A 71197-nucleotide genomic window follows, 5' to 3' on the forward strand; every position below is an offset into this window, starting at 1 on the left:
CCCTTGATGTAGACAAAACTCTTTAATGAAGAAAAAGGGAGAAAGCACAGTGAGATGAAAAGAGGAGGGATTCCTCTTCTAGAACACACACACATGCTATCTTTCTTTTTTTGTATATTAGATTGTGGATTTACTTCTTATATTGTGCGTAACGATTGACTGAATAAAACACATACTACATGCTATGATCAGAATGACATCATTAGTACATTTGTAAATAGCACCGTAACATGAATTGCTTAAAACATCATGTGTTTTTTCATGATTCTTTTTTCCAAACTCATTACTGATATAATTTGTGTTTATACTTTCTCTGTTTGCATTAAACAGGTGAAACCATATAAATTAAAGGTACAATTCAAATGAAATCCACTTCAATTAACTAGTATAGAAGTAGAAGTATTGCATATTTCTGGATTCAACATTGTTTTGCATCATCTGGCCTTCAGGGCTACAGGGTTTTTACCTGCCGGGTTTTCTAAAGAAAGGACAGTAATGGCATAAAGAAAAGGTTTCCCTGTGAAAATAATTGTCACTAACGTAAACTCTGCTACACAAGGATCCTAAACTTAAGACACACACAGAGACTGCCCTCTCTGAGAGATCCTCAGGTCTCTCATGTTGCTTTGAAAAGTCCCACTAATTGTCCGGCCTAATTTAAAGATAAAAAAAATATGACTACATAAATTCGATGTAGTAGTTCTATTTTATTGTATTTTTCAAATCCACCTCTATTGAATATATACGCTCAGACAGAATTCGACAGAAAAGAGCATCTGTCTAAGCCTGTTACGGTGAATCGCTAACAAACTACCCGCTAGCTAAAGCAGCTCCAGGAGCTGGAAGGAAGGTGCAGCAGCAGCAGGACCAGTTCGGATAGTCAGTTTAAATTGGGGCAAGGTAACCAGGATACTGAGGAGCGTGAGCTTCCCCTTCCTCTGGCGTTAAGTAAATATTGACTATAGCTTAAAGCAGAGGCAAATATGCTTTCAGGTAAAGAATGACACGCTGGGCCGGCTTTCAATTAATGTGTTTTCTCGTTGGGTGATGATGAGATGCTTTCTGACACAATAAAGAGGGAAGGGGATCTACCAAAATGAACACACGTTAAAGGATCATGTACCCAAGGTATTAAACATATGTATCTTGCATATTATATGTACATATTGTGTTAGACTTTCAGAGAAAGTGATCATTGGTGATTTACTATTTTCAAGCACAGAAAATTAAGCATGGCTTTGCTTCACTTTGTCATTCTTGGCTTATTTACAGATCAAATGTTTTAGTTTTACTTGTGTTTGAACTATAGTGTCCAGTAGAAACGTTTGTTTTTCATATGAATTGATTATTTTTTTAAACTAGTCAGCGGTCATATTGGTCGGGGGCAGTAATCTGTGTGTGTTTTTTGTGCTTTGGCACCATATGTTACTCTGGATGTCATTGATATTTCTCCACAAGATGGAAAAGACTAAGCTTCACTATGGCCTCAGAGTGAATTCATCAATTTGAACCGGGGGTGTAAAATGGCAGTTCACTTGTATCGCTGCAACACCGACTTCATCAATTTATTGTTTGAAATCCAAAACACTTAGCCTCGTCATCCGAGAGCTGGTTAAAAGGTGAACACCGGTGTTCAATTTAAATCGTACAATAAAGCACTGAGAGGAAGATAATACTCCTAAACATAAGGCACAATGCATATAATGACTCGTAAAAGTGTGATGGATGAATGCTGCATCGGTGCAGCCAAATGGCAGATGGCCCATATCAGATGTCTGGTGTGTGTTTGAGAGTGGTTAATGTTTAGTTAATGATTAACATAGCCTCCCATTGAGCCCGTCTCTCTGCTCCCTGGCGCTCGCCTGCAGCCTCGGTTCATGACGTAGGGGATGGACAGTAATGAATAGCCCCCAGTGGAAAAACACACGCTGTCAACATGAATGTGCGAAAATGATTAGCAAAAAAAAAAAAAAAAAAAAGCACCAAAGGGGAGATAAGGAGATTATCATCCCTGTCGTTGTAAATGTCAACCTTCTCAGTACATATAATCGTCTAGGGGAAGCTCAAACAGAACCATGAGGATGAGTTCACGCTCTCGCTAGAAAGCAAACAGTGAATGAGCATCGCTTGGACACTTTCCTCATGTCAGTTACAGCTTTATTAGTAATGAAACTCTCTTATTTGCAGCATATAGTTACTGAACTGGACAGACAGGTATGTCTGTTCTAACCGAGTAGGTTTTACATGAATATATGGAGCGTTTGAGACTGCAATTCATCATCTTACTTTTACCTTTTCAGTATTTAAACTGGATCCTTTTTTTTTTATCTGGGAGTGTCCTTCCTTGCTAAAGTGAATCAGTCAATCAAATGCACACTTTGGTGTGCTTTTCCAATGCTATTCGTCGAAAAATGTCTTTAAATGTCTTTTCAAAAGAGTTAGGCAATTAATCCTAATCTTTTTCCTTGTCACTTTACCTTCAGATAAATGAATGAGACTCCAGTAGTCAGGCAACCTGTTGTCCAAGGCAGACCTGGCTTTCTTTAGAGCGTTGCCTGTTGCCAGCTGTATGCAAATAAGGCAATCTATTCAGTGACATATGCAGTACACCTGGTGCTTCAGTTACAGAAACTATGCTGTTATCAAGTCATCTGAGAAAAAGTTGGCTGGTATGTTTTTTTCTGTAAATATCTTCTACATTTTTTAAGCTTTTCCAGACTTTCATTTCTGTAATGTGGCTCACTTGTGCTGCTGTATGGCGGCACTATCTGCCATCACCCGTTTGGAGGGCTAAAACATCCTTAAAACAAACTGAAAAAACGTCACCAAAAACAACACTCCATTATTTGTCTGAACTGACACTTCACAGTGTTAACAACAGTGATGCTCCCGTGACGAAGAAGAAGAAGAAAAAAACAGCGGTGTGTCTTTCCCAGTTGCCAACCCATACCTGCATAACGCGAGCCGAACGAACAAAACTTCATCTTCAGGTATTGTACGTGTGGCTCAACGTGAAGCAAATATGGACATGGGGAAAAAAAAAAAGTGATCACCGTGTGACGAGAATCCGGAGATCGAGGTAGTGAGCGACTAACAGCTGGCCTCTTTGTGATCGGGTAGTCCCTGAAAGACGATTTGGGAGAAGTTAGAACAACAAGCAACAACAAAAAAAACACCTTTTTAAAGAATATATACTCTGAAGGAAATTGAAAAACAAATGAATGAAAAGTCTTACAGCCTACCATAAGAAGCAAAGCGATGAAGGCCACAAGGCTCAAGCTGGGTCGGATATGGCTCACCTTTTACATGCATCGAATGTGTGGGGTTTGTGTCAGGTATACACCTTTTATACCTCTATGCTCTCTCTCTCTCGCTCTCTCGCTCTCTCTTTTTTATCTCTCCACCCCTCATGGATGAAAACGACACGGATGATCCTCAGGGCATGCACAGACACCTGTCGCATGGTGCGTTGCTCTGATCCAATATTGACATAAAGGGGGAGGGGTGACACGCACGCACACACACACATGCACACACAAACACACACACACACACAATGCATTATTCTTACCAAGCCTTTCCCTCCATCCAGAGCTCCCTCCCTCCTCTTCCTCTGTGCCAGGCAACGTGTCTGACCTTTGTGCCCGCGTTGATCTGCAGACAGGCACATTGTCGGGTCGCTACCTGCCGACTCAACTCGTCCAGAGCCCTTTCGGGCCTTATTTCCATATCATATGCCTTGCAAATCGCTCTCTGCTGATGAGTGGCTCGCCTTGCTCGACAACTTTTGGGAAGAAAAAAAAAGTAAAATCTCTCTGTGGGATCTACCAGGTGCTGTGGAAGGGAAATGCTCCGGGTTCAAACCGCCACTGAGGAGAAGATCCACACTGAGACATGACGATGAAATAATTTAGCCCAACGCATGCATACCCCCTCAAACAAATGTATGACGTGCAGTTGGCAGTTTTAGGAGTTGGTCTTGTTCCAATGACAGAAGAGCTTGACTCTGTGTCTTAATTCTCTTTAGTTGAATGGCCTAATTTAATGGAATCAAGGAATCTGGATTTTTTTGGGGGGGGATTTAACAATTTAGGAGCCTATGCATAAATTTAATAACACAGAAACATATTCTTAATTGTAAAGGGAGGTTATGAAAAGTGATTTTGTTTTCCAACAGACAACTGAACCTGTTTCACAAAAGATGAACAATGATAGCCAACCAATCAGAGATCTTAAACTGATCTTGATCTGTGCGTTTTTGAAATTAAATTAACTCTTCGTTAGTCATGGTGAGTGCTGCCTGATTTGTGAAAGCAGATGTTTAATGCCTTGTGTTGCTGATTATGCTTTTTAAAGTCTGAAAAAAATGACAAATAAATGTCATCAGAGTCATTTATCCTAAATTGGGCTTTAGTCTTATGTAAAAAATAAAAATAAAAAAAAAGAGAGAAAGAAACATGACAGACTTAAACAGGCTGGGAAGGTCTATTAAAAGATTCAATCAAGTTGCATTATGGAAATTGTAGGATCCAAGATTGACTAACAAGCCCCCACCATCATGGAGACACAACACAGAGAAGATGAGGAGTCGTTTAAAAAGGAAATGTGAGATAGAGACAGAACATGAACATTAAAGGTGCATAGAATGATGAACCTTTACTTCTATTACAATTACTGAATGTTGCACATTTGCTATATTTCATGAAAAACAACTAACATATATTAAATTCAATCATAGTAGTAATCACAACACAAGGTTCTTGTAGAATAATTGACAGTGTTTTATTTCATCAGAAGGGTTCGCACACTGTTGTATTGAGTCAAAACAAGTCGATTTCTTTCATTCATAATACACAGCTCAGTACTTATCTAGTATCTATTTGGTGGAGGAGTTATACAAGGCAACAAACAATGGTTTACACTTAAACAAGCTAAATTGCAAAATCAGACGGAGCAGCAGGCAACAACGTGAGATATAATGGAGAAATGTAACGCAAGCTTTGCCGTGCTTAGTTAGTGTCGTCGGTCCGGCTAAGCGCATTTTAGTGCACGCGAGTCCCCATGTGTGTTTGTGTGACCCAGCTGTTCAAAACTTCTTATAAGGCCGTTATTGTTGAGGGCGGTCATCAGCCCCCCCTCCACCCTTCCTTCATCCAAATATTACAATTGGGAAAAAAATATATTTTTTAACAGAAGATCTATTAAAGAATTCAGTCTCACTTTACAAGAAAGAGCCCAACAAGGTCTCTGCTAGATCTTTACATCTAACCATTACACCCAGGCTGAGGACACCATGAAACGGTATAATTACATGTAGGCGTAGTAGTAACAGCACAACCGTCATGGCTCCAGGACATGCCGTTGATTCACAATGTGTTTGCTTTTTAAGGGAGGCGTCACAAACTGAAGGCCATTTTCTCCGGTCTTAAAAAAACATCTTGGAGACACAATCGACTGAGATCACTGATGAAATCCCTTTATGACTGAATCCATACAGCTTTACCTGAGTATTTGCCATTTTAAGTTAAGCCTTCATTAGGACAGTTATGGTGACCCCGGTTGCATTTAGCTTTTCCCCATCTTGAAGTATGAAAAAACCTAAAGGGGCTACAAAATACACATCCCACACTGTCCATACTTTTTGCATTGCAATCAAGTCAAAAGCCATCATTTTGGAGTTGATTTATGGAAAGTGTTCCTCTAACAAAAAATAAAGACAAGTCAGGAGCATAGTAGAAACATTTGAAACCCATTATCCATTACTGAACTGTTCCATTTGCTATTAAGAGTAAAATCAACCCAATGCTGCTGCTTCGTGAAGCTGGAGTTCCTTACAGAGTTAACGAACAGCCAGAAGTATGACTGACATAATATGTAAGTGATGCTTGAGACCCAGATTGAACAATAATTCCCAGCAACCTAAATATTAAAAAACCATTAAAAAGTATTACCAATAAATAGCCACTCTTATTTGTACAACCGATCATGTTCTAGTACTGCAACAATTCATACACAGGGACGGTGTGCTTGTGCAAAGAAAAACTTCATCCCGACTGGAAGCAGGAGTCTTCTTTAAGGAAATGACGACTCAAAATGCTGTTTTAACAAAACAAATCCTCAAGGGGGTTTTTAGGAGTTCGGCAGCTGACTGATGAGAAAACTTTTTTTTTTAAAAACTAGTTTTTCAGGGTAATCCACATCTTATCTAACTCTGCATGGTTGGACCTTTAAGGGAGGAAGGAGCTATCTTAAAAGGAACACTGAGACATTTTCCAGAATCTGATCAGAGCTCCCACAGCAGATGGACTTCAGGTTAAGTTGTGCAGTTTATTGATAAGAGAGAATCGGACGAACACAGTTAAAGCAGCTCATCAATACAACTGAATCAAAAGTCTGCATTTTCATGTGTTCAACACTAAAGTGTCCACTTCCCCACACCTGCCAGGTACCGCATGCAAATGTCTACATATGCATCTATGTATACAACAATGTGCACACTGGTGTTCCTCGAAAATATAATAGTGAAGAATACTTTAAAAAAAAGGTCATTTGTAAAAGTCCTTATTAAAGTTGTAGGTTCATTTTGAAATTGGACGCAACGATGCGGATGTCGCTCCCGACCTCCTATTGGCCACTCTGGCCCAGTCTCTTGGTGTAAGACTCCCAGCCTGACTTCCTGTACGACTCGGCAGCTTTCAGCCTATCAGGGGCCTCCAGGATACCCCGACCGACGATGATGACATCAGAGCCTTTGTTGTAGAGGACTTCCTCTGGGGTGGTGTACTGCTGGCCCAATGCATCACCTGCAAGAGAGGGATGGATGAGGAAGGGAGACAGAGAAAGGGGGAGCTTGTTGAGGAGGAAGAGGACTATTGATAACAGGCCCAGAAATCATGTATTATACAATAGCTCCCCCTTGTGTTAAAGAGGAGCCACAACACCAAAAAAGAAGGAGTTGAAAGTCATCAAACTTCTGGAAAGACAGTTTTTGACTATTAGGTGATGCAATCTAGAGTAAAACTGTGTGATAAGCTAATATAATTTAGAGACTATTCGAAAAATCATGATGTCCCTACATTACAACATGTCTAGGAAAACTTTATTTTTGGTACAATATTCACTTTAAGTATATTTAAGCACTTTTTTTTCTTTCACTTTTCTTGATTCCATCTGTATATTTTGAATCCATCTGTAAATTTGATTCTTTTTTAATGCTCTTTTTTTATCTGTTATATTACCATTCTCCTGTTAATTTATATTTTTTGATTTTTTTTCAATTGTATTACTGTGAGCAGTGCTGCTGTAATTTCCCCACTGAGGGACTCATGAAGGATGATCTTATTTTAAATGTACCTCCAGCCTGCAGCTGCACCCCAGGGGTCATGTGGATGAACTCTGGCCTCTTGGAGATCTTAGAGCCACAGATAAACCCAATCACAAAGTCTGGCTGCTCCTCTGCCATCGTCAGCTGGAAAGAGAACCGGTAACGGAGACAAAGTGTGAACTCAAACCCTGGACTTTCTCTGAGCAAACAAAGGAAATGCAGAGACATGCTCACCACGGCCTGTGTGTATTCACCGGTAGCCAGTGACCCCTGGGAGCTCATCTGCGCTATGAGCAAACAGCCTCGGCCCAGAGGCTTTCCTACGGCGCTCAGGCCCTTCAGCACGCCGGGCCCCGGCACCGCGTGGGCGTTCACTATGTGGGACCAAGACGAGATCTGGTACAAGCCACCTGGCGGAAAAAAAGGATGACGACGCTCAACAATACGAACAAAGCGCAGTTTCTCAAAACGCCACCTTGAAGACGGCTGCATTTCACACACGAGCTTAAAACCCGCTCACCTTCATACTGATGCCTGACCGTGTTCCCAATGTCGGCAAACTTGCGATCTTCGAAGATGAGGAAGTTGTGTTTCTCGGCCGACGCCTGCAGTTTCTGGTTGAAAGCCGCCGTGTAGTCCTGTTGGCGGACGCAAGAACAGCGTTTGAGTCATTGTCCCGACAGCGTTGTTCGTGTCCAACGTGAAACCGGTTTCCCTCCAGACCTTCAGGATGTCGACGTGGGTCTTCAGCATGCAGATGGAGGGGCCGAGAGAGTCCGCCAGCCGCAGCAGCTCCTCGCTGCTCGTCACGTCGGCGGACACGCAGAGGTTTGACCGCTTCTCCTCCATGGTCATCAGCAGCTTGGCGGCCAGAGGGTGGACGTCTGCAGACCAAAGGGGCGGGAGACGCTGAGTGAAAGGCTTCATCGAACAAATGCAATATCCATCTGGAAGAACAGCTTCACCTCTGAAGAAAGTGACGGGTTAGAAACGAAGAACACCATATAGAAAAGCGTTGAACTAAAAGAGTGAAATCATGCCACTGGGCCAGGTGAGGGGAAAGGTATCGGTCAAGTCTTTCCAACCACGTTACCGTACTAGTGCTCGGAAGTCAGAAGACTACATACTCGGTAGTTTGGCTCTGTCTGCGTAGCTCAGCTCGATGTTCTTCTCCACACACACCTTCTTGGTGGCAGGGACCCCATTGCCGTTATCATCCTTGGGTCTGAAAGAGGACAGTTGCAGTGTTATTACGCATTTAGACACGCACACACACAAGACAAAGACTTTAAAACAAATCACCTCTCGCCAGATCCTCCGTCAACTTTTATCACTGTACATGCTTCTATTTCACTGTATATGCTATATATCTATCCGTCTACAATTCTTTCTAAGACACTGTGACTACCTGAAGGTGTTGTTGTCCAGGATGAACGTTTTGGTGCTTTGGGCGGTTTTGCTGTCGATGCGTTGGGCCGCCTGCAGCACCTCGAGCAGCTTGAACATGGAGATGACGGAGTGGAGCCTGATTCCCCGAGACGCCAACATCTCCACCGCGCCCTGCTCTCTGTCCATTAGCACAACGGCATCGGTCACCTGCAAACAAATAAAAGGTTTCAAAAGACGATTACAGCCGCGGTAACATTACGACAGTTCTTAATGGGCGTTACAGTGATCACTCAAACAAAAGCAATCCGCGCTATACGTCGTCATCTCCACCTTCAGGCCCTCTTTGTAGAGCACTTCAGCCGTCTCCAGGATGCTGCTGCCGCTGGTCACCGTGTCCTCGATGATCAGACACGTGTCCCCCTCCCGAAACGAGCCCTCCACCAGACGCTTGGTTCCTAGAGGGGGTCACATGAGGTTCCCTCATCAGTCCCTTTCGCATACAAACTTTTACTAGATCAATATCCACTGTTCTCTAAAAAGCAACAATTCACTTATCTGACACCCGTTGATGACCTTAATTAGCTCTCGATCAAACGGTTAAAAAAAACTGGTCCTGCGTCGTCTTAGAAAACTTAAGACATTATGTTGCCACTTGTGTATCAAAAAGGGTGCAACGGTGCCGTACAGGTAACGGCCTTTGACAGCCGAGAGAAAAGACTTGCTATAATGTCACTGATAAGAGGTGTGGCCCTGGTTTGTCAAAGTGTCTGAATGGGAGAATATGATAACAGAGAGCTCGTCTATAGAGAGATTATTATTATTTTATGTTTTTTTTATAATGTGTTTAGGCACAGATACATGTCACTATCCTGATTTAAGAGCTACAACATGGGACAATTAATCACAAACAACACACACACACCATAGTCCTTGGCCTCCTTCCGCCTGATGAGCATTGGCAGCTCGTTCCTAGAGCAGATGATGGTGGCCAGCGGCAGGGCTGTGTAGGGGACCCCACACACCGTGTCAAATTGCAGGCCCTCGTCTTGCACGCGTTGGTAGAGAAGACTCGACACCTGCACGTGAAAACCACAAGAGAAACTTGTGGCAGAGTTGTAGGCGAGAACCACGAGACAATCACATGTTTACACCCCATTCATTAGTGATTATTGACGAGCTGGAATCCATGTTTTCCTGCTGAGACCTTCACGAGGTGATTAACTCTGCGAATTATCAGTCAGTTGCTTATTCGGGGGAACTTTCTCAATGGCTGCATTTCAACGCGACTAACTTTCCAACATGCAGCCCCTTTTCGGTAGCCGTCGCGTGACGTAGTTGGTCCGGTTGCGCAGAGGGAGGACGCACGTGTGTACCTGGTTCATGAGCGCCGGGTGGGACACCAGGACCCTCAGGTCGATGTAAATGGGCGTCAGCAGGCCGCTCTTCAGCTTGTACTCCCCGAACTTCACCCCGTTCACGTCGTGCAGCTTCAGGATTAAACTTTCTATGGGAATGTTCTCCATCTCGTCTGTTTTCAGGAGTTACCGTCGAAGTTCAGTTGCAGCCTGGTCTCTCCGCTGCTTTCGGGAAACAACACTTCCGCTTTGATTTCGTCAGAATAAAAGCATCACACACCCACTCGAATGTTTTTCCGATATACTCTTTTTTCTTCTTCTTGTCATTAACAATCAAAGCGTAGCACTAAATCAGGTCAAGAGGTTCATCGAAATTGTTTAGAGCGTTGGTTGTTAATAGTTTTTTTCATGAAACCTACGTGCAAAAAGTAGGCTGAAGTACTTTTTTTCAAAATGTAGGTCCTCAATGGTCTACAAATTACACATAATATTTAGATGTTATGGTACAGGAAGTACAGCACAGTACCACCAGAGGGAACCCAGAGGGGCTGATGTATGGGCGTGTGTTATCTTTCTGCCACTAGCGTTAATAATAAAAAAAAAAAGATTTCCCGCAATTCTATTCTGAAGGAAAGACGCTTTAACCGGAAACCAGGCAGAACCAATCAGAACGCAGAGATTCCACAGGGGAGCGTGAATTCCGGTGTAGGGTTTCTCTTGATTTTCAGAATAAAAGCGCAAACCTTCCACGTGTAAAAGGACTTGTGGAATCGAAAGCAGACTCGAAATCCTTATTTTATATTGTATGAATTCATGTGTGGTTGATAGGGCTCCCACCCTATCTTCATTTAAGCAAGCCCACAAAACCTCTTCTAACTCGCCTTCACCTGCTAAACCCTGCACCTATCCTCCACTACGACTCACACAGCCTCCAGTTTTCTTTTTGTTACCAAATATGGTCTGTTCGTTTGTTTGCTTTGTATTTCCATTATTGTTTTGTTCCGTCTAGCTCCGTCTCTTGTCCCTAGTGTAAAGTGTCTTTGTGCACCTAGAAAAGAGCTATCAAAGTTTGATAAGAATAATTATTAACCTGTTTCTTGTACACGTTCAAAAGTTAACGGATGTCTCCATTTCAGCCTCCTTTAAATTATAATCTGGAAAATATCTATTCTCTCCTGACAAAAACAACAATGGACACACGTTTGGCTTGTTTTTTTCAGTTTATTAAAAAGATTCAGTCTACAGTAGTTCAGATTTTGGCACCAACAATATAAAAACAAGTTAATCAAAAACAAAGTGTACACCCCAAAAAAGCATTGAACAAAATGCCCGAATAAAAGGGATAAATAAAAGAAATGATTTTTTTTTAAAAGAAACTAAAAATACAAACATGTATGTAATAAAAATCAATTTCACTTGGAAATAAAAGGCACATTTTCCCATCTGCCTACTTGTTGTTGTTGTTGTTAAAAAACAGTTACACTTTTGGTCAGTCAGCTTTTGCATTATAGATTTCATAGGCGCTATACCATATCAACTTGTAAATTATCCACACAAGGATAACTGTAAAAATACTATATGGCGATGGAGTTTGTTTGCAATAAGCTCACACTCTGCGGATATCAAAATGTTTAGAGCCAAGATTTTCTGAATATTCATGACTTACAGTGAGACTCAAAATAAAGGGGAATGTAACACATGAACAGTTATCAGGGAACATACTTGTATAAAATCAGACACATTTGGTGAGTTTTGTCTTGGTCAGAGGAAGACAATGATCATGGAATGTTTGAAAATGTTTTTGAAATACTTTTGAAGAGTCCCAACAGTAAAAATACACAACAACACTGCATCCGGCATGTGTGAGTGTGTCAGTTTGTTTGGGGGGCGGCAGGTTGATGATAAAAGCAGCAGGATGTGTGCTCTAGATTGATGTTAAGAAGAAAAAAAGTCCTTGGATGAAGGAATCCTTTGTTTCTCATAAGAAAGGATCACAACCAATGTGAAAAAAGTTGAACACATCTTTGAAAAGGCACAGAGGTGGGTGTAGAAAAGTCTTGTTAAGGCACTTAAATTTGGTGAGGGGAAATCTTTAAGGCAAAGATCTGATGGAAATGTCTTCTTTTAACGAAAACAGGAGGAGGCTTCCTTCTTGAAGTGGTATCAACGCTGACAGGGTTCTCACTTCTTCATCCTCCTTTACTCTCCTCTAATCTGAGGGGTTGATGGCGTCTGCGAGCAGCTCCGGCCTCAAACATTCAATCGGACATTGGATGTTCTGGGTGCAGAGAAGGGCAAGATGAGAAGGCAAGATTTAAAGCAACATCTTATAAATCAGTCTTTCCCAAAGACTGGGTCGGGACCTACAGGTGGGATGCAGGACATTTTATTCGGGTTTTTTCCTGATTTTTCTTTACGTTTATGTCTGTCTGCAGTACACCTTTGAGCCACACGAGGGAGCATGAATGTTAATATTGTACCGATATTTGTAATCTACTTAAAACATTGAATACAAAAATAAAACATGTATTCTGTTTGTTTTACTGATGAAAGGAATTGGATATGCCTAAATGCATTTATTTGGTCTCATTTATAATGTATTTAACACATTTCTATGTTTTAAATAACACTAGCATGAAAATAAGTTCTGATTTAGTACATTTGAAATGGCTTTTTAATATAAGATAATGTGGAAATGGCAGTAAAAAATGGTCAGGAATGTTTAATTACATTTAATTAGAAAATTAACATTTTCAGAGAACTAATATACAGTGGCATTAAAGTCAACAATATATAGATGAATGAAACAAAGTCCTATTCAATTCAAGTGTAACATTGTTGGAGTGTGTCTACGGTCCGTACAGACTTGTGGTTAAATATTAATATCAATGTATTGTTTTTTTTATTACAGTTTAGAGCAGATTATTAGTAGTAACACTCATAGTGAGACACTGACCAGCTTGCGTAGAGCATTTTCTCTGTAACGGTCGAAGACGTCTGAATGAACGGGTTGAAGGAGGTCAGCGTCCACATCCGTGTGTCCGCCCGGCCTTCTGCAGTTCTCACAACGCCATCCCTGAAGAGGTGGAGGGAGGGGATGAGACACAAACAGTCTGAGCACAATAACTCCACAATGCAGTTCTGATGGTAGTGCACATTACCCATGAAGCAGCAGTGAATAGGTTTCAGTGCACACACACACATAGACACACACCTGTTGTCCTCCATAGCACGTACAAGTACAGATGGCGCCCAGGTATTCCTTCTGCCACTGGTTTCCCACATGGTACATTTTCCCATCGTCATAACATGTTGACTCATCTGTAATCGAAAATGAATATCCTTGAGAAATAATTGAGAGAATACTAAACATAATTGTCCTCTATCACAATACCACAAGCCTGACGTCACAGGGAGTTTAGGTTTTATACGTTTGTACTTACGGGGTTCACATTTGAATTCTCCCTTGCCGTTGCCCAGGCAGGTGCAGCTCATCATGTGACCGTTCTCAGCCTGGCGATCCCACTTCTCTCCGACGCGGTAGTTATTATTGTTATCGTGACACCACTCTGAAGGAGGGCAAAGAAGTAGCAGCATGAGAGAGAGAGCAAAAGAGAAGATACAGGTAGCGAGGGTATGGGAAGAGAAATGCAACAGGACAGCGTGGAAAAGGTGGAAGGTTGGATTTAAACGGCAAAGACGGGAAAGAGGAAAGAGTAAGAGAAGTGGATATGTGAGAGGAGCAGTTCAAAAGCTCCCTTCACACTGCAGACAAAGATTCACAGAAACGGATTTTCACATTTATAATCTCTGTGAAACGAGCATAAAAGACAATCTGCAAACAAACATTTGTATTTTAAACAACAGGTAATCACATCCTTTAAATTAGTGAGGGCCCCAGTGAGTTTTACTGGTTCCCAGTTGAATACAAACAGTGTCCCAGTGGGGACACATACATATAGACATACAGACGGTGTAAGGCCACTGAATTTATGGCGAGTGGGTGGTGATCTTAGTTTCTGCTATTGTCGCGTTAGCTCTATGGACAATGCACAAAACTGAGATCGACGCTGGCTAGTTAGCTTAGCTTAGCTTTCTGTGAGGTGTTTACAGCAGGGAGACCAACATGGGCAGACTACAGACAGACTCATATGTCGTAAAGCAAGCCTCTTTATGATTAATTCATACAATAACTTGCAGTAAATTATATAGTTGCACTGCTAAGGCTGCCCATGCCGTCAGTGTCATAGTTAGCTAATAAGGAATTTATAAAGTGCATAATGTAAAATATAGTTATTGCTTTGTGGAGCACATAACTGCAACAAGTCTTTTCAGTTTTTTATCTTTGATATATTGGCTTTGTCTTATAAATTCCTCTTAAAATCACATAGAATTAAGTATTGTATAATTCCATGGGGTGTTTGCAAAGCATGCCGGGGTTATTAAGCCACTCACTGGATGAATCACATCTAAAATGGCCGCTGCCCAGCCCAAGGCAGCGGCACCACAGCTTGAAGCCCGTCTCAGACATGCGCTCCCACTCTGAGCCCACCTCGTGGTACGTCTGCGTGAATGTGTCGTAACACACATCCCGGTTGGTGGACATGGGGATGTCACCTGGAACTAAGAGATGGACACAAACATATGTTTAAAATTGAGCCGACTGATTGGTTACCCTTGATAAAGACATTAGATACACACCATTGATTTTGGTTACATTTATACAACACATACCATTTGTATATACATGTGTTTAATAGGAATGCATATTAAACATATTCAACTTTATTGTCAATGTCAAGTGTGGACTACTGTACCGGCATTGCCAACAGTTACGACTTCCTCCAAAACCTTCTCTTTAGACCCGCCCCTCATGGCCTCTACTACGACGTTATAGGATGCTCCGGATGTCAATCCAATCAGTGTAGCACTGTTGGAGGTGCCGGGAAGACGCATCTACATAAACGGAGGGAGAGAAGGTGGTTCTTATATCTCCAACAGTTAATATATAGGTGTGTGTGTGAGAGAGAGAGAGGCATACTATGTGTGTATACCTGAAAGCCTCTTTCTTCCAGGTGTGTAATAGGATTACAGGACACCTCGTACTCTGAAGTCTGAGGAATGCCAGACCAGGAGATGGTTGTGATGGTCTGCGCTTCCTGGGGCAACTCGGTTTCATTGTCAGGGAAACCAAATGCAAGACCAGGCAGGGGACCCTCGCTCACCTACAGGATCAAACGTACAGTACGGATATGATGTCAGGTCATAAAACCACCAAAAATGTCACGTATACACTTTTAAGTTGACTGTCAATTGACAGCTAATGCATTAGTAACCCTGCCGTTCAGCTTCTGTTTAAGTTCTATATTTCTTATTGAGAAAAATTATTTACTGAAAAGTTGAAGTTAATGCGTTACAGAACAGTGAGATAAGATCAGCTGAGACTCTATAATTCAAACCACAGTTTTGTGTGGCCAGTTATTTGTTATCAGCGACAATCCTAAACTCAAGATAATGAGGTACATCAGAGTTACAGATCATTTTAGTCTTACACACCTTGACCAAAGGTACTCTGTTTCCATCAGGGCCTGCTACAGGAATATAGATCAGAGGTTCTCTGAGAGTCGGTCTCTGGCCTTCTCTGGGTCCACTGAAGGGGCCATGAAGTCCGTTATTGGGGCCTAGACTCTGGTACTCAGTATAGATGTGCTGGCCCTGCTGGCCTGGTTGGTTCTGGCCACTAGTGCCAGTCAAGTGAACCTGGTTGGTGTCAAAACTGCACACAGAAAAAAAAGAGAGCGTTGAGGAAGGAATAACAATAAGAGATGTGAAGCACAGCTTAATTGCACAGATATGTTAGGTGTGGTTGCATTTTCCCTCTGAATCCATCATTGCAGTGTGATTACGCAGGTTCTTACATCTTGTCATTGAAGGACTCGGGAACATCCAGGATGTCAGTGGTGGGTCGGTGAGGAACGGGAAGCTGTGGCAGCTCGGGGACCAATAGATGACGATCTGGAGCTGGCTCTGTTGGACAAGAGATGCATGTATGGTAGCGGTTATAAGCAAGCAGAGCAAACCAAATGTAAAGATCTATTAGCTGAACTTTCAGCGGGTAAAATCACAAGTTGTCAATGCCCCTAAAGTTTGCAGGGACCAAACAGGTGCATGATGGGTGGATGATGGGTGTACTTACGTGTTCTGGCTTTGCCCACTAGAGGTGTGCTTCTCAAAGAATTCTGCAGCGCGACAATCTTAATGACGTACTCTGTTCCTGGCTTCAGACCTTTGGCCAAACACAACACACATACAAACAAAGCTATTAGCATTTGTCATTCGCCGCCGTTTGTAAATCAAAGCATTTACATGTCGGTATGTGGACAGTAAATCCCATGCTCCACACTCACCGTTGATAATGGCATAGCTCTGGCCTGCATGCGGTCTGGGGACAATCTCCCGAGGCAAACCCCCGGCCTCCTCATAGGTGACATAATACCCAGTAACCCTCGGACTGCGTGACGGCTCCCAGGTGAAAGAGATGCTGTTTGGGTTCAGGGAGGTGAAGCGGATGTTGGTGGGCGGGATGACCAACGGTTTGGCTGGAAGAGATAAACAAGTAAGAAAATACTCAACATGAAAAAACATACGTAGTTACAATTTTAAGTCGTCATACAATTAAGCTGCCATCTTGATTTGTGTTACTCTTGACTGACACTGTAGGATGGAAATGAATATTACCAGTGGTGGCAGTGAGTGTGAGAGGTGCACTGCGTCCGTTCCCTTTCAGTGTATAGATGTTGATCTTGTAATTGGTGCCTGGCTCCAGACCTGAAGTAAAGACAGAGGGACAGGTTAGTGAGGGGTGGTGAGCTTTTGTGTTGCAATACCAGGAATCTGATGTTCTGATTGAATTATAAACATTATTCTTACTTTACGTCATTGCAAACGCTCGGACATTCTCACATCTGTGTACCTGTAATAACGAAGGAGCGGGAGTCAGGGCCGATGGTCCTTTGAATGGGCACGTAGCCTGCAGAGGAGGTGGTGGGAGTGGCCTCAACCAGGAAGCCAGAGATGGTTTCTGTCTTGGAGCGCCACGTCAGGGTGATGGACGAGTCGTTAACGTCAGAGATACGAACGCGACGAGGGGGGCTGATATCTTGAGGTAGACGAGGAAAAAGAGAGAAAGTAAATGGGAGAAGGACCAAAACATGGAGCGAGAGAGTTGGGATAAACTCGAGACTGGCTTTTGCACAACACAAGATATTCTATAACAATGTTACAGTTTTCATGCATCAAAAAGGAACAATTTATTTGTCAGATTTTCCCAATTCATGAGTCACAAACTCACTCTCCAGGGTGGTGATCTCTCCTTTGACTGGCCTGCTGGTCAGAGAGTTTTTCAAGGCATAAACATGGACTTCATAGGCAGTTGCGATCTAAGAGAGATGGCGAAAAAGAGACTTCAGTGCTGTGCAGCTTAATTATACCGTCTGCAGCTAAAATCATAACTGTTTGTACATGTGTATACATGTGTGCCCACAGGTATGCAAGTCAGTCTGTATTACATCTTATAAAACACTACATTTTCTTTCTAATTCCACTTTTGCTGCAAGATAATGGAGATCCACGACGGGAGAACATTCACCGCGATGGACGTCTCTGTAAGTCCATTTTCACACTCATAATGTAGAAGGTACTGCAGTAAATAAATACGTCCCCCGTTCAGACTCACACAGCCACACTCACCATGAGTCCAGAGATGTGCGCCTGTGTGGCGTCCGGGGCCAAGTTGATCTCCTTGGTCGGGCCGCTCTTGTTCTTTGGGTTCACCACAACACGGTAGCCTGTGAGGCCGGTGAGGCCAGTTAGTCGGTTTTCCTGACCCGGCACCGCCCAGCGCATGGTGAAAGAGGTAGGGCTAACCTGGGAGAACTGGAGGTTGGTGGGGGCTGAAATGGCTGTGAGGGAGGGGAAGGAGATAAAATGAGGATTAGACAGAGACCGTACTCATAGTATCAGCAGACGGAGGTGCTCATTGGACACGGTCATGCCAGAATAAAGGATATTTACCTTGACATAATAACCCAAAATGTACTTTCTGAACTTTAGCTTTCACCTTTTCTTATCTCTTTATTACATAGAGAACTAATTTCCTTGCGTACCTGTAGCTTGTGTCCCGACCAGTGGTGTGCTGGCTGTGTCATCATGCACAGCGATGACCGTCACTGTGTATTCAGTGCCGGGTTGCAGACCATAGATAACGGTAGACTCCGCGTCTCCTCGAGGAGCAGGTCGCAGCTCTCTCTCGCCCTCCTCCGAACTGGAATAAGTGACCCGGTAAGAGGTGACGATTCCCTCAGGACTGTCCCAGGTGATGCGCAGTGAGGTGGAGTCGATGTCTGAGAAGGTCAGGTCCTTGGGACGGTCTATATCTAAAAAAAAGTTGAGGAGAGCAGAGAGAAGGGAGGCAAGGTAGTGGGGTTAGAGAAGTAGGTGGAGAGGTCGGGAGGTTGTCTTTTAATTATCTGACATTTTAGTGAACAATATATTTAGTGTAAACCCTTACTTGTTAAAGCATTCACCACCACAGGAGAGCTTTCTCCATCTTGTCCGAGAGCATATACACTCAACACGTACTCTACTGTTGGCATAAGTCCTGAGAAAGTAATCTCCGTCTGGTCTGGAAATACAAAAACAGGAAAGAGACATTAGTTCCGCTTAAAACTAAGAAGCCAGAAAACATTTAAGTCTAGTCAAGCTTTAAAATATGCACACTAAATACTGGCGTACCTGGAGCCACAACCTCAGTGAAAGACTGCCCCTGCCCATTTCTGGGGACCCCAGTCACCCTGTAACCTTTGATTGGGCCCTGAGCAGGGCTCCACTTCACTGTGACACTGTTGTCATTCACCTCCATCACCTCCATTTCAGAGGGAGAGTCCACACCTAGAAGAGGAGCAAGGAGAGATAAAGAGTTGCAAGTGTAACTATGGGCAAGCAGGATAATAACTAAAAATGGGTGACTGATTTATGTCTCTCAGAGAGTGCGTACTTGTCTTGTGCATGACATAGATTGGAGTGCTGGAAGCGGGGCTGTCTCCTCGACCGGTCACAGCGTAGACGGTGACGGTGTAGTCAGTACCGGGCTTCAGGTTAGTGATCTTGGCAGTGGACTGAGAGCCAGGCACTGTGAACTCCTTAGGATTGCTGTGACCTCCTGGAAAAAGAACGATAATGATAAATGTTTGAAAAAAAACAAGACTTGAATGCTCAATAGACGAGAACAAAAAACACAGTCACAGAAAAACCTTTCCTGGCATTAAAGAAAATGAAACGCATCTGAAGCCATTAATACTAGCTCACCAGTCTCTCCGTGAGTGATCCTGTAGTAGCGCACAGTGACAGGAGGAGCATCCCAGCGGACGGTGATACTGGTGGGGGAGGAGTCGAGGACTTCCAGGTCTGTGGGAGCATCGGAGACTGGAGAGAGCGAGAGAGAGAGTCCACATGATGCTAATGCTAACATGGTGAGTAACTGGAGGACACCAAGTATTAAATCAGGATGTCGTACTTGTCTTCTGTTTCCCGCTGAGCGGCAGGCTCTCTTTGGACCTGCTCACTGCGTAGATGTTGACCAAGTATTCGGTGTCTGCAGTGAGTCCCGTCAGGGTGAAGTGGTTCCTGGACGGAGGCAGCCTCTCGTCCTTGGCCCTCCCGCCGCTGACCATCTGGTAACGGATACGGTAACCTGTAATTTTGCTCTGGGGAGCGAGCCAGTGGATGGTGAAGGAGTTGGTGAAGATCTCAGAGAAACGCAGGCCGACCGGGGAATCCAGAGCTAAAAAAAAAAACGGTTGGAAGATACAGAGAAATATTCTTTAAAAAAGGTCCTCTTTCAAAAGGCAAAGATAATCTAAATAATACCATTTTTAGCAGCAGCATTAAAAAAGAAGCTGTTTTCTTCTGGATACCCAAAAGAAGGTAAGACTCACCTGTTGTCTGTGTGCCGACGAGGGGCGAGCTCTCTCTCTGCTCATACACACACACCACGCTCACCAGATACTCTGTGTTCGGCAGCAAGTCTGTGGACAGCAAAAAAAGACATGAATACAAATGTAGTTGTTTGTGTGCCAATGCGTTGCTGTGTTTTTTTGTTTTTTTGCTGTAACTCACTCCTTAGCACCACGTTGTTACTCCTGCCTCCTGCACTGGTTTCTGTAAGGTCATCGTCATCATCAATGGGATGATACCTGAATAATAAGGAGACCAACAGTCATTTGTGCTGTTATTTTTTATTTTGTTTGTGGGTGTATTAAAATCAGTGTGTCCTCTAGATAAAATCTGAATCAGAAATAAAAAAAATATAGATATATAATGTGTTTCCGCTCGTACCTGATGAGGAAGCTGTTGATGTCAGCTGTGTTGGGGACGATGGGATTGACCCAGGTGACTTGCATACTGTCTGGCCCAACCTGGGCAAAGCCCAAATCAGTGGGTGCTGGTACAGCTATTGAAGAGAGAGAGAGCAGCTTAGTTCAGGGTGTGTTCAAAAGGTACAAGTGAAAAGGGGCTCAAAGAATTGTAATAGTTTTATGAAAGAGCGATGATATAAAGAAATAAGGGGAGAAAGTAAATATGAAGAAAGAGAAACAAAAACATTGTGAAATGACTAAACTACAAAATAGTTCACTATTTTAAGGCAGGAGTCTGTGTTTTATGCGCGTGTCAGTGTAAATCCATCTGAAGCTTTACAACATCTTAAAAGTGAGAGAACAAGCAGTGTTTGCATTGAGTGGGAAGGAAGGGAGGAGGTTGGGGGGGGGGGCAAAATGAGCCTCAGTATGATTAAAACGCCGAAACTAAAACCAGATGCTCCTCACATACACGCAGAGGATTATTAAACAACATGCTGCACAATTACATCAGCAACTTAAAAGGTTTGCTTGAAAGAGTAATGTCTTTGGGTTAACAAGAACCGTATCACGTTATATAACTCAGGACGCACGATGTGATTTGTGACTGCCTCCTTGGCAACTGAGATCACACTATCTGCCTAAAGTGTAGTTTTAGTATTCTTATTTATGACTGAATGGCTCCTCCAGAAATAACATGTATGCACGTGTCTTCATGGTATTAGTAGTAAGAGAAGTGTTCTTTGGTTCAGTGGCTCTTACAGGTCTTCTGAGTGACAGTGGTGGGCTCGCTCTCGCCGTTCTCCGTCACAGTGATCACACTAATGTCATAGTCGATACCAGGTTCCAGGCCGTGGACGGTGTATTGGCCGGTCGTGGACAGAACCATGTCTTCAAAGATGGGGACACTCTCGCCGGCTGCCACCACCGTGATCCTGTAACCAGTGATGGCCGTCGTGTTGAGCGGTGACCAGCTGAGACTGATGGTGGTGTCGCTCACGTCCTTGAAGGTGAGGTCGGTCAGCTTTGGGACTTCTGGGTGGGTGGAAAGGGAGGGGATTGGCGGGAAAGGGAGGGGAAGAGAGAAGACAACAGGAACACCAAACAAACGACAGGCGGAAGTGAAGGGAAGGGGTTGGACATAAAGGGCAGGAAGAGGAAACCAAGAAGCAAGGTCAGGGCGAGCAACGAAAATTCGTCTACTTCCAGTAGGGTGAGATATTCAACATATCACACCAATGGAAGTGCTAATGCAAAGCTGCTTTTCCAGTTATATATATTAATATTTCATGAGATTTCATCTGTTATTCAATGAAACAACTCGTATTCATAATATACACACGGAAAATATAGCGTTAGTGTCGCTAAACAGTCCTATTGTTGTTTTGGACAGTCCTTCAGCTGCTGGTGCTAAGTTAGAGCGGTGATGCTAACACAGCGGAGATAGCATCTGTTAAATGTTGAAAACTGTGTTATTTTAACAATAACTTTCAACATAGTAGGTTATGTATAAATGGGGACGGCGGGCTCTTACCGACCACACAAACATTTCCCTAATACATTCATCCAGAGAATCAAAACAGACTCCAAAGAGAAATAAAAGGTTAATTTTGCTTTTGCATGTTAAATATCCATACTCCAGGATTATGGGCTGACCTCTCACTCACCAGGTGTAATGGTAGTCGATATGGGAGTGCTCTCCATATCGTCCTTCACAGTAACCACGCTGATGTTGTATTCCACTCCTGGACTGAGATTCTCCAGGGTGCAGGAGTTCTGGCCAGCCTCCACAAACTCCTCCACACTGTTTCCTTGCTGCCCATTGGTGGGAGTGCATGTCACTCTGTAGCCGGTGATGTCTTGTAGAAAGAGAGAGGGGAAAAAAAGAAAAAGAAAGATTTACATGGCGTGGAAAATGAGAAAAATGAATGATGCTACAATGCGGAACAATAAGATGCTGACATTCATACTTTGGCATTTCAATGACATTTTGTAAATGTCACACAGAGGAGTTGTAATGTAACTGGACTGTCGCTGACTGACATATTAATAGATTTCATCAAAAACACACACACACACACAAGAGGCATACTAATAAGCTGTTCAGATTGATTTGAAGTGTTAAGCGTGGCTAAATCCTTTGTGTTTCGAGCACACCTGGGTATGTAGGTGTGTGTGTACCTGGTGTACTGGCTCCGTTCCATTGGACCGTGAGGTCTCCGGTGCCTGGGTTAGACTCCAGGTTGAGATCAGTCGGAGGAGACAGAGCTGGAAACAAAAAGGAGGAGATTTCAGAGGGGAAGGAAAGTGTAAATTAATCAAAAAGAAGAGACGGTGGTTGGAACAAACAAAACAGCAGGCAATATAAAGAAGACACAAGAATGAAAAAGTCAATCTTCATTGGTTTATTCTTACGTGTGACAACGCGGCGTGTGATTGGGGTTCCCTGCTCGTGGCCGTTGATAACTGGCTGGACGCTGTAGGTGTACTCCACCCCCGGGGTCAGACCAGAAACGTAGATACTTCCTGAGTCAGAGGTCACATCTCTGGGGGCTTCTCCGCCCTGACTAGGACGTACGGTCAACTGAAAGATAAATGCACACAGTGTCAGAGAGGCGGCGGAGAGCGGGACATGGACTGAGGGGTGCAGGACGTAAAGGTCAGAGGTCAATGTTTTCCCAAGAACATGTAAGGCGGTAGAGCATTCGCGCCTCTGGTGTGACATACTCTGACCAATCAGATTTAAACCCTGAGGTCTGTAGTGCCCATGTTATCTAACGCCAATGGAGCCGACACTAAACCATGAACAAGTGCACTTTCCACAGGAAAGGGAAACAAAATATTTGCATCTGGAGACAATCACACAATCCAGTTCATTTAAAAAAATAAAAAAAAGGAAACATCAGATTGTGGGTGGTGGGATATTAAGGCATGTTGTATATTAAGCATTAGCAGTGATTGTACCTTGTATTCAATGTGGGGAACCGGAGTCCAGGAGATAATAATGGAGGTGTCAGTCACATCAGTGCTGAAATGAGGAGCGTTGCCCATTGGAAGATCTACAAACACAGGGATGGGTTTATGCTCATTTGTATATATACACTGGAGTGTATATGTATATGTACATGCATCAGACACTCACTAGTGGTAAATACAGCGGTCTCTCCTTTACTCAGAGTATTCTCCTGCTCTGCGTGTAGCGTAGCGCTGTACTCTGTATCAGGCTTCAGGTTGAGGAGGGTATACTGAGACAGGCGAGCAGGCAGGCGCAGCTGCTTGGGGTTAGAGCCCTCAATGGTGAGGAAGAGCCGGTAGCCAGAGATTTTGGCACGAGGGGCAAACCACAACATTATAGCGCTGTCCTCGGTCACATTGGTGAAATAGATATCTGTGGGAGCATCTGGCTCTAAAAAGGAGACATTAACAGACAATGTTAGATGTACACTATTCAATTTGAAGGAGGAAAACATTGTGTGAGGAACATAGTGGTGGAGGTTGCACATGTTTTAGCTCATATGTAAAAAAAAAAATTTTTAAAAAAATGCATAAATCCACAGAGACACTAGTTTCAATTAATTTCCTTGTGGTATGAAAATCAACCTTCAGAGACAGATTTGTGCACGTGGAGTCATTTCACTGAAGGCCTGAGGGCTTCCGTCGTACTCACTAGTGCTTTGCTCCCCAATGAGTGGTAAGCTTTCCTCTCCGTTGTGAATGGTGTAGACGCTGAAGCGGTACAGTGTTCCAGGCAGTAGGTCCGACACTTCAATGTAGGAGTTTTGACTGACGGGCAGAGTCATCTCCCTCTGTGGAGACCCAGACTCATCGACGGGCAGGGAGGTGACCCGGTAGCCGGACACAGCGCTGGCTGGGCCGGTCCAGGTCAGGACGATTTTTTTGTCCGACACCTCGAAGAACTGCAGGTCTGTGGGAGAGGAAACTTCTTCTGTTGACAGGGGGAAAAAATGCATGCAAGTTTAGTGTGTATTTCGAGAAAGAATTCTTCACAGTGTTTTAGTCCCTTTCTGTGTAAATGTACATTCAGCTTTTATTTTACGGAGGGTGGTTCACGTCTCTGTCCGAAGATGGCAGCATACACTGTCTCATCTAGGTCATGTATCCTTCCTTATCCCAGCACACATACTTTACAAACAAGTATACACACACACACACACACACACACACACACACACACACACACACACACACACACACACACACACACACACACACACACACACACACACACACACACACACACACACACACACACACACACACACACACACACACACACACACACACACACACACACTTTTCTAGCATCTGCTTAACCGGCCGACCTGGCAGACTGAAAAGTTTTACATAACTACAGTCGAGGAGACTAAGAACAGAACAGCTGTGAACTCGATGACTTCCCTTTACACTCACACACTCACACACAAAACCTGAGTCGGGCCTTCCAAATAACAATCAGGTCCCGTTTCTTTTATACATGTCAGTCTGTTACCTGGCAGTGGCTCTCCGGCAGTGTTGACTTGCACAAAGATAGGCTCGCTCTCCAGGCTGTCCTCCACCGCGTAGATACTGATGTTGTACAACTTCCCGGGTCGAAGGTCACTCAGAGTCACAGATGTTGCCGTGTCAGGGAGAGTCAGCTCCGTGCTTTCACCCTCCATTGATGGCGTGTAGACGATGCGATAGCCTGCGTGGAGGAAGAGGCCGCGCGGTTCATTGTGCGTACGCCGCAGATGAATATGTACGGGTTCAAATCAGCGCCAGCATGATGATACATTTTGTCTGTGACATGTGCCATAACATACCAGTGATGGGAGCAAGTGGTTTTTCCCAGCTGATCACCATGGAAGTTTCTCCCACTTCCTCCACTTCATGCTCAAGGGGAGCATCGGGTGCTACGGAACAAATGAGGTGTAAGTGTGAGGAGGGAAATTACGACCACTGCATTTGTTTTACTGGACCACTTGATTTATAGCCCCTGGCGCGTGTTCATGAGGCCGCTCGAAAGTCTGGGATTCAAGACAACATTTCAGTCTAGCAGCTGTAATTTTTGTGAGAACGGGAAAGAACATCAGAGTAGAGAGACGGGAGTGCACACTGGGAGAACGCGTGAGTGTATGCGTCTACTAACCAGTGGTTTGTGTAGTAGTAAGAATGAGGTGGTCCTCTCCGCCTTCTGTAACCTCATAGACGTTAACAGTGTACTTCCTTCCAGGTAGGAGCTCATTTATGTTCACCGAGGTAGCTGTATGGGGCACGTCTGATGAGAAAAGAAGAAAAAAAAGATTGTATTAACAAATTGAAATATTTTAAGCTAAATAAAGACCTTTTAATCTCTAAGAGCAGTCTGTCTTGGTAAAATCAACTTTTATTTTGAAATCAGGCCCAACTAGCACAATATGTTGGCCGCAATCGATACAAAACCTAACGGTATATTTGTGAACGTATTCATGTTTGTAGAAGTGTATCTCTGCACTTACCGAGCACCAGGGGCTGTCCAGTTCCCTGTCCCTGCTCACTGAGCTCGTACTCTACTCTAAAACCAGAAATTGTGTCGGAGGCGGAAACCCAGGAGATGACAAAGCTGCTGGAGGTAATTTCGGTCACCGACTCTGAGATGTCAACCACAGGCGGAGGTGGAGTGGTCTCGCCTTGTGATGTCGCCACTACAGGAAAAAAAAAAAAGGGATGGAAAATAGGAGAGTTGGTTACTCGCTGCCTCTGAGATCAGAACTGGCAACACCGTGCAGGAAATGTTTCTAAACCTCAGCGAGGAGATTCTGGTTAATTAAACGTTTCAATTTAACGAGCCAAACGGAATTAAAAAAAAAAATTCCAAGCACATAAAATTTCAATTTCATGATGTTGCAAGCACAAATCATCTCACATAGTTATTTTGCAAACCAGTACACATATAGCAGAGCTATGCAGAAAATAAATACCCACGCCTAAACGGCAAAAGTAGCCAAATGCAGTTGGTTAAACAGTGATGCTGCAAATAAACTCCCTCAACTCACATGATCCGTAATTGGTGGTGAAGTCAAAGCGTGTGACCTCTTGGCGTCCAAACCGCAACACGCTGATGAGCTGACCCTCGTAGGTGATGCCCGGCTTCAGACCAGAGATGGTGTGAGAGTTCAGGTGGCCAGGGATCATCACCTCTCTCCATGGGGTGGGAGTGTTTTTCTGGAAAATATGATGGAGAATGTCAGAACGAAGGAGAGACGCCAGAGTATTTTAAAGCTTTGCGTGCAGAGCAAGGGGTCGCATTTTGGATAGGTTGATAGAGGCATCGTTGCTTTGTTCACTGGGAGGTGTAAAACTCACCACTTTCCACTTGAGGATGTACTGGGTGATGTGAGCAGATTGTGGGGCGTTCCACTGAATAGGGTGGGAGTTGGGTTGGTTTCCAGATTCAGTTATGATCACCTGGACAGGACGACTACCACCTGAGAGAGAGTTAGAGGAAGATAGAAAGAAAGAGGTGAGCCACACAGAATAGACCAGGAGATCCACTTTGTAGTGTAGAGTGAAGTCATCATCATCATCATGTTATATTGAGCAGGAGGCCTTTTCAGTCACACATCATACATCTCAGTCAAATCTTCGCTTTGGGAAGCTGACATGGTAAGATACTCGTCATTATATTCCAATTCAACTTTGCATCTCGCACCTCAACAGTGAGGGAGCGTGAGTGAGTGTGCAGCAGGATTTTCCTGAACAGAACACAAAGAGTGAGGGAAAACTAGCACGGCCCCGTGAGATTCCAGCCCAGATTTCAACAGCTGGAGGGGAGAAGCCTTTGACTCTATTTCTTCTCTTCTTTAACCTTTTCCCCATTTCATACATTTTAGAAAACACTTGCAGAAGTATCACAGAACGGAGTATACGACACGTTGCGAAGTAGTTTAGAGCACTGAAGGAGCTTGAGAAATACAACTTTTGAGAACAAAATCCTGGAATATTTTGGGTGTCTTTATTGCGTGAATATGCTGCTTTCAGTCCTAGAAACGTGGGTTTTGCCGTTTAACTGAGCTCCTTGAGTCTAGGGACACGCTGCCAAACAACATTTAACAAGTTACAAATACCGACTATGTACGTTTGTTGGTGGATTCCTTGGAAAACCTTGCGGTGGCGAGTTTTGTAGCTGACATGAGCTTAAACATGTGTATTGTGTCATTAGTGCGCCTGACAGCGCGTTGACTAAAGTTTGGTTCTGCGTTGCAAAAGGTAGCGGTCCAGGCTTAACAGTAGCTTAGCTGGGAAAGACAAACGATATCAGAAAAACTCCTAAATAACTCTACTGGTTTCGGAAGTGAACAAAGGGTAGCAAGTCATCTTTAATGTAAACAGAAGTCATGTGGCAAGCAGACCCCTGACATAAGCTGTGCTGATAGAAACTGGTAGCTTCTATAAAGAACTGAGGTCTTCTAACCACTTTTCCAAATAGCAGACCTGTAATCAAAGTTTCTGAGCAAGTGGCTCGGTTAACCAGAAGTTGCTTGCAGATACACCAACCTCAAAAACAATCTGGGACCAATTACGGCCTATTACAGACCCACAGGCCACTGGCGAGGGTAAGGGTTACGTAGAATCAGATGTGGGACGCAAATGAAAACGGATGCACACTTGCAGTAGATAAACTGCATGTACTCACGCACACACACACACACACACACACACACACACACACACGCACATCTGCGTAACGTACAGGCACGTCTATGCAGACATCCCCCTCTACTTTGTACACACAGACACAACATTCGTTCTTGATACAGACGAGAGGCACGTGACGGTGGCGATAAGGACCACAGCAAAGGGATGTTGAGTCATCTCAACAATAAGAAATAGCCAGAAAGATTAAAGATTACATTACACGTCCAGGCGAGGGGAGATAAACGCAGAGGGTAGGAAAGAAAACAAACTCTTTTCTTTTTAAGAAGATCGTATCAATGTGGCGCTAAATCTGAGACTTGTGAAAACCCTTTAAAAAGATCCTTCGCTGGGATTTTCCATTTTTACCTTTTATGGTGTTTTCCCCAAGCCAACTGACCCGGAGTCTGGATTTGCCTCTTGCTACCCTTAAATCTTAGCATGCTGTAGTTTGTGTGCCTAGGCGCACACACACACGCACACACACACGGAAATGCAGGCACAGAGCAAGTTCACAGCTGGTTGCCATTACAGCCACTTATGGAGGAATAGTGCCCTACATTTTGTATCTCCCGACAACCTGCTTCTCACACACACAGGGCAAACAAGTAGTAGTTCAAATGTTCCTTTACACAAGACTTGTCAAACCTCAAGTTCTGTCCCCACTAGCTTCACAGCCTCACTCATTTTAAAATGCGATAGCGACCACACAACGAAAAAGCCCGTCTCACCGTACAAGTGCATCACTATTTTAACAATCAGCGGACGTGCGAGAGGGATGGGAACAACGCTGCATGTTTTATTCAGGGGTTGCCATCCAAGAAGGTGAAAAACGTGGTTAGTTGTAATCACAAACTGGGCAGAATACTAAAAGCTAAACAATAACTTAATGTTTAACCCACAAAATTGAAAACTGTTGCTTAACAGGCTTTAAATGTCTCGGTGTGTATGGGGGTATACACACACACACACGTACACACACGTGCACTGTGATGTTTTGTACAGCTGTGGCAACAGCACAGGGGATGTACCACATGCTGGCAAGAACAAAGGCTCAAAGTAGGGGGTGTATCTCTTAAAAAGGAAATCACACCCCCTCCCATCGCTGTCTGTTTCACATCAAAGTCAAGGGCCTCATTTTCAAGGTGACTTAAACAAACACATTTCCCTGCAGGAGATGGAACGTAATTTGCTCGCTCATATTACCATCACTGAACACATCTTTACTGAGGATTGCATATCTGCTTCACAGCTACTGTGAGCTTTCCCTCCTTTCTTTATCCTGAACAATACCAGCATGCATGCAGGCATGCAGGCATTGACCTGCATGCCTGCATTGACCTGCATGCACTATTTAAAAAGACCCAAAGTCTCAACAACTCACTGACACTCAAATTAGATGGTGAGGGGTGCAAAAAAAACTGTGAAACCGCCCTGAACGTAATCAAATAGTACCAGGGACTGAGACAGGATCAGGAGTCAAAAATGACAATATTAAGACTTTTTCTTTCTTTTTCTGAAAGGTGAAGAAAAGAGACAGACAGAAAATGTCCTCTATGTATATTCAGGGTTTTGCAATATGAAGTAATTCCTGCAACACTGATGAAGGCCAGATGGCAGATGGATAAAATGACGTCTTCTCATCAGTGTGCGAACCTCCTCTGTCATCACAAGTCAATACAATAAGGATTATGGACTCATTTTTCTGAGCAGGGTGGAGACTTTACATAAAACTTTAGGCTCTAATTAGGAACCAGATACGTCAAAAGGCACAGGTTCCAGAGACGGGCAAAAATCTCTCAGCGGTGACAAATGAATATTGTCTTATTGTGCTTCACATCTTACCGGGGAAAGACTGCTGGGGCTCGCAGCTGAGCTCTCCCACGCCATTGCCATAGCAATAGCACTTGTACATGACTCCTTGGATGACTTTATCCCAAGACTCTCCAATCTTATAGAAAGCTCTCGTCTCCGGCTCCTGGCACTGATCTAAAAAGGGCAGAGTTATAAAACCAGGTGATGCAATTAACAACAGTTAAACAAGCCCTGCAAACGAACATGGTGCATATCTGTGTGTGATGCAAACATATAAATATCAAGAATTATCAAAGAAATGAGCAATTTTAATTTCAAACTGGATGTGGAGCGTTAAATATGATTAATGTTTGCACGTTAGTTAAGACCGAATGAACACAGATTAAACCTGTATCGTGGTAAACTCACCAATGGCGTCACACTTCCAGCGACCACGCCCCTGTCCGAAGCAGGTGCAGTTCATTGTGTAGCCCTCCTCGTGTTGTTTGGTGAAGGTTTGGTTCACCTCGAAGTTCAGACCGTCCACAATACAGTGGTCTGCAATGGACAAGCAGATATGCATTAGCATTAGCATGGAGGAGAAACTGCAAAATGTAACTTGTTTTCTAAGCACCTCCCTGCTTTGGCACAGATGCTCTTCTAGTCGCTGTGTGTGTTTGTGTGTATAGGTGTGTTCTCTGTGATGCAGCTGAAGTCCCATGAAGTGCAAGCTTTGCAGCCGTGCTTTTAACCTTTTGGCGGGTGTGTGAATATATCATCTGTGACCTTTCACCTCTTCACTCAGAGTATTCTAATATCACTACTTATTATGCCACACACGGACCAAAACACTGCCACGTCAGCAACTATATATCCTATTCTGCCTGTAGCTGTTGCACACACACACACACACACACCTTTAAGCTGGGAGTAAGCAACACAACTCCATTCTCCTCTGCCATTGCCGACACAGGTACATCGCATCATGTGAGCCAGAATGTCGTGCCGTTTGTCCCACTGTTCTCCCATGCGGTACATCACTCCTTCACTGGTCGTACACACTTCTTCATTGTCTTGAAGACACAGAAAGACAAAAACAGTTACAAAAGTGTATGCAAATAGAAGATAATAAAAATTATATTTAAGTTGGAAACACAAACCAAAGTACACCACACAAATTAATCAGATGCACAGATATGCTCCCAGACTCATCACACACCTTGTTAGCAACGCAAGCAGAGCATGCCGACAGAGTATAAAAACACACACAAACATCACACTGATGAATGATCTTCCTTTGGAGAGTCTACCCTACAATTACTGCACAAGGCTGTGGAGGATAGAACTTACACACCTCCATAGAAAAAAATAAGTGTTTTTTCTTGTGCGTATGAATGACTGTGTGTGTTCACCATAAGTTCTCCCGTAATTAAAAAGAGAGAGTACTTTACTCAGGAGAGGAGGTAGAAAGTTGGTTACGGGAAGTGCGACAGACCTACTTCTGCTCAAACTTTATGCCTGGTACAAAACTGATTTCAGTAAGAACATGCGTGTGGCATTTGACTGTTGGACCCAATTCTAACCTTTTTAGCAAGTGCTGACCTGTATCCAAATTACACAAAAGGAGAACAGCAGCAGAGCTCAAAAGGACACCCTAGAGTTTAAAATGGTGGCAAAATTGCATGTATTGTTAAAACACACGACTCAGTTGCAGACTACACGGCTGCTTCAGAGGAGGGTCTGCAGGGGTTAGAGGAGCAAACGAGGCTGATAAGCATGCATGCCCACGTACATAACGGTTCCACAGAGGAGGGAGGCGGAGGGCGAGATAAAGAGCAGATCTGGTGTCTTGGAGCACAGCCCGAACCTTTCTAAAAGGCAGGAAGAATCTGGGCCAGAGCCAGCCCATCTGGTTCTTTGGACTAAAGATCATTTGGACTTGGTTTGGTGGCTATTGACCAAGGCTTTGGCTTGGGGCAGAATGCAGGGGCTGGAGATTTTTTTTGGACATGGTAGGGAATAGTCAAGTACCCATTTGAATGATCTGAGTAACGGCTGCTGAACAAAGTTGGAAGGTTATTTTATTGCAATTGTACATTTATTACGTTGTAAATTTCCTCTTTAAATCGCTGTACAGTGCCATCAGTACGGCTTTGTGCTTAAAATGATTGGAGACACTGTCTGGATGCATTTTCACCCCAACTATTTGCTGAAGGGTGACCTAGTGCTTTTTTACAATCTCCAAGCACGGAACTGCTTCAATCTGGCATCAACTTAATTGTCTCTTGAAAACCAGTCTATATTTTCTCATGGTAAATTAACTACTCTTTTAATGACTCCATTTAAAACATAGCGCCAATTTCCTTCAGGCAAAGCAGATCACTGCTTGATGGTATGTTAGGACGCAGAGGAAAAACCAAAGCTCTGGTGATCTTGTTGAAGAGGGACTGATCCTAATAATTATGTTTTAATTGCTATTGAGGTAGAGTGTGCAGTTTGCATAATGGCGGTGGAGACCGAGACCCGACCATCCTAAGAGCAAATGACAGACACAGATTAGGCTATCCAGAATCTTCCCGGAGGACTGCCACAGGTGGAGCAGAAGGGGCTCCCGACCATTACTGTTCTTTAAACACCGGCATTAACATCTCAAGTGCCGTGTTTGTTTTGACAATCCCTGTGAAGTCATTAATGCCAATATCAAAGCCCCCCTGCTGCTTTGATTGCTGAACTGAGTTTAACACAGACAACCTGCTCCGACACTGGCTAAAGGGCACGAACGCAGCTCTTTTTTTCTCCTCTTTAAACCTCGACTGGGTGTTGTTAACAACAGGGTGTCGGTCCAAAGGTGGGTCCCTGGTTTGAAGTAGACATATAAAAGGAATTCTGGAGAAAATTATAGCTTTGGAAAAAAAAAACAAAGAAATCAGCTCAATCCATCATCCCATCACTTGCAATATGTTAAGTACAACTTAAAACAAGGGTTACTATTCTACAGGCTGTCCACATGCACACGTGTTAACTCTAAACCTCCGCACACAACCGAATCCTTTGACTTCAGAGCAGAGTTGAGCGAGTTGAACTTCTTAAAACGATCGGCCATCTGTCTTGCCACGTTGGATAAAACTACACACAATAAGAGATTAGATAAATCCAGTGCTCCATAGAATTTGAAGGACTTCTTGGTCTCAGATCAGTCTTGTAGATGTTTCCACCTGTGTCCTCTCCACATTTTACAGACTGTCCATTTTGATGTAGACAGCTGTACGAAGGATGTTTGGTTTAAATCAGAGCTAATCTTTCTCCCCATTTATGGATACTGTTTTACATCTGTCTCCACTTAATTCATGTACACACTACATTCAAGCAATGCCTGAAATAAACATCAGTGTCCGTCTACAATTATGTTAGCTGGCCTGGATCCTGGGCATTCACGGCAATACCAAAGAATCACATTTGTTGTGACTACGGAGCTGTGTTTGTATCAACTAGCTTTTGGCAGTACTCAACATGACTGTGTGCTGTTGTTGTTTGTTTGTTTTGTTTTTTAAATTAGACTAGCAAGCATCTTAATCAGATCCCTTTTCAGTATGTCTTTGTTGAATGGCATGTTGGTGTCATCATTACCATATCATTACTCCTTCACAGACATTAGTGCTGTGTAAATTACCCCCTAGTGTTTCAGCCTCTTTTGTTACCCACACAGACCTAATTGACACCTAAACAACACAACAACACATTTCTCACAAGGCAGTGACTTCAATGTGAATTTGGCTACACTATGAATAAAAATGGTGTAAGGACTGTAAATTAGATGTCTGCGTCATCAGCACCGACTCCTTTAACATCAATCTGATAATGGCTTTTATGTAAATTAAATAATGTCTAACCATCTTTTCGTTGCTAACGAATAGTCTCAAAACAAAAGGCTTTGCGCTGATTCAGACTGGGCGGAGACACATTTTAGCTGTGCTAATCACATTAGCGGCCCCTACGGCGAGAAAACACTTCTGGCTTGCAAACAAATACTTTGGAAACTAATGTGTGTGTAAAAGAGTTTAAAAAGGTCTTTTGCTTAGTTTCCTTTGAAAACACCATCTATAATAGTGTGGTCTACATGTGCTTTCACAAATTCAAACAAAACCACTACCTCCAGCACTAACATTTGGACTCTATTACCAATTCCTATACCCTTTCTTTTTACTTTAAGTACATCCTGCACCTGCCCTTACACAGTATGGATCTGTTGCATACTGTATGCATACGATTGGGTCCTACTACTTGTGGATTGTGGGCCAGAATAGCCGGAAAAGCATGCTAGCTTGCATGCTGCAAACTGCCACTGATGCAGTAGGACATCCTGATATTTTTGGCATACTGCATTTGAGATATTGGGCAATACCAAATATTTTTGCTGACTTACCAGCCATAGGACAGAATCCAAAGCGCTGTTCTCCATCATAGTCCATTGTGGTGCCGCACCACTTCATGCCATCTCTACGCCCGTCTGCTGTACAGTCGGTGTAGTTTCGGCCGTTATAGAGGTAGGGGAACTGGCACAGAGCCCCATTCGAATTACCGCCTCGTGTCGCCATAATTACTGTTAGAAGAAAAACACAGCCATAAAAATTGGTATCCCAATATAATTATCAACGTTCAACCCTCCCAATACAATTCTTGATTTATGCATACCACCAAGCACAATCACACACTTCAGAGAAGAAGCAGGTGCTTGTTGAGGCGCTGCTAAGGTTCTCTTTTAAAAACTCGTCAGCCAGACGAGTCGGTAAATTAGCTTGTTTTTCTATTGTCTAATTTAGCTCACATTGATATAACAGTAGTCATATACTGTACTTTGCAGAGTAAATTTTTAAAAAAAATTGTGTCATTCTTTTGACAACATATAACTCAGGGACAATGTAACAATAATGTTAAAACCTTGAGCACTTATGTTAGCTTAACTTGTGTCAGAACATGTTAGCTGCACAGACTGACAGGACAAGCTAGTTCACAGCAGTGAAGATACCAGGTCTTGTTTTATCTGAAACAGTGGTTTCATGTGTATAAAAGACTTCTGGACAGCAGTGGGCAGTATTTGAATCTCCTTTTTTTAAACTTGTATTGACACACAACTAAAATTACCACACATGGCTAGCAGCTTACCCATGCTAGATGCTAGCTAGCGTTAGGTATCTAAAGGGATAAACTGAATACTTTTCTGGACAGCAAAAACACGCACTTCAGTCTCCATCTTCAAATGCCAAAGTAATATCAGTACACCGGTACTTTACTGCGCAAATTTACTCGAACAGTATACATTTTCAGGCACTCTTCCGATTCATGGCTGTGAAATAAAAAACAATTAATCATCCCTTGCTCACCACCAATTTCACTTCAGAATTCCTACACATGTGCCGTCTATAATAACGCTTAACACATCTGCTCACCATTCCTCTCTGTACAGAAAGAGTATTTCTGGTCCGTCTCAAAGTCAGAGGAGGTGGAACACCAAAGCTGTCCGTCACTGCGTCCTTCAGAGATACAGGAGTGGTAGGTCTTCCCCTTGTAGAGAAAGGGAAACACACAGGGCTGACCACCGGAGTTGCCACCGTACACTGGAGCTGGTCCATCTGTATAAAGACAGGAAACGCACACGGATACAGTAATGACTAAACATAGGACAACATAGAGGTGTGACATAGAGTGCATCGTCGCAGTTGGAGGTTGATTCAAGTCATTAATCGTACAACTTCACAGCGAGCTTGTTGTTTTCCAGTTGACAACATTATTATAAAATGATGTTGATTATTGGTGAATGCTTTGTATATCTCTCACCCCACTGTTCACAGCTGACGCCATTGCTAAGACAGGTACAGATCAACTGCTTGGTTCCCTGGTTCTTCATCCAGCGCTGGCCGATAAAGTACGAAAGTCCTGCGTCCGTCCGACAGGGACCCTCCTGGGTGAGCTCAGGAACAGTGGCGGGATGGTAGACCGCAGGCTGGATGTTAGTGATCACACGAGAGCCAGTGCCTGGAAAGAAACGTTGGATCAAGGTCAGAGGCGATATCACATTTAAAAAAAAAAAAAGTCACAAATTAAAAGTTCACCTATTAAGTGATGATGCAGCTAAAACACAAGAAATTTACTTTATTTAAACAGAAGAATAAACATCTTTGAAGATGCAACCATCACTGGAGTGAGGGCCTATGCAGGACTTCAAGTGAGACAACATATATACTGTGCTTGGTGTGTTGAACTGTAACATGCAACATGAAATAAAAGTATGGGTTTATTTTCAACTGAAAGAAAACTGTACCGCGTTAGCGAGGGGTGGGGGAAAAAAAAAAATCGATACAGCATAGTATCACGATATTTTGCGTGCCGATATTGTATCAATATACGGAAGCCAAGTATTGATCTTTTGTTGAATCAATTCTAAACATTTTGGTCCTAGAATAATACAATAAATGTATTTTTTGTCGACAAAGTTTCCTTTGGGGACAATTTGCGGTCGCAATATATCACAATACTCAATATATCACAGTATCGTGATAATATCGTATTGGGACTTAAGTATCGTGGCGATATCGTATCGTAGGATCTCTGGTGATTCCCACCCCTAGCGTTAGCTACAGGGAAGCTTCATAGGAGTTTACGGGCGTAGAGTCACGACACACATATGTTCTTGTCTCACACCCAATAATCACTTCAAAACCCCTTCAAGCACATTTCTCTAACCAAGTTTCCCCACGTTCCATTTCTCCCTCTTCGCATTTCCCTGTTCGCCGTCTCTCGTTCTCATGAGGTCATGGTCATGAGTTAAAAGACACGTCTTTCTCACTTCAACACTTGGCACTTCTTATCTCTCCCTTCTCACAGCATATGTCTCTCGTATACATTCTTCTCTTCACACACACAGCAGGGAGGGAGAAAAAAAAAGAGAAAGGGACAGGCATATTATCATTTAGTTCTCACCCAGGCCTGTGGTATGAAGTGAGGCATGTCGCTCACACTTCCACTCCCCTCGGCCGTTCCCGGTGCACAGACACTGGAGCGAGTGGCCTTGGGCGTCTGTCTTGGTCCAGGTATCTCCAATACGGTGGGAGGTCAGAGTATCCTGGTCGTTACAGCGATCTTAGAAGAGAAGTGAACGAGCGGGATTCATTAAAAAAATAGATGGAAACTGGAAGACCGCATTGTGTTCCATTTTGGTGGGAAACAAGGAGCAGCCCTTATGTTAATGTGAAGAGTGACTGTTATACAGTCTGCAGCGGTCAAGTGGAGAGTCATTCCTCCTGGCCACCAGCTGTTTCCATGTTTGTCCCTTGAGACTGTGCATAACAATCTATTGATAACCTCCAATACAAAAACATCTAAGGCCACCCTGAAGTCTTGCCTGTGACAACAAGCTAACAGGGAATAACAGTCGTTCTCCTCTGTTACATCAGCCAGCATCATTAAGGAAGCAAGTAATGGGTTTAATTGGAAAAACTACTGGGAAACATTTCCTCCACAGCTTGTTAAAATCTTCCAACAAATGGCAAGTTTTGTTGTTTGCCTTCATCTCTGCCAGTACGGCCACAGAGTAGATCTGTGTGGCGTTCCATTAGGATTAAGCTGAACGCAGCATGTAATTACTTTTTCTGCCTGTGTGTGGATCTTAATGATGCAGTTTTTCTTAACCGTTTTGAACAAGTAGAGGTGCATTTGTATAGATGGGAGATTGTTTTGCTGTGTTTTGATGCTGCTCGGTCCCATGCAGATTCCATCCAATGGCAGGAAAAAGGGAATGAACAAATATTGTGTAGGTGGCAATTAAAAAATGAAAAAAAAGGGAAATGCAATGTTTCTTACTTCTGGAAGTGCATGTGATGCGTCCACTTCCCTCTCCCAGACAGGTGCAGTCCACCACCATCCATCCCTGGTACGGCTTCTCCCACGTCTCCCCGACAACAAAGGATGTGCCCTCTGAGTTGTCATAGCATCGCTCAGCTGCGGGAGACAGAAACTTGTGAGCCGCTTAATCAATTAAAAAACTTTTTCTACCACATACTCAATACTTACTTACTCACTCAAACACAAGACAATGATTCATGAATAATGTAATCCATCCTCTCAAATTCCTGGCAAACTAAAATCAGACATCTTTCCCAGCAGGTAAATCCAGTCGTCTGTTAGTCAGTGGCTGCCTGAATGACTCACCGACAGGCTTGCAGGTCCACTCTCCCTTGCCGTTACCCAGACAGACACACTCCAACATGTAGCCTCCTGTTTCGTGGGGTCTCTTCCAGGTGTCACCAATCTTATATGAAGCCCCACCCTCATGACAGCGGTCTGGGTAGACAGAAGTCAAAGGGATGAATTTAGACTGAGGTCAATGGGCATGTGAGTGTTTGCACAGAAAGAAAGCAAAAGAAACACACACACACACACACTCCCATTATCCAACCACACGGCTAACTGGAAACAGCTGTACAGCACCAGTTGCTGATCAGCTGAGGAGAATATGGAAATTAACCAGTTTACTGCCATTGGACTGGCAGGCCAGGATATACACAGAAACACATGAGCTTGGATGTGTGGTCTGGGGTAAGAACAGTTAATGGCAGCGGGGCAGCTCCTTGTAGAGCTGGCACTCATAGAAAACATAAACTTACTGCCGATGGTGCAGCTGATCTTGCCCCTCCCTGATCCGATGCAGGTACAGTCCCAAATCATGCCCTCCTTGGGTCTCTCATAGGTTTCTCCCACAGTGTAAGACTGCTGGTTGATCTTATCATAGCACTTTTCCTCTGCTGCAAGGGAAACAATGGAAAAACAATGCGTTTAAAGTGAAATGAAGATGGGCTGATGTAGGATTTTGTTCTTGGGACACAAATTGAGGAAAAAAAACAACTCACAAACACAAACTAACCTTCAGGTTTGCTTTTACACTTGATGCCAGCGACTCCATAGCAGGTACAGACCAGTGTGCTGCCCAAATACGGGCGTTCCCACTGGTCGTTAATGCCATAGAGCTGACCATTCTCTATACAACCATCTGACAGGAGAAGAAGAATAAAAAAAGAGAGCTAATGAGACTTTAGTTCAAGCTAGAATCAGGCAGCAGGAGGTCAAATGAAACACGCCGCCTCCCTTTGCTCTAAAGGGAAAACACAGTGTGTAGGGAAAATGTGAGGGACAGAGAAAACACCCCCCAAAACACTGTACCTGCTCAGCAAGTCCTTTTTCAATGTGGAACGACAAAATGAAGCCACTGGAAAAATGGTACAGCCCTGACCATAACAACACCACATGTGGAGCCGTATAATTGGATAAAAGAAACATGTTGTTGTTTTTTTTTAAATATAGCAACATAAGCAAACCCCACATTGGAATAAACATTTAACTGCAGGGCAAGACTCCACCCATGCCTGTGAAATTGACCCTGGATGTGTTAACTCGACTTCAAAAAGGCCTCCAGGGCTGAGTAATAAATCAGTTGCAGAGTGGGGAATTATGTCCACCTTCACTGCTTCTCTCCCCCACCAGACATCTCCTTTGTTCACGTCTCATGACTTTACATGTCAACAGCATCTTTTCCCCCCTAACTTTACAATTCAAGCTAAGAGTTGTTTTACTTGGGCCTCTTTGTTTTTCTCTCAGAAGCTTCAGTCATTAGCATTCTCACACAGATAAAGTTTAGGGGATCAGAAACGCATTTTGTTGTTGTTGTTAAGTTAATCCAATTATTCCAATGAAGATCAGAGGATCACATTAGACTGATTGTGCATTTTGTGGAGTTTACACAATACATTGTCTAGTCTACGGTTTTAACTGCTCGTTGTTCAGACATCACAGTACAGGCACACGACCTGAAAAGATGCGTCAAATGCATGTTGCTCTCTGTCCCCACAACTAAAAATACCAAACACATGATCACAATTAACAGTAATTCAATTATTGACCATTAAGTCTGTCAAGTGACCTCTGAGGGAGGGGGTGGGGGGGGGGGCTAGTTAGGAGGCCATTTACTGCAACGTGAAATCCCTCCAGTGAATAATAACTTTGGGTTAACACTTACCCTGAGAGACCGAGGAGCTCTGATGCTGCTGCTGCGCCTGTCGCCGACTCTTGTGCGTCCCTTTGGGCATGCAGTTCACCGCGCTCCCGATGCAGAGCGCAACCAGCACCCTGGCGATGCTGCTGCCGGACATGCTGTGTGTAATGCGAGCCACCCGGCTGTTGCAGAACGTGGGTACAGGTGCTCCTCGTGCAAACGCTTAGTTCACCGGAGAGACAAGTCGGTTCCCCTGCAACGCTTATTTTCTGCCGCGCGCTTCAACCTCCCGGATCAGTCCGCTCCTCTCCAGGCTGCGGCCACAGTGTGCAGGTTACCAGTCTGTGGGAGTGATTTATCTGGGCATGGCTTATTTTCAGCCGGAGGAGGGAGGTCCAACAAAGGGACCGACTACCCACGCAGCACGTAGACGAAGAGGGCAGACCAACTTTTACGGAACAAAGATGGTTACGAGTTTCGTGTTACTGTTTTTTTTTTGTTTTTTTTTCATCCTATGAGACAAGACAGAAAGATCATTTCAAATTGTCTCCATGCGACCCGCAACACTGAAGTAAACAAACGTTAAAGTGTGTTTGATATCATGGTACAGAGGCAGTGCCCCATAAGCAGATCGTCATGACCCAGTTAAAGATTTAGGGCCCTGACTCCAGAACCACGAGCTGTAAAGGTTTGGAGTTAAGAACCCTGTTGGCCACATGGCTGACACCCTGCTCTAATAATTCATCCAAGGACAACTTAAATATCATCTAGGCCTAATTTTATTGTTGCTTTAGAGCTGTGCCATCTGCCCAAATTGTGTCTGAAGAGTCCTATCTGTGTTTGAAAGTTGATTTAAATACATTTCGGGATAGTTTTGTGCTTGAAACCATGTATTTAGTAGAGCCAGAAAGGGGACTTGTTTTTTCAAGGCAGAAGTTTCATGTTTCCAGCTGCAAGAATACCCATTTACCACACCGCTGTTCTATACATGGCAATTCATTGTGACAGATGTAAAAGAAAAGAAACCCTTTTGCACAATTTCATATCCACCATCAAAGCTCTCGGGGTCTGTGCTTTACTGTTGTGTGATATTGTCATGGAGCGTTGACTTATTGCTGGTTCACATTATTTGAGCAGCACAACCTTGACACAGGACGCTGATGCTATGCAGTATATTGGCCTATAGGTTTTACACAGTCCTGGTACTGATCTGCAGGAATTAGGGCAATGGCGTCAGCGTCTGGAAAGTCTCAAGTAGCCGAAAGTTTCAATGTCTGGAAATTGTTTATATGTCCAGTCGTCTGGGATGCAAGCTAACTTTAATGTGCGAGTTAAAAGATCAATTTTCTTTTTCACTCTTGCTCCTCTCCTTTCACTCTCTGTGCTTTCTTATCCGTTGTAATCAGTGGATTCTTTTCCTCTGCATGCTAGAGTCGTGATCATTGGCTGTTTTAAGTCTTCAACACCATTTGAAGCAAGAGAAGTGCTATTCATCTGTCCCCAGCTTTTTTTTTTATTTTGATGGATTTTTGATTCTTATGGAAAAAGCCTTTCAAAGTTTACACATTTTTAGAAAATCCCATTTTAGGTCAGTTGTTTTTGTTTAGTTTTGTTCACATTTGGACTAGTAAGAGTGTCTGTGGCACTGTCCCCTTGTCCCTTTTGCTCCATATTGATTGCATTTTCTGTTGTACATGAATCAAAGTGACTACTTTTTTTTTAATGGAAACCTACAGTAATGTTGCTGTTTTGCCGAGTCACTCATTGGTTTCCCCTCTCGATGAGTGTAAACCTCCTGCGACGTCTTTAGTCACTTCTAGAACATTTTGAGGTTGAACCAGTCATGCATACTGAGTCCCTGAATGTCTCTTCAACAACAGAAACAGTTGTTTTGTGACTACTTTGAGTCCATCATGGAATTAATGGCTGTGTCTGCCAAGTTTTAAAATGCATGTCCCATGTAATGATGATGCAGACATTTCAGTAAAGTCAAACAAAACTGAAAACAACATCTTGTGACCCCGCTATATCGTCATTGAGGCGTGATGTATGAGAAATGGAAAACGGCTCACTTAGTGTCCATATCTCCTGCGCCGCGGCACCAGCTCCTATGTCACGGCAGATAAATCGTCGCGTCAGCTGGCAAATCAAGCCGTGGTGAAAAGGGAGCGCAGGCTCTGTAGCTGAGGCCATGTGGGTTATCGTATGTGTGTCAGGAAATCTGCGGGGTGGAGACACATTTTCGAGGTGTTAGAGATTTGGTGTTGGCATCATTTGGCTCTCCTCTGAAATGTGTGTTAACAATGTCTTTTATTGAGCATTTGTTCCGCACTGTGGCTGTGAGGGAGGTCATTTTGATACGCTGCATTAGACTCATCTGTTGCATTTCGTCCCATGCACGTTAGCTGTCATGTTAGCTTACTGTAAGATTAGCCAACTGTGTCTGTGGATTATTTGTTAGTTTTTTAAGCAGAAGATTGATAACTCAAAGACTCAACAACTGTATTCCTGTCGAAACGGAGCGCTGAGTCATTCTATTTAAAACCAAAATGTACATGTAGGTCACCCTGAACGAAGAGGCTGAACACATTGTAAAACATGTACCCTCAACTCAAGAAGTAAGAAAACACCACCAAAGCTCCAACATATGTTTCCAGTTATGGACTAACTGTGTAAATGCAATCTACCTGCGTGTACAACTAGTTATCCCCACTTTGAGGACTGTTTTTCTGTTCATCTCCTCCTTCTAAATCCTCAAAACACACTCATCTATATGAACTTGTTTGTTGGGTGGCGATGTCGTATGAAGGTGAAGAGGTGAAAAGGTCATCTGATATACTGCTGACCGGGAGTGTGTTTCTCATTATCCATGCAGCCATTGGCAATGTTATGTTTCTGTTTTGAACTTGAACTTACAGCTTGTGACAACAGCAAATTGCTAAATGTGTACCGCTGCGGGACAATCAACTTCAGGCATGCTTTAGAAAAGAGGAAAATAATATATCTGCCATTATACATCCGGCTGTAATAGTCACTTAATCTTTTTGAGCTCTTTTGACTCTTTCATCTATGATAATTTCATTATTAGTTTGTCCAAAATATGGTAAAGTAACTTTTTCCTGATGATTTACTTCCAGTAAATACTAAATAAGAACAGTTCTTTATCTTTTTTACCCCACACAACTACCACAAAGTGAAATCATCCCTGTGGTTACCCTCGCTAAACCACTTCTGCTGTAAAGCCATTATCTGGTTATTGTGCAAGCTCACTGCCCACTGTGGTTTCACATGCAAATATACCAACATTCTTATGGTTATAAAGACTAGTTTTATGTGGTGATTCACCGTGAAAAGTGAATCAGTATGGTCAGGAAAGTTGCAACAGTCATTTCCAGTCTGCCACTTGGTTACATTGTTGACAGTCATATACATAAGAATGAAAGAAAGAAAGAAATGAGACTTTATAGTGAGGTTATCTGCATTGGCCTTTTGGAGAGGATGTAAGAGCTGAACAGGGAGAAGAGGAAAAGAAAGTGAGAGGACAGAGAGTTGAAAACCAAGAAATAACGTTGGAATGTTAAAGGAGCTGTTGTGGAAATCGTTGGAGGAGGTTTCAGTCTGACAGAGGGAGGTATGAATAATCCTCAGAGACAGTGGGAGAAGTGAGTGAAATGGAGGCGCCGTGATGCAACCAAATGGAGAGCTAAGAAATTTGGGGAACTTTTAATGCTGATGTGTGGAAATACAACTGTAACTTTGTGATTGCATTACACAATACACTCAGAATATCCATCCTGAGAATCCGGCGAAGGGTGAGGAAAGAGGTCACAGCTGCAAAGTCTCCGTACAGCTGCTGCACAGATTGATCCAACTTTTCCCTTCCAAGCTTTTCTCGTCTCCAGATCTCCTCTAAATGTTGCTCTTTCGGTGCTGCCTGCCTCTCATTCTCCTCTCCCCGTTTCTCACTGTGGCTTAGCATGAATAATCGGTCATTCTTCACATATAAATGCAACATCCCGGAGCAGTTCTCCCCTGGCTTGCTCGTCTCATCTTACACTATTCTATTTCAGCATTCCTCGAATACAAAGGTTTCCCATTTTAAAAATGTCTGGCATACCTCTATCTGAGTGCCTCACTGCATCTTTAATCTTTGGATCTCACTCGATCCTTTGCCTCTTGTCTCTGCCCACTTTAAGCACCTTCAGTATGGTGTTTTCTGTCATGAAACATTTAAAAAGTGTTAGGTTTTTAGCATTCCCATAAGAAGTGGACTGTGACGTCACCCATTGGTTTGTTGACTACAGTTTTGAAAGCCTTGAGTTCGCATTTTGGCCATCGCCATTTTGGATTTTGACCGTTGCCGCCTTTTATTTCAAAACTGAATGTTGAATAAAACATTTTTAGGCAACAAAACTGTTCCGACTTTACGTTATGAAACAAATATACAGACAGCTCCCAGCCATGGTAGCGGCCTGTCAATCACAAGGTAGTCACGCCCTAAAGCATGTCCCTCTTTATTGTCTATTTACTCTAAATAGGAATATAGTTTACTAAATGAACATCATGCTGTATTGAAGAAGACTTGAAACTAGCCACGAGACCATAAAGTCATGTTTAAAGTGTTTCTAGAGGTAATAAATCAAGTGAGAAGTATGGTAATCTTCTCATAGACTTCTTTACACTCAGACTTTTTTATGCAATCAGGAGAGGCGCCCTCTGAAGGCCATTAGAAAGAATGCAAGTTTCTGGCACTTCTGCATATGCTAACATTTTTTAAATTTTCAACAAAAAGTACAACTGAGGCTCAAGTCATTAGTTTTGCTGGTGTTTACTTGTTTTCCCGGATGATGGCACAAGGAGAAAAGTGATTGCGCTTCAACCTGAGGGGATGAACGCCGGTACCAAATTTCATGGAAATCTATAAAACAGTTGATTTATTTCATTCAAAACCTCGTGGTTGCATTAGAGGAAACGTAAAGATATATTTATCCAGCGGGCACCGTGAGTGTCTGTACAGAGCTTTGTTCCAGTACAGGAAGGATTTCTTATATGTGTGTTATTAAAAAAAATAAACTTCTGTCAACATCTCTTCTGTTTCCCTCCCCCACTGTTTGCTCTTTTCCTCCTGCAGCCGCCCCCCTCCTCCAGGGAGATGAGGTCACAGTCTGAGGGAAGATAGAGTGATTAGGAGTTCAGACTCCATACTTTTCTTAGCTGAATGAGTTTTGAATAAGTTCTGGTTATCATCAAAAAACATTTCGTATCCATAGCTGGTTTGAAATGTGGCATAAATCATTGTGCAACTGTTAAGCTTCATCCATTCAGTAGCTGCAGGAACACCATCTCTCAGTGTTTGCCTCTCAGTATCACAGACGTTAGTTTTACGAAGGCAGGCTGTAAAAGCTTAAGTAGGGTCTAATTGCCATAAACACGTTATTACAGTTCATACCGAGGCAATGCATGTCTTGAGTTCTGCGTTTAGATATTTAATATCTTACTTCAGTTCATTTACAGTGTATATCAATTGTTTCAGCTTCATTTATGACGCATATTACTTCTTTTTATGTAATTTTTGAAATTTTAAGTATCCAAAAAGCTGATAAATACTACATTTTCGCCCCCTTTGTGTGACCTTACTCATAGAGATTTTCTTCAGAGACGTGCAAGAAAAGTCACAAGAGAGTCCAAGAGAGCCCAAAGAGCGTGAGAGCAGCATGCCCTCTAACCACCTCCACAGCCATTAGCTTCAGTTCACCACAGATATGAGTGATTCAGATCTCCAACCATTGAGTCTTGACGGATAGACAGGAAGCTTCCCACTGTGTCATGTACACCTCATGAACCATTTCCACTGTTATTGTCATGGGAATAAAGACTAACTTCCTGTTTTTTAACCATGTGGGAAGTATGACAACTGTGTCATCTGTCAAGGTAGCATGAGAGCTGTCTGCAAACTCGATTGCTGTGGTAATGTCAAAAGTGAATTTTTCTATAACATTATATTCCAACCGCTGTCTCAGAATGTGATTAAGCTTTATGCCTTTGCATTGTTATTTTAGTACAATTCATAATGTACAATAATAAAGTATCTACTTAATTTGACTTTTGTTTGTTTTTTTCCAGGAATACTTCGGCATTTTTCCACAAAACATTTGCGTTACGGAACATATTCATTTTTATTATTGCATCAGAAGCTTTTTATTTAAATGATTTTCATCCAAAGTGACGTTTGGTCCATAATCCTTTTTTTTGCATCCGTGGCTTGTAAGTTTTTTTTTCTATACATTGGTACAATTGTCTGTTATAAGAACTGGTAATGCTTTATTTTTTTGTTGTGTGTTGTTCTAATGGACTTTGTGTCGCTCTATGTTTCTGTGATATTTGCAGCTAATTGTATTCTTGTAGACAACATTAACACTGAAACATGTATTTTCTGCAGGGATCTCGTACATGCCATTTTACCAATTGCAGACCATGTTTCATGATCTTTCCCCTAAGACCAAACCATTAAACCAAAGGAGAATCTGTAGCTCCTGAACGAGACGGCTTTTTGGAGTTACTTCAAAGAATAATACACAGATGGAAGCTTCACTTAATTGAAAAGCTCATCGATAGACTAAGCAGCTGTGTTCTGAAAGCAAACAGCCAGTAAGAGCAAACTGTGAGTGTTTGATTATTCAGTGAGTATACTGCAGGCTAAACAAACCGAGGAGGCAGAGTGGGTTACATTTGCTTATTCAGGGTTCATGAATGCATCCTGTTTCATTCTCTCTCGTCGGCTTCTCTCCCTTTCTCCGTCTTTCTCAACACCCCACTTTTCCTCGAATGTCCCCCGATCCCTCCCTCTTCCTTCGTCCCATCTCTCCATCGACCCCCCTCGGCCCCCCTCCCAGTAAACAAACAGACAGATGATGTCATCACCGCAGCATTTGGTTTATCTCCTGGTGACAGACCATAATGCACTGGGCTGTCGACCCCCGCAGGGAACCCAGGGAGGAAGTTCGAAGTTACAAGGGGGGGAGGGAGGAGGTGGGCTTGGTCTCCCTGCGTGTGTTACAGCCAACAGATCTCACAGGCCGATGTGAATTGTGCTGTATCCTAACGGTGCCATAAAAGTATATTCTCCACCTTTTTCTTCCAGCAGCCCCCAGTCAGGACCATTGAACACACCTATCTAATAAGGAGCAAATGGATTTACAGCGCCGCCTCCCCGAACAGCTGTTTTCAAGCTCCTGGTCCTGGTCTATAGTGGGTTATTGAATGAAGAAGAACTCAAGACGTTGGAGGTGCAACGTCTAAGATCTGGTTTAAACACATGAAAACAATGAACACTGTAAACAGGATGTGAAGAGGTTACGGGTTTAACGTTATGTCCAAATCTTTGGCTGAGTCGCTCATCCTCCAAAGTCATTCGTACCAAATGTCCTCTTTGTGTCCACAGAAAGTGTTAACGCTGCAAACAAGGTGGGGAAAAAAAAGAGTATGAGGTTCTTTGGAAGATAATGACGTAATTGGACTAAAAAAAAATGCAGCTGTGGCAAAAAAAAAAGTTTGCTCATCATTCACTGTAGCGCACAGCAACGTCGTCCTCTAAAAAATGAAATGCACACCAGTGCACAGACTAAGTGGATTTCTTTGTAATGTCAACCTCGTACGCGACGATACGACGAAGGAATTGCTGTTAAGATGACTTTCCAGAGGAGGAAAGTCTCGTCTTAAGCACTGCATTGTGTTTTGCATCTGACAAGCCTCCAAATTCCCGAATCTGTTGCTGATATTGAGCCGCACGGACGGTATTTAATCGTCTCCCCAGTACCGTCAGCCCTGTTTGTTGGTTTAATGAAGGAATGGTTTGGGTCTGAACGCACACACTAAGTCAGACTGTTGTGAAGCCTATTTTAACCTCATAGATGTCCCATTTTTAGTTCGGACCAAGACTCTGGATAATCACTTTCCTAACTCATGTGCACAGACTGAAAATACGTTAAAAAGCCTCTCTGCGGCGTCATCACTATATATGGCAGAAGTACTTGTTTTCACAAGTCTGGGCACAGGATTGAAATGTGGATGCTGGTCTGGGATCAGAAATCAACCTCTGGTTTCTATTGTTCAGTGTTGGTTCCCAGATTATGAGTCTAATTTCTCCCAGAGACACAGAATACACAGAATACCCCCTGGACGAGAATGGTATGTGGCTCCTTTCCCTTTGGTTATTAAGGAAATAAGGTTTGCCGTGTAAACTTCTTGGCAGATTGAAAAATGTTAGTATGCATTAGTGGTTGAATGGACAGAGTGCTACTTAGGAAAGACGTATGAGCCCAGACGGTGACCCGTCTGACCCGGCTGTCCCCCGTCTGACCTGGACATATTTAACATCCTCATTTGCATTTGTGCAGAATAAGTTTCTAAGCGTAACTTATGCTGGACATATTGAACGAAGAGAATAATGTAATAAAATGTCTTTGGTGAATGTTGTTTAGGTTGACAGGTGCTCAAAATAATACATTATTATCATTATGTCAGGCAAATTTGAACCAAGTGGTTTTCGACAGTTTTTCCAACTGGTTGAGGAAGCGAAAAACATCTTGTGTGAGTTACCAAGGGCGATTCAGATTGGGGCTTCCATGGTTACCGCATAACACTGGTGAGGAATTCCAGAGTCATAACTTGATCGTAGAGTAGAAAGCTCCGAGCGTAACGTGGGGGAGTTGAAATCATACTGAATGGAAGAATGAAGGGGGAAGAGAGCGATCGAAAGAGATGAAAACGTGCAATGGCATCGTGCAGAAAATATGTTTGCTGGAGCCGTTATTATAACAGTCGCTGAGCACAGAGGGCATGGAAAGTCAGGACAGCTGGGAAATGATGACTTCCCTCAAAGGTCTGAGTCATACACAGTCATGTTCTAATTAGAGGTATATAACTACAGATGGAGATGTTGGGGAAGAGCTGCGTGTCTGTGTGTGTGTGTGTGTGTCCTGGACGCTCTTTGCATGTGTGTTTTTACGCTCTTGAGGCCGAGTTAAATATCGACATTATGTGCAGAGCACTGCGATGTGGCATCTGAGGTCGAGGAATTCCTTCCTGTCTCGCGTCACATTTCTTTTCCATGCCTCTTCCACGAGGGACGACGGAGCTGAAGCGCTTCGCTGACATGTGTCGCACGATCAAAGCAGCGGGAGAGGGATCCAGCGGCCTTGACACGAGCCGTGGCTTCAACGGCGGGTTATCGCACGTGCAGCTCGGCGGCTCGAACCCGACGCGCCAGATGGTTTGTTTGGAAAAAAGAAGCGGGCACTTAGCAAAAATCGTGTTTGTATTTGAGACAAGATCTTTTCCATCAGGAAAAGCTGTTCTTTGCTCTTCCTTCAATGAGGGAAGTTGTGATATAATTGACGCTGTTGCATCTACTCCAATCTCTCCAGACGGAGACTGTGCTTCAGCGGTAAAGCAGGGCCGTCCTCCAATCAGAGGATCGGCAGTTTGATCCGTGGCGATGTGTCCTTGAGCAAGACACCTAACCCCCAGTAGCTGTGCCTTCAAATGTTAGTCCTTGCATGGCGGCCCCTCCCATCAGTGTATGAATGGGTGTGAATGAGTGAATGATGACATGTAGTGATAAAGTGCTTTGAGCGGTCGGAAGACTATACAGTGCGATACGAGTGCAGTTCATTTACCATCTAGGAGCCGCCATTGTTGTTTGAACAAACCTCTCTGTGTTGTGGCGTCACACACTTTAAGCCATCGCTGCCACGAGCGGCTCACAGTGCTCTGATTGGTCCCAACACAAACACATTCGTCGGACTGCCAGCTCATATGTTTGTTTTTGTTTTTCCAGTATATCTAGCTTGTTTAAAGATTAAAAAATCTGGACAGCAACAAAAAAAAAAAAACCCACATGAAATGCGATTTCAATCAGTCTTAACTGAGACTGTAAGCCCCTCTCGTTTTAGGCTCTCAAAATCTGATCTTGATCCACGCTGCTCCGGGTGTTACACCACAACCTGCATGAGTCTGTCTGGTGAGTGGACACGCACTGGGAAATTCATACACTTCCAGTTGGCTCTCTTACTAGACGCTCCTGTGGCACTGGAAATACATCAACTGGGACACGCATGTGATGTAACATGTATAAATCCATGTGTGCACACATAGATATAAACTTATATTCTCTTTTGACAATAAACACACTGTTGCCTGTGTCAGTATTTAATAGCTTCGAGACATGCCAGACAAGGAGGGAAATGAAGGGAAGACGTAAAAAGGACGAGCGAGGGTGATGAATCTACACCGGGAAAGAAAAGCAGTATGCATATGTGTGCAGTAAAGAAGAGATCAAGAGAAGGTTCAGGTTCCTTTCATGTGTTTGGACGGGCTGCATTATTGGAAGAGCCTCTGTTACTCTGCTACCTGTCCACTGAACCAGGAACGATAAATCAGGTCAGTGCTTTTGATGTTGCGCAGTGATCTGCGCCCCAAATATCTGCTCAGCAATCGGAACAGAAGAGGGTCTGTTGGGTGAAGGGCAGGCGGCCAAAAGCTTTTTATTAATCCCTCTGATAGTATATGGAGCAGAGAAGAGAGAGGAAAATGAGAAGGGACAAGTGCCACATTATATAGTGAGGAGGACAGCTACATGGGGGGCGAACACGCCATGACCACGCCCACTTCTAAGACAGGAACTGTATATCATTTCCAACCATCGGCAGAGCGCGCAACTTTTTTATCTTTGTTGTCGAACGTCCTCGGTTGAACCTGATGGAAAACGTTTGCGTGGATTTAGTTTTCTCTGGAGGGAATCCACTGATTGTGAAGGAATCCATTGAAATTATATTATTTTACCACAAAAGGTTGCAGTCGTCTGAGCATTGCTAAATCACGCTAGTGGTGAGTGAATGTCATTCACATTGCTTTTAACATAACTCAGTTTAAACCAGTTTGCCTATACTGGTGTCACTGGATTGTTAAAACACAAGGCGGTGCTTCCTTTCTAACGGTCCCATCTATGTTGTAATCATGCAGTTAAGTCAAGTAAGTTTAAATGTCTTGTCAATGTAAAGTCACCAGATGTGTTGCAACAAAAACTGATTTTCTGATTGATTTCCCTTTTGTCTTCGATTCTTTGTGGTTTTCTGCCTGATTTGAGTTATACAGAATTGCGTCCACATTTATAAATACATATGTGATCCATAAACTGACAAATGCAATTCAAAACAGGAAAAAAAATAATTGGTAACTTCTGTCTCACATCTGTGACTGATACACTCGGATGGATGAGATCAAGGAGGAAAACGTAGGAAAGAATTAGCCAGCGGCTCACATGTATAAACCCCACAAACAGATCACAATTAAAGCCACTTATTTTTGAATCACTGGTGCAAAATATGATGTCATTCATGTTTCCTTACTGCAGGCTGCAAAACTGAAATAATTAAATTAGGAACTTGTTAAGCTTCTACACTGTCTCAGATGAACCCCGACTAATACCTGGACGGCTTCTTTGTCCCATAGCCGTGTGTATTTCAAAGTTACAGCACTTTAACAACCAACGTGAGTCGATACAACAAAGAGAAAAACAGTTTGGGTTGTTAAATTCTAGGGAAGTAACAATGATTCACCACTTAGTTTCACATTCTGTGGACTCGGTAACACTTTCCCCTCCATAGATGGACATAGTCTGCTTCTCTGAGTGTGTGTGGGAATGTGTGGATGCCTCGGACATTGCAAAATGATTGCTTAGTTGTTGTTATTAAACATACAATTGTAATACAAACTTCTCTCTTTGCCCGCCGACATGCGCTTCATCCAAATGATGTCACCAATAAAACAAAAAGGGGGCACATACGGTGAGCCTCCACATTGGGAGTCCATACAGTCTGTTCAATAAGATGATTATCAAAACACTGTTTTGTCGGATGTGGAATTGTATGCGCTTAAAATAGAGCGGCTGTGCAAACAGTCTCGGTGACCCAGCGACCTGCTCCATGCTCACTTTCCCATCAGACTCGCAGACACTGGAAAATGCTTCCAAACGAGCAAAAAGAAGAAGAAAAAATGTATTAATGTCGTTATCATTGTGAGCAACTCAGACAACTTTCTCACAGTATCGGTGCAGGTTGCTGCTACAACGGATTCATCATTCAATATGTTCTGGTTTGAACACTCAAATGAGAGAAATGCCCATCCCCAAACGGCACTTCATCCACGTCGCATAGTGCAATTTTACACGCCACAAAAACACACACGAAGGGTCCACTAACGTTACAGCAGAAGTCGATGCGGTGCGGAGTCAAGATGGACGACGTGAGCCGAAGCACTCGGGACGCCTCCGGGGAGATGTGGGACCGAAAAGCAAATGACTCAGACCAGACGAAGCAGGCGCCCCGTAACAGCTAATAATTATATAACGCTCGCTTCTATGAGGAAAGAATTTTCTTTCTCTCTGATATCCAACTTCCACCTTTTTTCCAGGCCGGATTCCCGCTCACATTAACTTCTCTCTTCTCTTTCACTTTTCTATCAAACATCCCCTCCATCTGATCCCATGGATATAATGGGCTTCAACAGGCATTCAAACCCCAGCTTTGCTCTGACAGGACTTGTTTTGAAGTTATACTGTATACTTACAGTGTGTAATAACTAGAACTGTCTAGATTGTGTTGAGATGCACATCTGGTGCATCTGATACGTGTCTCGGCATGTCCACGGTTGCTTCCGCGCTCACGTTGGATGGAAACTGCCACCACTGCCAACCACAACACTACACACAGTTACAGTCATCCGTACAGCCGCACAGGAGGGCTGCAGTGACTTTTTAGTAGTGAGGTACTGGAAATGTGTGCAAGTCATCTGGCAGAGGAGTTTGTCTTTTTCTTTCGGTGTCTACCCTCTCAAGCATCTGTTTTTCTGATCTGCTTTCTACTGTAAATGTCCTTCCTCTTCTCTCTCCGGTGTATTGCGCTGGTGAAGTTCTTGCTGTCACACTTTGCATATTTTCTCTCTTCTGTTTCTTCGATCCCCGTCCACACCCGTTCTTTTTTCTTGTCCATCGTCTCTCCCTCTTCTTGTCTCTGATCAGCTGCTTCCTCCTCGGCGTCTGGGTGACCTGATGTGACTTGAGAGCCGCCATGTCTTCCGTCACTCTTCAGCTGAAACCTCGCAGTCACGATAGGAAAGATGCTCTGTGCGCTTATCCCGACATGTATGAGTGTGTGTCTGCTGGAACTGTGTGTAAATCTGAGTGTCACACCCAGTTAATCCATCATGACGACGGCGGGGCCAGAGTTCCCGATGGAGTTACAGAAAGTGTGTGTGTGTGTGTGTGTGTGTGTGCGCCATCACTTCTACAGTTGGCCATGAACCAATGAGATAAACACTTAATTAGTCTTCTACTGGGGTTGCTAGGCAGAACACTGATTTAAGAGTTTCCTCACATCAAAGAGAAAAGCGATGCGACCCTAATTTGTCACGTTTTATCTTTTTCCTTTCAATCTCCTCGTCTCTTCCTCTTTGCTCTTGTTTCACTCCCTCCCTCTCTTTATTTATCTCTCTCTCTTTCATCCTTTCCCCTGTTTCTCCTCAGTAAACAAACAAAGACAAAACTTCATGTTAGTTTAAACCTAATCTGAAAGTAACATCCACTGGTATCCGTCATGTAAACACACCAATGTTAATGGAAACATTATTTTATTTCTTAACTTATTCTTTACATATATATATATATATATATATATATATATATATATATATATATATATATATATATATATATATATATATATATACATATTTGTATATATGTATTGTTATAAGGAGAACTAAAGCACTTACACATAATTTTCACCACATAATAATCACCTATCATAGCAAATATACATTTCTTAGATACTATTTTCTCAGGATTCACATTATAAGTAATGTTTGCTGCACATGATGTTAGCAGCAGAAACATATGCACGCTCATGCTCAGGATGCGAATGTAACCGCCCCTAATGAGCATAATTGCACTGACCTAGAATCATCTTGCAACTCCCACGAGACTCCATTTTCAGATGACGCAGATTCAAAAGACTATTGAGACGATTACCAGGCGGGCGAGCGAAAAGAAAAGAGTTGCAGCGTTGTCGTACAGTTGAACTTGGCAACTTTTCTGAGCATGCAGAGGGAGAGGGAAAGGAAAAGAGCGTGATACAGAGCGTGGTTTTCGCCTCTTGTCACAGGGCAGGAAGTTTGCCAGACTCTACCTCTATTCACAATCTGTATATCAGAGTCCCTCCCCTCCCCCTCCGTCTTCTCCCGATTGCCCGTCTTTCACATCCTTCACCTCCTCTTCCTCTGCTCCGTCTTTCTTTTTTCAGACATCTATCTTATCCTCAGTCACTTCCTCTGCTGGTCTCCCTCCTCCTCCCTCTCTTCCTCCTTCTCCATCTCCTCTCTAATTTCATCTTCTGTCTACCCCCACCTCTTCCTCCTCCTCCTCTTCCTCCTCCTCCTCCATATCAGTCTTTTAAACAAAGATATAGAGTCAGTTAATCACGTCCTGGCGACTTTCCTTGTGTTAAAGAATGTTCTATTTTCCAGGAAATAGTTAGTATACAGCATATAATAAGATATTTTTGAGCAGCGTCATACTTTCTTATGAGATGCCATGAAGGAAAGACAGCGTTTTAAATGTGTAAAGAATAATACAAATAATTAAAACACAAACTGTTTCGTCTGTAAGTAGAAAAATAAACCTGCCTCAAGGCTCATGTGTCACTGATGGAGATTAAAATGAACTATTTTGAAGCAAGTTGCCAGAAACGTCGCCAATCAAAAAGATTTGGAATTCACCAAATCAGACTCTTGATTTACGTTTTCATTCCTGAGTGACGAAGCAATGTCGTACATGCAGCTTACTTACAGTTACACGTGTAAACTAGATCTCCCCTTCAGCTTCAGTCCATCACGATGTCAGTGAGAACGCGAGGGCCTTGTGAGGGACCGAGAGACAGTCACGGGTCATTTGTGATGCTAAAGGCTTTATGAATCACGGCCAGAAAAAACAAACCCAAAGACTCCCTCCCCGTGTTGTCTTAAACACTGCGATCCCACTGTGGGTCATTAGAGGGGGGTTTCATATACGTAAGTCTTGTGTCAACACTGATTTGAGTTCACACAGAGAGGAGAGGAGAAGGAGAGAGAGAGAGAGAGAGAGAGAGAGAGAGAGAGAGAGAGAGAGAGAGACAGAGAGAGAGAGAGAGAGAGAGAGAGAGAGTCGACAGATGGAAAGGTAGTGATTGAATAACAAAGAGAGAGAAAAAAAAGATGGTCTGTTCACAAATGAGAGGTAAAGGGGGATTTTGGATGACTCGCTCCTCACCACACACACACACACACACACACACACACACACACAATAATAATAATAATAAAGAAAGAATAATGTACCTCCCCTGATTTTCAAGAATAGAAATACAAATACATGTTGAATGCATCATTTTGTAATAACGCAGCTCACTTTGAAGGAAAACACTGCTCAAAATGAACGACGTGAATTTTCATATTTAGGGAAAATTGGAACTGAATTTAGCAGTCATGAGGTTTCCACATGATAGCAGAATTACTTCTTCTTCTAGATAAATCTGAAGTGCACAAGAGCCCCATAGAACTTCTTTCCCATCTGCATCTATTCGTCATGTGTCCTCCTCGTCGGCTCGTGGTTTGAGCAGCGCTCCCTCTCGGCCTTCATGTCCAAGCAGCTGACTCTATTTCCCGCTTTGCCCTCCGCTCCTCTGCCTAACCACCGCTGCACTCGAGCTCTATCATTTACCATACCACGCTGAGATGGAGCCACCCCTGTGTGTGTGTGTGTGTGTGTGTGTGTGTGCGTGTGTGTCTAATGTGTCTCTCCCAGAGGGAAGGGAGGAGCAAAGTGTTTGAGTCACATAGGATGCTGAGCCAAGTAAAATGCATGCAAAGCAACACGCGCGCACACACACACACACCCACATACACACACACACACACACACACAAAAAGAAACAACAGAGAGAAAAGCTGACGCCACGTTTGGCTTGGCAGTTAGCGAGAATCCTTTTATTTATTAAATTGTTACATATTGATGTTGTCATAGCTCTCAAACTGTACTCATACCTGCTTAGTTAGATGTGTTTCAGTACACTGGCTTTGTACATTCAGTCCATTAGTCAGAGATGGACCTGCCATCAGTTGTGTTTAAGCAGGGCAAAGCAAGTGCTGCAGTCGGGAAAATGAAGGTAATACTGTAATTCCTAATAATGAAGATTCAACATTGGCTCAATTTCTTTTAAACTATATTGTCTTTGTTGCACATCCAGCAGACACATGTTTTTGTGGCAGCCTTTTAGCTCGATTTTGGTCTTCAGCAACTCCTCTCCGGCCTTTTAGCTGCAAATTACTGACTGTTCACTGACTTTGTATAACTGCCGTTTGGTGTTGGGCATGTAGCATTTTTTTTTTTTTTTTACCAAAAAAGACACGAGAGCAGTCAAAGTGAACCAAAACAGTAATCGCTGAGCTGAAAGGCCATAAAACGCTTCACAGAGCTGAGGGTTATCGGCAGAGTTGCATTATGGGTCTTTGAGTTAGTCATGAGCTACCAATTTGTACATTGCAAGTAGTCGTTCATCAATGGTTAAGAACAAAATATACAAGTTTGGTTTGATCTTTTCAAGTTCATGCAGAGATCAAAATTTGTAAAAAAAAAAAAAAAAAGAACAAAAAAAGACAGTTAATGAGGCAAAAACACAAGCAGTCAGAAGTTGTGTAACATCAAAGCTGTACTAAAACTGAATTATTTACAGAAAAAAGGAGTGAAATACACTGAATAGACATAAATATAGGAAGAGTCAGATAAGGGTTGTTAGTCATACGAGGCTTTCCCCCTCATTTGACCTTTGTGAGCGAATGGCAGCTGTTTTTCAATGAGCTCATAATGGTGGAAGCCCAGAATTTGTCATGTGTCTGTGCGTGCATGCGTGTGTGTGTGTGTGTGTGTGTGTGTGTGTGTGTAGACCTACCAGAGCGAATATCTGGACGGTGAGTCATAGAAAGTGGAGTTTGCAGAGTCAGGCAGATACATATCTCAGTGTCCCCAAGCGAAAAGTACCCCACCTTCAGCCGACACACACGGAGATTTAGAAATCACCTCAGTAACAGATGCCCGACATGAGGTTTGTATAGTAGTGTGGCGGTGTGCCGACTGTTTTATGGTCTTACTCATATCCTCAGGGAGGACCTGGCTGTACTCCTATAGTATCTGCAGTAGTAAATGTTTCACTTACTTTATTTGCTGATAAAAGACTGTTTTCTTTTTCAAAGTAAAAGTGAAAACTTTATAATCCTTGTATGTTTAATCTTATTTCTGCTTTTAGGTTTGTTTTAGTTTTTTAACATCTGCCTTCTCGGGGCTTCAGATGGAAAATAGCCTCTTGGCTAACACTAGCACGTTTAACAGAACTGTTTTTATTAATGTGCAAGTCTTTATTTCAATAAAAATATGGATATGAAGATAGAGGAAAGATTACAAAAGATGATTCTGTGGAGATAAATTGTCCTCAGCTGTACGTTCTAGCTGCTGAAGGGCATAAAAGAAATGATGTATGGGTAGAAAGGTAAAGGTACCTTTGATCAGACATCGTGATGAATGAATCACTCACGATGTCTGGCAGCTTTGAGCAGACGTTATGAGCATTGAGGTTCCCCGAAGATATTCATCTAAATCAAGTCGAGACTATGACTTCATCAGTGCCAGATAGCAGAAAGATTGCCTGTACTGCCAGTAAACAGTGTGTAGCTTAGACTCAGTTTATTGAAATGAAACTATTGAAGCTACAGGTTGTAGATATCATATATAGTCATATAAAACAATTTCGAGAAGTCCAAACCAATTTTTGAACGTGAACTAAACCATTCGTCAATACAATTATGTCAGACCTACGTCATTACTTTTTTGAACCACACCAACTAATTTGTATTCAAGAAAACCATTAAAACGAGGTTGCAGATGTAACGGATACACCAACACTGGCCATCATTAATGAATCCGCCACAGGAAATAGACCCCGGGAAATGTAGTATTTTCTTTTGTGATGTTTGCCAACATGTAAAGTGCCCAGGCATTTTAGGAAAAAGTCAGAAAATACTGAAAAATGGTGTCACACATTTGTTGGTTTTTGGTCTTTTCATAGGATTTGCTGACATTAAGGATGTTTTCACACCTGTGCTTTTCTAGTCCCCCTTGAGAGGAGGTGGTCTCGGTCTGGTCCCACACAAACTCTGCTCGTCTGTGGTGGGAACACGATCCGACCCAACTACCAGGTTCATCTGCAAGTTGCTGCTGAACGGCTCCTGTGGCCAGGTGTGCTTTGCATTCTGGGATGCAGCAGAGCGTGCAGACTGTCGCAGCTTGCGTTGAGGTTGCAGTTAGCCGGAGAATAAGCCAAAGGTCTCAACTCGAAGGTGCATTCGGCATTCTGTTGGTAAACTTTTGCATGGTATGTTGTTCAGATGACCACGGCTAACACCAAATGCAAACTCAGCATGTGCTCCATGTTGCTCTCACATTAATATGCTCTCAGTCCAGAACACAGGACCTTCTTCATGTATGTACCACCCAAGCCACAATTGACCAGTTTGGCTGAGTTACATTGTTCTAATTCAATTAATTATTATTATTAGAAACAAATGACTTGATGGAAACTCAGCGAAAGAGACAAACATAGAATATGAAGTCAGTGCTCTGGTCTAACCGATCGAATTTGGAGTTAGGATCCTATTAGTCTTCCAGAACTGCTTCTATTTCTACGAGGGGACACTGTGCCTTGTGAGATTGACCTCCCAGCTGTGGGGCATGCATTCCTGTGTGGTATTAAACACACACACACACACACACACACACACACACACACACACACACACACACACACACACACACACACACACACGCCTGGTGGTGATGTCTTAAACACTTGGACTGGCTCCTCCACCTGCACCATCATTACATGACATCATCCACAGTCTGTTACAACAAAAGGAGGCTCTTCTCCTCTTCAGTGAGTCGTGATGCAGTCTATACGCCATCAGGACGGTGCTGATCCAGCTGCTGATTCATGCCGCGGGTCAGGCTCTTTGAGTAAACCCCAAGTGAGTGTTGACATTAAACCCAGCCAGGTGATCACAGAGGGGGAAGTGACTGAATTACTGTCTGACTTTTCCTTGATAAGATAACTGATGGGAAGATGATTATGTCACGAAACTAGCCTTATTTACTATTGGCATGAACATAACTGATCTTAAAAAGTCTACTTTTTTATACAGTTCTGGAGTACACAGAATTAATTTAAGACGAAAGCTGCTACATTTAAATCATGTCGTAATAATCTGGCTGCAACTCAAGTATCAATAACAATGCCAAGTAAATGTGAACTTCAACACTCTGAATTGAAAAGTAGGGCAACAAAAGAACAATTGCTCAAAAAGACTTCTTTAGAGATTATCATGGTATGATAAACAATTGTTATGTTACTGTATTTAATCTTCTTCTTGTCACTCTGTTATCATTCCCCCTCTTGTATTTTTAACTTCTCAATCTCATAACTGTCAGAAAAGGTTAGCTAGCTACCAAGCAAACTTGATGACTATGAAATCTTATTTTGCCACATCTCTTGCTGCTGTAATCCTGCAGTTTCCCCCACTGTGGGACTAATAAAGGATTATCTTATTTTACTAACCCCAGTACCCTCAAAAATAGGGGCAGAATTTTTCATCAGGAAGTTTTTCTCACATTTTCCAAATGCTCGAACTCCCATGAATCGATACCAAAGCCGCAAAAAAAACCCCCTGCAAAGTCTGACCTTACAAGAGCATATAAGTCCATTTTACAGGTTTAAAACACAAGTCAATCATGAATGGTAACATAAACCATGAATATGATCGATGAACTCGAAAGTGAGCTCCCCAAGTTATGAAAATATACATTTTCATAGCCCTCGCTTGACGCCACACATGATTAGCGCACCTTTCTGGAAAGCTTACAAAACCACTGTCAGACAACGCCTCAGCAAAACATTAACCACATTGCATTTTATTCAAGCCAAAAAACTGAAAAATGACTTAGTTATGGATTAAGCGATACCTGCTTGGTGTGTGTTGGTGCATCTTCTTGAGCAGAGCCCATCTGTTGTGAAACCAGAGGCGTTGAAGGTCCAGGAAGAAAGTTAGGGCATTTTTGCTTTCAGCGGACTTAAACCTACGGTACACGAAATCTGCACTAAATTAATTACAAACAATATTTAACTTCACTTAATGAAAGTCAAACTTTGCAGAAATACTGGTAACACACATAACACATATAGTACAAAAAAAGCAAGAATTTGCATGAATAAAAAGAGGAAATACATCCTGTAAGTTCTTTAGACAGAGAGAGTCAGAGAGATTATGGTGAAATGACACTATTTTTTATTTTTTTTTAACTGGTTGAGTTGGGTTTTTTGAGAAAACATTTGAGGCTGGATGTAACATTTGCTCCTGTGTTAATGCTTTTTATTGTTAAACATACAGATACTACTATTGTCAGATGCTGGTGAGAATAACAACTCCAGTTACATTATGTGTACATGCAGTGTTACATTCAGGATACTCCCGTTCGTTTTCTTCAACTCCTTTAATCATTTTTGATTTGAGGGAAATAAATCAGGATATTTCAAGAGCATCAGGACTTGTGTAATTACTGATCCACCACTGATGACCACAGGACATGCTGAACACACCCAGCCCTGCCCAACGGCTCCCTCAACCATCTGTGGTGTGTGTGTGAGCGCATGTGCGTTCTTCCTTATTTTCTGCCTGAACCAAGAAGCTAAGAAGTGATATTAGGAACAACGTAGCATTGTAAATCTAGAGAAGTTAAAAGTGGATTGGAATTAAAGCTTTGACATTTAAATAAGAATGAATCGTCATTGCAAAGACATTGGAGCCTTTTGTTTTATGATTACTGTTGCTTTACAGCAATGCAGTTAACATGGAATAGACTACAGCTTTAAATCTAAAGCTGCTTCTTGCCACAGATAATATTAAAATAGCACAGGGCGGGTTAGACTTGAAAGCGACTTAATAATAATGTTGCCTTTCCTGAGCAGACTCTTGACCTCTAACCTTCTGCCGGGAGTCACACAGGTCAGCACACCATGGTTTATTTGCCTGGTTCTCTAATCATCCGCTACAAATTACTGAGTGCGTGCATGTGTGTCTGTGCGTGTGTGTGTGTGTGTGTGTGTGTGTGTGTGTGTGTGTGTGTGTGTGTGCGTGTGTGTGTTTGTGCGCACTTGTGTGTTAAAGACATATGTCTCTCACACATGTCTGTCACAGGCTCATGCATACATGTTTGTGGGTTTGGGTGTAGCGCTGCTGTCATCACAGTCTCATCATAAATTACTCTCTGAGATGAACAGTGGAGGCTCTGAGAGGGGTTTTAAAACGCTTATTTCCTGGTCGAGTACAATTAAAGGTGGAATTGAACTTATATAAATCTCAAACTGAGAATCATAAAACATCTTGTAGCTTAGACAAAACCAAACTACAAACATGATGAACCTTCCTTTGTCAAAAGAGCTAGCCTGAAAGTTTACAGACGTTGCTGATCTTGTTGTCTGTACTATATGTTGTGCAGGTAAAGTCTGCATTTCATAATCATACTACTGCCAATATGCGGAGGGAGCAGTTGTTTATTGGAGCTATTAGCGAACTGTAAATGAACAAAACCATACATAACGTTGTGCACTAAAGTGGTGGACCAACCGCCAAAAAAGGTGCATGATGAGAGGTTCCTGTTTATTAAGACTTAATGGAAGAGATACTTAGAGCGTTTAACCATGTTTAGTCTCCAATTGGATGAGTGCAAATACATCGAGTCACTGGTATGACCTATGTGTATTTGTTATGGGTTGATCCAAGCAGCAGATTTGCTTCTTGCGGTTGTTTGAGTCTGCATAAGTTCCAAATCCAAAGGCACCCCAAAGTTCATCATTACTTTGATATTTAACTAAGTAAACCATTAGTCACTGCCGTAATGTGGTTTGTATCTGGACATAAACATAAAGGTCTGAACCTCATGACTAACGTGTCTGCATCGTAAACTGATGTGAGCTTTCACTGAAGCACAGCATCCCACTGCATGCGCTGGGCCGAGAACGAAAAGCACATGAGAAAAGAGTTAGAGAAGGAAAAAGAAAGAAACAACAGGCCCACAAATGATTACGCTTTCATCACAGACTCATATTTGATGTCAAAGTAAGCCAGATGATCACATCCTCGCTCATTTTCTTCCCTGAAGCTCCAGCCAGCAGCCTTTGTCGTTTAAACCTCAAGAAAAACAAACAGCACAGAACTTTGTATTATTATACTTCAGGATATGAACAAGTAAGCATGAATAAATTAGACACAACGTGTTCACGGGTGAACTTTAGGAGTGCTGGTGGGTCGAGTTTGTCGCTGTTGACAGAGCCAGGCTGGCTGTTTCCCCTGGTTCCAGTTTGTGCTAAGCTAAGCTACGCTAAGTGTCTCCTGGCTGTAGCTTCACATTGAACAAACAGATGACAGTGGTATTGATCTTCTCATCTCACCCTTGGCAGGAGTGTGAATAGGACGTTATTGTCAACTTGTTACGCTATGAGCTAAACTACAGAGTTATTAAGATATAACTACACTGATTATCCAAAGGTATAAGGAGAAAACCTCAGCTCACCACTTCCAGGGCCAGTGTGTGTGTGTGCGTGTTTGTGTGTGTGTGTGTGTGTGTGTGTGAGGACAACGCCCCTCTAGATCCTCAATTTAAAACCAATTTGCTGAGGCCGCAGTATGAATGACCGTCGTCTATGTGACACATCATCACCTATAATCACTGATGAAAGAAGTTCTCAGGATTGTATACTTATGTAAGTAAAAGTAACCTCCATGGATTCATGCAGCAATCAGTATCACCGGCCTCTTCATCATTCACGTCTTTCTTCCGTCATATTTTAGTCCAAATAACAGAAGAACATCGATCTGTCTCGCCTAATCCCTCTTGGAAATTTTGTAGAATTTGAGACTTTCATTGAAATTCAGAACGTCTGAAGAATGATGTCAGCATTACTCGATCTGAAATATACACACACACACACACACACACACACACACACACACACACACACACATGCAGTGGTATAATGAGAAAAAGGTGCAAGCAGCACAATGGCTTTCAGATCTGCCAGACTGTTGGTCTCCCATGCTGCTCCCCCCCCCCCGTTTTTTTTTTGTTCCACATCTGTTTCCCAAACTTGGGGAAGGGGCCTTGGAGAGCACAATATCTGGGTCAGAGTAAACTCTCTCTTTCTGTGCGCATGTGTGCGCGCAGGCATGAATGTGTGCACGACATACCTCGATCATGGACTGCATGAAGACTGTCACACACTCTTTGAACCTGAAGCTCGTGTCCCAAACTGGTGTGTGGCTGAGAATTAAAAAAGGTTTATTTCATGAAAGCCAAGATGAGATGTTTTTCATCTTTACTCTGCTCCAATGTTGAAGAAAGGGAAGTTCAGGAAAGGTAAGAGGTGAGAATCCTTTCAGCCTTCATCACTAACATTGTGCAGCATACGCTTACGTGCATCTCTTATAGGATAACCAAATTCCTCTTCATCACACAGAATAATTCCATCAGTAAATGATGAATGTATTCACCTTGATACAAGTTTACCCCATCTGTGATACAGACATTTGCAACTATATCCATTTTTTTATATTTCTTTCTTTGAGTTTAACCCACTGGAGCAGGATCAAGTATATGCTGCCACCTTTTGGATGGAGCTGGTAACACAGTGCTAGACTGAGCCCAAAACAGGAGGTTTTAACTAGACTAGAGCCACTGGTTGAGCACCTCCAGCTGGACTGAGCAAATATATTTTATTAGTGGCAAGAAACAAGCCAATACCACAGAAAGCACATACAGTTTGTGGGGAAATGAAGGAATTAATTGAAGTGGATTCTCTCATTTGTAAAGGAATACTTCAACCACAAAATGACCTGAAATTACTGTTGCCTTTAATTCTTGAAGAAAACTATGTATTTCTCTCATGCCTTCACAGAGAACGAAGAATGAAAAAACAGAAAATAGTCTTTATGAATTCAAACACATCCTCATAACAGATGTTTTGAAAGTGGTTAAGAAGTGATGAGCATTCGACTGGATTTATGAGACTTGGATAACACGACACAAGTTGTGTGAGAGTTCAAGGTAACGAGGTGAGTAGCCTATATACAAACTGTCATTTTGTGAGTGAAGTACTCATTTAATATAGAAAGTGAATACATTTGCACCTAGAAAAGGTTTATTAACTCCACACATACCTACAATACCGAACTAAAAAACTATTAAATAATGAAATAAAACCTGTTTTAACCATGTTTCTTATTAATGAGGAACAATGAAATCCCAGCAGTTATACTAGACGAGTGAAATGTCTACTTTTAAATTAAATCAATTAAAAACATGTTAGCATTATAAAGCATTATGAACTGAATGGTCCAAATAGTTAGTTAGTAGTTAGTTAGTTAGTTAGTTAACAGGACACATCAAAGGTTTCATTTGGCATTAGAATTACATTTTTCTCTACAATCCAGTGAATGTCATGGTTAAAAAAATAAAATAATACATTTTACTTGTACAGTGTTTCAACATTTTAACATGTTTCTTTGCCCTTTCTTCCAGCTTTTATGTCTTCATTTTCTTCTCTCGCTGTCTCTCACACTACTTTGCTTGGGATATTTTTCTTTGGCCAGTCGGACAAAGTCCTCAGCACTGTCCAGCGACACCAGGCGGTCCTGAGAGAGAGAGGGAGAGAGAGAGAGAGAGAGACAGAGAGAGAGAGAGAGAGAGAGAGAGAGAGAGAGGACGAAGCGGGAGGGATGAAGAGAGATATAACAACACAGGACCGGGAAGAGAAAGAAACAAACTAAAGTGTGTGTGTGTGTGTGTGTGTGTGTGTGTGTGTGTGTGTGTGTGTGTGTGTACCATGACACAGAGGTATCTGCTCTGGTGTTCAGTTTCCGGTGGGAACAGAGAGGTGCGGTCCAGCAGCTGTTTCAACAGGTCAGTCGCTTTGTTAAGTTGGTCCTGATCTGGGCTGAAGCGGCTCTGTTTGTTCACACACAGCAGGGCATCCACCTCGCACTGGTAACCTGCCGAGAGATCACACACTCGTAACGGAGCACAACGCAATGCGGCAGACTGGACCTGACCGGAGCAAATATTAGGAATAACATCAGTGTGTCACCGAGCAGCAGCAGGATTTTCTTCCATCGAGATCTGACTTCTCGTCTGGCGTAGCGTAACGAGTGTATGTCATAATTCAGCTTCTCCCATTCCTGCAAGCAAACACACACATTATACCACACAATAGATTGTTTTAAATGTTTGGTTCAAAAGGATTGGGTTACAAGTGTGAATGAAATGTGTGTAAATATTATATATTTGTCTTCTTTCTATCAAATTAATTATCTGATTTAATTGATCAGATTTTAGGATAGGAATATATACTTATTATGCTTCTACCTTTGTTTATTGTATATTAGATTGTGGTTTTACTTATTGTATTGTATGTAAAGATAAAACAAACTTCCCTGGCAAGTATACATCATATTTTTTTTTTCATCTCTCTTTTTTCTTTGAGGGGTGAATTGTCCCTTTTAACGACTTAACATGTGGTTTTTGTAACAGTTTCCTTACTGAATAAAATAATAAGCTGTACAGACCGGTTCATTCTACTTTATTTCCTGGGTCAGTTTTTCCCCCGGTGCTAAATTTCCTTTTTCATGTAACCGACCCCGTTTCCAGTTTGTTTGGCCTAATATTAAAAACAGTCTCCCGCCATGATTGGGATGGTCGGCTGAATATTCTCTTTGAATGGGCGGCCATGCTGTTGGCCTACATCTCCACTGAGGAACTCTTTTATTAACACAATGTGCCCACTGTGCCCTGCAGCCGACTATTCTCAACACAACACTGCCGCTGTCACGTGTTTGCCAAAATCATCAGAGATTACGGTCACTCTGCAGAGAAATGCAGTAATAAGGAGTTCATGTACTGCAGGGATCAGGGTAAAGATACAATTAGTACCCCTTGCATGCACACACACACACACACACACACACCACACACACACACACTACTCTATATTATTGGTTAAAAACATCCTCTGCGATTATTTACAAAATATCGCACAGTGTCTTCCTTTTTGGTGTTATGGATATTGTCACTCTAACACACACACACGCACACACAAAGTCACTGTATGTATCCAGTCTAACTGTAGTAAACAACATGTGACTGTGTGAGAAGTACTGGGCCACTGATTGAGTAAGTGAATAAAGTAGCACGTCTCTTCTCTGTGTACTCTGTGTACTCTGTGCGTGCGTGTACAACTTTTCCTAATGTAATACTTTTCATATGCAGTTACTTTGGATTCTAGGTCAGGTATATTTACTGATGGGAACTTTAAATTGAGTCAAAAGCTTCTTTGAGAGCGACCTGTTTGTGTCCTCTTCCCTTATTGAATAACCACATTAGAGAGCTGCAGGGGAACAGACGAGGAAGCACAGGATGAACTACAGGAGTACTTCCTGTTACTAGTGGATGTGTGGAATTTCTAAAAAAAAACACAGGACATACAGTAAATCTCTGTTTCATCTTTGTTGGGATGAAGAACACCAGCTATCTGCTGGGTGAATTTGCCAATTATCACTGCTAAAGGTGTAAAGAATCTTTACTTATGCTTTAGGATTTACTAACAACCCATTCAATTGAAGGGGATGGTAACTTTTTTTCTGATTCTGATCAACTTAACAGCTTTTTCAAAGAAAAGCATGTTGTCACTAGCGAGTGGGTCATTTTAAATTAGACACAAACAATCAAACAGATATATCAATTGTGTAGATGTGTGACTTTTGGTGCATTTTCAGGATCTTATCATTACGTTGTGTAAATTCAGTGTGTGTGTGTGTGTGTGTGTACAGATATAAGTGGTGTTTACACTCTAAACTAAACCGTTATTTTAAATATTTCAGGTTAAATATTTCATTTCAAACAGTTCAACACAACTGCTTGAGAGGGTGGACGATGAAAGCAGATTTTCTCGCTCGTCTTCACTTCATCTTCATCACAATGTTATCTTAAAATGTAAAATAAATGCCACAGTTATTTTTAAATTCAATGAGCATTCAACCACGCGGTGAATCTAAACAGTGAAATAACGGTCGCAAATGTGTCTCCTGCCTGGATTTAATTCTGAGATTTATTTTCAGGGAATGGCTGATTTATTATTGTTGCACTCAGCAGAAGGAGATGAACAAACATGCTGCTGCTTTTGTCTTCGTATTTATGTGTGTTAACGTCCATCTCATATTGTCACGCAAAGGCAACAGGCATTCCCCCACCTCTGTAGCCTTGTCAGCCTGGTCTCTCATGCTGATGAAGGCCTGCAGCTCTCGGTCCGATCCTCTCCTGATGGGAGAGCCCCCGCTCGTGTTGGCCCACGGCTTCCTCGAAGGCCGCGGGCCAAAAAGGCTCTCCTCCTCCGTGTCGCTGTCGCTGGACTCGCCGGATCCCACTGTCTGTCTGGAAGCTGTGGTGCCGCGCATGCTGGAGAGAAGGTGGGAGGATAACGGGTTTAATAAGGGAAGATTGGAGGCAGAGGTTTGGGGTTTGGATCACCTCTGTCAGGGCTTTTGTCTCACCGCAGAATAGCATTCTTCTCCTCGCTGTTGTGTTTCAAATAGTACTGGCAGCAGCAGATGGTGAACTTGGCTCCCATTGGCCCTTCCCAAAAGTTTGCAGCGATCAAAATATATGCTCCCTGATGAAAATCCAAAAACCTTGTTGGATTTCTTGGAGAATCCTCACAAAATCAAAACATGTCCAACCTGAAATGTTCTCGTTTCGCAAGTGTCGAAGACTAAAAATCTGCCCGTCCTCCTTTCCCTGAGCCTTGCCTGGCCTGAATGAGAGCCCGTCTGTCAATTACATTATGCACGTGAGCCCAAACAGGGACAACAAAAACAACACACACACACACACACACACACACACACACACACATGACAGCTCACAGATGAATGGCACATTTATTCAGCAACTCCTGATGGTGCAGAATGCAGCGGGAGAGGAGAGGCATAGCTTTCTAGCTCCATCGCTGCTAAACACAAGCCCAGAGCACAAACCGTAGTTTAGATCTGGAGTTGTCCTTTAAAGCTCTGTTTTGTTTCCAGTTATGTTGAACATTTCTGGAGAAGCATAATGTTAACAGTCTACTATCTTGTGCTATCAGCCGTTATATAATTTTAGTGACTTTATAAATGTTAATACATAACTAATTTATATTTGCCCCTGCCTTAAGCTATTAAGTATTTGCCTCTGTGACTTTCCAACATGATAACTGGAGGTCTAAGGTCACATGGCTAATAAAATAATAACTTCGGGAACAGAGAGACAACAGTGTTAGTCGGTGCTGCAGCAGTGAGGTGAAGTCCACGTGAGAACGAGGGAAATGGAGAAAGCGGCGTGGATGCTCGGTTCGTTGCTGCTGGTCTTAAGCAGGTGAGCGGTGCTGTTGATTTTAAGAAAAAGGCTGATTGTCAGGGTTTAAACGGAGCACTTTTTTTCTGAACGAATGTAACTTTGCTTCGTAGTGTCGTTTGTAAATTCTATAGTGATACTGCCCCAAATTCAGATTAACTTATATTGTACATATTCATCTTTTTTATGCTAAAATTATGAGAATATATGTTTAGGGTTACAGTGTAGGACACTGCACATTAATCTAAACATTTCTGTAAAGTCAAAAGGCTATATTTCATCTGCAGTCCCGAGAGGCAGATGTTAGAAGACAAACCTAAAAACAGAAATAAGATTAAATATCCTAGGTTATACTATATTGATGCTTTACAATGTGTGCACAAACAATGAATAAAGTGAGAATATTGATATACGTAGTATCATCATTCCACTCTTAGACATTGTCAAGAACTAATAAGACATAAAATAAAAATGAAAGCATAAAATAGAATTAAATAAAGACAAGATTATGCTGCATTGTTAGACAATAAAAAACATCCATGTCAGAGGCAGAGAACATAAAAGCATGCAGGATATGTGAAATACATAAATCAGTCAGACACGTATGCAGGCGGATGATGGTCGACCGGACCGAGGGACAGATGTAAAGTTCACAGCTATAACGATGTTAACTTCACTTCTTTATTGCTGGCATGGTTCTTTTATTGCTCGTAGGTCAAACCCAAGTAGTATACTTTCATATACTTTGTTTTCAAATGCAAATACACATGTTCATAATGCTAATCTATCTTTCTTTTATTTTCACAGTTTAGTGGAGGCTTTGCAATCAACACAGAATTATGACTACACCAAATATCACACCATGGATGAGGTCAGAGTCTATTAAGAGCCCTGAATGGCCAGACTGGATATCTCATTGTTAATATAGCTTGCTGTTTATTGTCTCGCACACTACATATGCACTTTAATCTTCATGGGATACAGAGGGACCTTGGCCAAAGAAAACTATAAACGCCATTATGTGAATGAATTCTCTCACTGATTAAATTGCAACACAGATATCCAGGTGGATGGAAGACGTGGAGCGAGGAAGTCCAGAGCTGGTCTCCTCTGCCGTCTACGGACAAACTTATGAAGGAAGAAATATCTCCCTGCTGAAGGTATTCAACACAGTAGTGGACACGTGGGAGCTCTGCTGAATTCTTCACATAGCATCGGATTGCGCATGAATGCCGGTCATCCATATCTAAGCATTATGAGCCAAACACTCCAACACAAAGGGACTCGCTCGCTCTTTATGAATGAGAAAAACACACACAGATGTTCACGTCGCAGCATGGCGGGCAACTACGGTGGCCTTTAGGTAACATTAAGAAGCCACTGTTGAGTTTGTCCTTTCTTGGACAATGGCAGACTCCAAATGGCCGACTCCATGAACAAGACCATGTCGACCTATGTAGAAATGACTGGCTCATTCTAAGCTAACGGAAACACAACCATTCCTAGTTTCAGCTCACCTTTTCTCCATATATACTATAAGACCCGCAAAATCACTTAGTGTCATCAATATCTTTGTCCTTTCTTGGACAATGGCCGGCTCCCCATGTAGGTATGACGAGCTCATACTAAGCTAACGGAAACACAACGATTCCTAGTTTCAGGTCACCAATGCAAACAAAGCCATGATAATGATATTCCATTTCTGCTATTAGACCCCCCAAATTGTTTCACACTGGCCCGTTGAGTCATCCATTCACCTAATGGGTAATGTTGTGTGTCTCTAGTTGGGACTAAAAAACCCGGAGGGCAAAGAGAAGAATGTCATTTGGGTGGACTGTGGCATCCATGCTCGAGAGTGGATCGCTCCTGCCTTCTGCCAGTGGTTTGTCAAAGAGGTGCGTACCATCATTACAGTCATACTTTCAAGGATGCACATGTGTACCCCGGCCAGCACAGTATACGTCCTGACACATGAGCCTTTGTTCAGATTGTGCACTCGTACAAAACCGACAAGAAGCTGGAGCAGATGCTGCAGAACCTTGACGTCTACGTTACTCCTGTGGTCAATGTGGACGGATACATGTACTCCTGGACCGATAACAGCGTGAGTGCTCCACAGGTTGTGTGACTCCTCATCGCATGTCTTTTTAATCGCCGTCGGTGTTTGTGCGTTTGTGTCAGAGGTAATCTGCAACTGGGCGGCTTCACATGTCATTCAACCATGCCCCATCCTACTAACAAGCGATGTGACCTCTGTGTGTTTGTTCACATGTCTGCCTCTGTTCTGTCGTTCCTATGCAGACCCGTCGGTGGAGAAAGTCTCGTTCGGCCCCGCCGGCAGGAAGTAGTTGTTATGGTGTTGACCTCAACAGAAACTTTTATGCCAACTGGGGAAGTGAGTTGTGTACTTTAAAGAATCACAACCTGACTAGTTAGCCTTTAAGCTAGTAGTGACTCAAAGCTCCTATATCTAGGATTAACACATTTATGACTTATTGGTTATATAAAAAATGTCATGAACCCAGATAGAAACATCGCCAACAGGATGTGCCATTTTTCTACAAAAAAAAACTTGAA

At 42.8% G+C, this 71197-nt stretch overlaps 4 protein-coding genes across 7 annotated transcripts in view; 1 reads left to right on the plus strand and 3 right to left on the minus strand.

The window, feature by feature from the left end:
- Positions 1–5636: 5636 nt before the first annotated feature.
- Positions 5637–10290, minus strand: umps (uridine monophosphate synthetase). The gene is made up of 10 exons (XM_068572563.1): positions 10087–10290; positions 9636–9789; positions 9044–9168; positions 8733–8920; positions 8452–8549; positions 8048–8208; positions 7845–7962; positions 7559–7734; positions 7354–7468; positions 5637–6803 (listed from the first exon to the last, which is right to left on the minus strand). Exons 1-10 carry the CDS (start codon positions 10234–10236, stop codon positions 6625–6627), a joined length of 1464 nt encoding a protein of 487 aa, XP_068428664.1. The 5' UTR covers positions 10237–10290; the 3' UTR covers positions 5637–6624.
- A 993-nt stretch (positions 10291–11283) lies between these two features.
- Positions 11284–40241, minus strand: LOC137782638 (fibronectin-like). Of its 4 annotated transcripts, none has more exons than XM_068572097.1 (49): positions 40018–40241; positions 38869–38994; positions 38612–38749; positions 38157–38288; positions 37809–37946; positions 36930–37088; positions 35787–35984; positions 35399–35581; positions 34375–34551; positions 30869–31024; positions 30381–30509; positions 30003–30146; positions 26829–26950; positions 26519–26687; positions 25982–26167; positions 25633–25761; positions 25307–25396; positions 24994–25188; positions 24151–24429; positions 23626–23889; positions 23448–23542; positions 22899–23067; positions 22665–22751; positions 22151–22342; positions 21246–21518; positions 20464–20578; positions 20245–20321; positions 20064–20153; positions 19643–19909; positions 19435–19551; positions 19124–19288; positions 18862–19017; positions 18638–18751; positions 18234–18503; positions 17818–18029; positions 17420–17507; positions 17042–17227; positions 16807–16896; positions 16476–16667; positions 16265–16354; positions 15987–16095; positions 15625–15844; positions 15123–15293; positions 14886–15024; positions 14524–14691; positions 13512–13637; positions 13283–13389; positions 13025–13144; positions 11284–12346 (listed from the first exon to the last, which is right to left on the minus strand). In XM_068572097.1, the coding sequence occupies exons 1-49, from the start codon at positions 40148–40150 to the stop codon at positions 12278–12280; spliced, it is 7521 nt and encodes a 2506-aa protein (XP_068428198.1). In that variant the 5' UTR covers positions 40151–40241; the 3' UTR covers positions 11284–12277. The 4 variants fall into 4 exon arrangements, with proteins under 4 accessions (XP_068428198.1, XP_068428201.1, XP_068428200.1 ...); XM_068572100.1 differs by lacking the exon at positions 40018–40241 and adding an exon at positions 39165–39207; XM_068572099.1 differs by lacking the exon at positions 30869–31024.
- A 24529-nt stretch (positions 40242–64770) lies between these two features.
- Positions 64771–67859, minus strand: LOC137782549 (melanoregulin-like). Its single transcript, XM_068571907.1, has 5 exons — positions 67783–67859; positions 67483–67687; positions 65325–65415; positions 65063–65229; positions 64771–64872 (listed from the first exon to the last, which is right to left on the minus strand). The coding sequence occupies exons 1-5, from the start codon at positions 67857–67859 to the stop codon at positions 64771–64773; spliced, it is 642 nt and encodes a 213-aa protein (XP_068428008.1).
- Positions 67860–69482: 1623 nt separating this feature from the next.
- LOC137783253 (carboxypeptidase O-like) overlaps positions 69483–71197 on the plus strand; it is a 3579-nt gene continuing 1864 nt past the window's right edge. Inside the window, exons 1-5 of the mRNA XM_068573052.1 lie at positions 69483–69491; positions 69679–69780; positions 70405–70515; positions 70608–70724; positions 70922–71015. Coding sequence (XP_068429153.1) covers positions 69483–69491; positions 69679–69780; positions 70405–70515; positions 70608–70724; positions 70922–71015 — 433 coding nt within the window. The remainder of the gene's footprint in view (positions 69492–69678; positions 69781–70404; positions 70516–70607; positions 70725–70921; positions 71016–71197) is intronic.

This window comes from Clinocottus analis, unplaced genomic scaffold (genome assembly GCF_023055335.1).
Source record: "Clinocottus analis isolate CAN_PGR_092001 unplaced genomic scaffold, fCliAna1.0.p SCAF_12, whole genome shotgun sequence".
Taxonomy (NCBI): Eukaryota; Metazoa; Chordata; class Actinopteri; order Perciformes; family Cottidae; genus Clinocottus; species Clinocottus analis.

Excerpts from the sequence above, each read along its gene's own strand:
- LOC137782549 (XM_068571907.1), bottom strand. The coding sequence starts at position 67,859 with ATGGGAGCCAAGTTCACCATCTGCTGCTGCCAGTACTATTTGAAACAC. Across the intron at positions 65,230-65,324 it reads GAAAATCCTGCTGCTGCTCG|GTTACCAGTGCGAGGTGGAT; the intron begins GTGACACACTGA and ends ATCTCTCGGCAG. Across the intron at positions 64,873-65,062 it reads GCAGATACCTCTGTGTCATG|GACCGCCTGGTGTCGCTGGA; the intron begins GTACACACACAC and ends TCTCTCTCTCAG.
- LOC137782638 (XM_068572097.1), bottom strand. The coding sequence starts at position 40,150 with ATGTCCGGCAGCAGCATCGCCAGGGTGCTGGTTGCGCTCTGCATCGGG. Across the intron at positions 26,168-26,518 it reads CACCACCAATTACGGATCAT|TGGCGACATCACAAGGCGAG; the intron begins GTGAGTTGAGGG and ends TTTTTCCTGTAG. Across the intron at positions 20,579-21,245 it reads CACTGTCACTCAGAAGACCT|CTGTACCAGCACCCACTGAT; the intron begins GTAAGAGCCACT and ends TCTCTTCAATAG.
- umps (XM_068572563.1), bottom strand. The coding sequence starts at position 10,236 with ATGGAGAACATTCCCATAGAAAGTTTAATCCTGAAGCTGCACGACGTG. Across the intron at positions 7,735-7,844 it reads GGTCAGGCATCAGTATGAAG|GTGGCTTGTACCAGATCTCG; the intron begins GTGAGCGGGTTT and ends TTTTTCCGCCAG. Across the intron at positions 7,469-7,558 it reads GTGAATACACACAGGCCGTG|CTGACGATGGCAGAGGAGCA; the intron begins GTGAGCATGTCT and ends TTCTCTTTCCAG.